A 72,089-nucleotide genomic window follows, 5' to 3' on the forward strand; every position below is an offset into this window, starting at 1 on the left:
AAGATATGTCTAAAATGTCTGTGTCACGTGTCATATCACAGATATCTACAAGCATTACAAATCATGTAGACGAATATCTTTTAAGATTTCCAAGCTCAAGTCGTCATTAGTCCGTTTTATATTACGTTATACTTAAGTAGTACTTAGGCATGTCCTAGGAATAAGTCCTAAGTCCCACAAGTCCAAAGCTCGGCAAGCTTTATTTTACAAACCCCAGGTCAGGTATCACAACTGCAATCGCTACATCGATCTTACCCACTGCACTCTGAAGATACTACTTCCTTACCGTATGGAAAGATGTTCACAAAAATCAGAATAAGAACAGGCAGCATAATCTTGTATCTTGTATATAGATGAATTTGCTCACTATTTAAATTCTTGTAGGTCTTTTTTGTAAAATTCTTGAATTTAATTGTTACCTGCTGAGATCATAATTCAACCCTTGTTAAACACCTATCGTTTAAAAGTTGAATCAACCGAGAAGTAACAAAAAGGAACCAAAACAAAGCAAAAATTAAATATTATATTAATATTATATGGACATAAAGCATACAATGAGTTTAATCTTCTCAATCTTAATAGCCTTTTTTAATATTTTTTTTCTCAATTTACATGAATAGTTATTGCGAAACCGTAAAGCTGTTGGTGTAGTAAGGTATTTGTCAACTTTTACATGACGACATACAATTGCAATCGAAGTTCGCAGAGGTATGTACCTACATGACCTCTTTAGCAAAATTAATTACCCCTTCAAACATGTTATCTCATATCTAAGGAATATTTAGACGTATTAAAGGCGGTCAAACTTCGTTATTTCTAACTCGATGGGACCGAGAAAAAAACTTCGAATTATCAGATTGTTCGAGATTTTAAGATTACAATACATTAATAAAAATAGTGATTTGGGACTTCAAAAATCACTGCGACATATTCATGGTATTCAAAATATCGAAGTTCAACATACATGAACCGAAGTTCGACTGCATTAAAATAGTATGTTTTTCTGAATGCTTTGAGGATGCCCATCCCAAAGTCATGATTATAGTAACTATTGAATTAGATTATGTACTATTTTCCTTCATATAATAGTACTAGCTGTACAAATTGCATCTGTGGATACAAATGCCTTATATTCAAATGGAATCCTCATTCAATTGCGATATAGAAAATCAACCTTAAAGAACAACAAAAGTTTCTGTTTTGCATAACAGCTTTTTTTTCTTTGCCATTTTATGAAAACTTGCATCATAGTAGTCCCTTCAAACACAGATAACTGACTTTATATTCTTTTTTCTACCAGAAAAATTGTATATTGTAGTTCTTCCCCCAAGAAAAGCTGGCTGTATAGTGGGATTTTCTGTCAGTTTTTAGGCATCCACTACTGACACTAGAGACAAAGGCTCTCTATTGTTGAGTCAAATGACGTTAGAACGGTAATCATTTGGCTAAGGTTTTCTTTAAAATGTACATACAGAAGTGTTCCTTTACTTTAATTAATAAAGGCAATCGGTGGCTGTTATAAAGTGGAAAATTCTACAGAAATTCATTTCATGAATCAGGTTTTAATTGTTATCTACCTTTTTGATTTAATTTTCAAGTTTCTGATCAATAAAATTGAGGAAATGTAAGTATTGAATAACATTTTTTTTTTTTCAGACATGTAAAGAATTTCACGACACTTCATAATATTCATTGTTTATCAATGATTTCATTGGAAAAAATATTTTTTCCTCTAAAAAAAAAAAGATGTGCCCATCTCCTTTATCTGTAGCTTCTCCTTTTAAGTCTCATTTTTGGTTTATGCAAAATCCTCTTTTTGTTTTCACTGTGATTGATGGTTTAGTCTTAAAGAGACAGAACATTAAAGTCGAAAATGTAGTCAATTCGTCACCACACGAGATCACAGGAAATACTGAAGGTTTATTTCTGTGTAGCACGTCATCAAAAAGTGCTGTGATGTGCTACCTTTAATACCCAAGGTATGATTCCATAGTTTGAACTGTTATTCAACTCAGACAAACAATTAAACAATTTTACTATTAACTGCCTTCATTACTTTTTCTTTTATCGTGTGTGTTTTGCATTTTATTTCATTTGCTTTCTCCGAAAGACGGAGATGACCGAATTTTGACCGATACCTAATATCTAACATACCTAAATGTCCATTTATTACATTGAGCGTAATTGTATAAAATTCCCTCATCCTTATTTCGTCACAAAGAGCTTTGGTTTGTTGAATTTGGAAACCAAACTTCTTTATGAAGTTATTCTCAGAACCTTCTTCTTGCCAACTAAATAATTAAACAGTTAAATTCTTCCTATATAAAATATTTATACTACAAATACAATGTCACCGATAGGCGGTAGATATAAGACATTGAAAGTAACATCTGCCCTTTTAGAACCATATTTAATTCAAAAAATGTTACGGATTTAGCAAATATTACAAAGTTCTCTTTTACTACAAAACTCCGTGTTATAAGAGGAATAATGAAAGCTCCTGAATAATGAATACTAGAAATCATCATACCTTTTTTATACATGAAATATACAAACCATTATTATTCAGATAACAAATTTAATCAAGGATAAGTCACGTTCTAATAATACCAGGCCCCAGGATCATGAAGCAGTCTTAGACTTAAGTAAGAATTTCAGTCAGTCATAAAATAAATAATTATGAGAAACCGATTCTCGAAAATTAAGATTAAAAGCATGAAAGGAACAAAAGATTTAATACATGTAACATTTCAAATTTCCTGTTGTTTCTATCGTAAACAATTAAAACAATTGACACATTTTGACTTAAGTCTAAGTCTGCTTCTTGATCCTGGGAACAAAAGCTTAAATTTCCTTTCCGCTTCTGTAAGAGCCATGTTGAAGAGAAAGTATAAAAATATGTGACTTATATATATGTACAACGATCGTTTTCATCGATAATACAAAAATACGATTTCCACTTCTTGATACTAGTCCTTTAAAAGAGAAATGTAAATTAATGAGTAAGAAAAATAAAGACTCATCTGAAATAAAATTATTGACACAAAAATTATGATGTGAAGACATTTATGGCATAAAAGTTAAAACATCTGTAGTGTTTAACTTGCAATTTTTTTGCTAATTCTCAAGTAGGAAGTCAAACTACTGTAGTAATTGTCATATTTGTGACGATGTTGGTTATTTATGGAAAGTCGGAATCATTCCTGCTTTCAACAGAAAAGTAGTTTTGTTTTATTCTATAAATTTACTTCCTTTAGCTTTTATCTGCTGTATCCAACGTGTGAACGGTACCCTTGTCCGTATTGCTGGGATTGTCCGTAACTTTGTGTTGTAGGTGGTCCAAAAGTTTGTTGTCCGTGATCAACCTTATTTTGTTGTCTTCCGTTGTTTAATATATCTGTGGAAAGAGGCAAAAAATAACTGTCATTCTTTTAAGATATTCTGTATGTTTATTATGTATTACAGAGGTTAAATTAAATATGTAAATAACGAACAGGTTTCAAGCCAAAATGTTCATTCAAACAAAACAAATCAGAACTAGAGCAAACACGGACCTCTAAAACATCATCGGAGATGAGATCAGGTGCCATGGAGGAGTGAGCATCCCCTGCTAACCGGTCACACCCGCCGTGCGCTCCCTATCATGATGGAGAAAAACGGAAAAATCCGTAGATTATTCAGTGTGTGGCCTTACAGTTAGTATGAAAAAGTCAATTAGCACTTGACTTTATGATAAATTTTATTTGCTAACAAGGTCATTGTATCGATGATACAACTTTCGAAATGATGGCTATAAACGAGACTGTTGTCTTCTTGTTTCGTCAACTTTTTGTCAATAGTTTGCGTCGTTTTAGAAATTGTTCGTACGTAGAGCATGCTCTTGCCGAGAGACATAAACCCGATATGCAGGTGTATTGCTGCATAAGTAACGGAAGTTGATAATTAAAAAGTTGAAGTTAAAGCTTGGTTGTTAAGTTACCATAAGGGTCTTTTTCTGGTAAAATATCCAAATATGAAACAGATGTGTTAGACTCTGTGGTGTATCTTTCTTTTCAAGCTCACTGGGATATATCGACTCGGAAGTAACTATAATTGTAAATCGATAAGACGCAGTTTATTTAGCGTAAACTGTGTCAACCCAGATTATACCGTATAAAATGAGTAGCTATTAATCTTATTCCTTAATTAATCCTTCGATCTCACATCAAGGCCCCACCCTGCCCTCGGGGCATGGTTTTAATAAACTCGAATTTCCACTAGGATTCTTCCATGAAATATATGGAGGTAACGAACAGTATTCAAGCTCGAAAGTCCATTAAACATTACAAAATAGGTGCAGAGCAAACACGGACCTCCAAAACATCAGAGGTGGGATCAGGTGCCAAGGAGGAGTGAGCGTCCCCTTCCGATCGGTCACACCCGCCGTGTGCTCCTTGTCATGATCGGGAAATAACGGAAAAATCCGTCGACAATTCAGTGTGTAAATAATGGCCTAACAATTAGTATGAAAAACATCAGTCAGCATTTGACACAATGATAAATTGTATTTGCTGACAAGGTTATTGTATCGACCATAGAACTTACGAAATGATGACTTTAAACGAGACTGCTGATATTCTTGTTTCATCAACTTGTTTGTCAATAATTTACCTCGTTTTAGAAATTGTACACACGTAGAGCATGCTCTTGCGTATCGAATCAACTGAGAGATATAAACCCCGTATGCAGGTGATGAAGGTATATTGCTGCATAAGTAAGGGAAGTTGACGATTGAAAAGTTAAAGTCATCACGTTTATCATAAAGCTTGGTGTTAGATTATCATTAACATCTTTTTCAAGTAAATTATCCAAATATGAAACAGATGTGTCAGACTCTGTAGTCCATATAAATGTAATCATGACTTTGCTGTTCTTGAGAAGCAATCTTAAAGATATTTCTTATCCATTCCTTTGTTAAACTTTGGTCGCCAATCCCTAACAAAAAAGTACTATAGTTAACTATAATTAAATATAGTTTACTATAGTTAACAAAATATAGTTTACTATAGTTAACAATAGTTTACTGTAGTATCAAAGTTTTTTCACTATAGTAAATCAAAGTATTTTTACTATGGATTTCAGATCGTTATATTTTTTTGTTCTTCAATTCATACATGCACATTTTTTTAATATTTAATTGAAATATTATTTGAATATTCACACATTATTTCCAAATTTTACATTACTGTTATCGAATTTTAGAGATTTTAAACTTTGAAATCTCAACAACAGTTCCAGAGTAAAGTTTCACAGTAAATCAAAGTATCAAATTTTTCATTTTAATTATATTAACTATAGTAAACTATAGTGAACTATAGTAAATTTTGTTAGGGATAGTAGCTCCAGCCTAACCCCAAGATCATGATTTGACCATGCAAATATGAATGTACAATTCCTCAGAAAGATTTCACTTTACTTTAATATTTTTAAGTCAGTGGTTTTTGAGAAGATAATTTAAATGATCCCATTTATTTTTCAATATTTCTTTATTATCTCCCCTTGGAAGAGGTAGTGGCCCTTTTTTTGGAGAAATTTACTCTATAACCAAGGATACTTTGAGCCAAGTTTGGTTGAAATTGGCGAAATGGTCCAGGAGAAGAAGATGAAAAGTTTACGACGCTGATGACAAACAACGATAGACAACGAACAAATTTTGATCAGAAAATCTTACTAGAGCCTTCGGCTAAGGTGAGCCAAAACTGTATGATGAACATACATGTATCGCAAAGCAACAGTCGACGTATGGATTTCAAAGTTTCAGTAACGAATAAGTATACTTTACCGTGTAAAAGAATGCGTAATGCACGAGAAACTGATAGAACAATTTTCGAAGGTTACATTATGTAGACTCGGTCGTCCAGTCGGTGTCAAGAGCGTTTCCGTTTTTATTCGTTACCCATAAATTGTCCAGTAGTGCCTCTGGTCATCAGTCATCAACGCATGTACAGGAAAAGAAACGAAACAAAAGCATTCATATCGACTTTATAACGGCCAATACCGTATTCAAGCGGATCCGTTCCAAACTTTGAACGCGCTCAAAAATATCTTCGCTCGGCATTGTAAGTATTCTACGAAAGAGAAACGGACAAAAGTGAGCTAACGGAAAATTCGTATGATTGAAGCTTGTTAGTGCAATCAGGTAAACTGTGATTAAGACCTTATCCATGCAGACCCATCATTTGCGTTTTTGTGTGGATGATGGCTTCGAAAACGTGAATCATTTAATTCATTAAACTGTTTGTTTGCACATTAAGAAGTTGAACATACTTTTTGGGTCTGAAAGTTCTTCATATCTGTGTTCCTCTTTCCGGTGTTGCAGTTCTTCGTATGTTCCACTAAATCGTCCAAATGAAATTAACGTATGTCAAAATTCAAACTTGCCAGGCTTTTTATTTTAATTTCTTATGGATGAAGTTTTATTTCCGTTCATCTTTTTTCCAAATCATCACCAAGCTTTAAAAAAAAACACTACTTACCCGTGTGATCCATTTCCTGAACAAAGAAGACATTTGTAATTATATTTTACATGTTTATACTGATTACAAAAAATCGAAAGAAAATGGAATATAGATTTTTTTAAATTGTTATCATTAAAATTAAATTATACAAAATGTCCTTACTGTTTGGTGGTCTAATAACGTCATAGCCGTTTTCCTGATCCCGAGTGATCTGTTTCAGCTCTTCATACTGAGCGCTAAATGAATGAATTTGAGGTTTGAAACAATTCATTATTTACATATCTACTTGTAACCTTTCATAAATGAAAAAAAATTACTCTTCACTATAGCTAGCTGCAAAACACCAAAAATAATTGTAACACACAAGAGTAAATTATTATCAAGGCGATTTCCTTTATACAATTGATATAAAAATGTGATAGCAATGTGTAAAACATATGATAAAAGGGATTTCTCATGGTTTGTGGTTACATAAGATTTTTTATCCAACTCGTTGCGCGTTTTTAAAACACAAAACTCTTTTAATAAAAAATCCTATCCAGCCACCAACCTTGGGAAACCCTATATATTCTATTGTATTACCCTCTAGAACTGCTCTTAACGTTTACAATCAAAATGTTTTCAAATAACAGAAGCTTGAATTTTCCTGAGTTTCAATAACCTATTTCTAAGAATTTGTGTCCCCTGCTTAAGAAAAAAAGAAGTGGTTGGAAGAAGTGAAAAAAAAATGGAGATATTTTGTCCTTTCAGTGTTTGGCCTTAAAGTCAATTAAGGTTTTCTTTTAGATTAAAGAAATTTGTGATTAAGTTTCATTGCAAAAGCTTACAGAGTTATACTCTGAAAACTATGAATGTTGTAAATAAGTCTTTGTCCTTGGACTTTGACCTTTCGACCTCAGAATCAAGAGGAGTCTTCAATAGACCATAAACAGTTGTGATACAAAATTTTATTGCAAAAAGTTCAAAGACTTTTTAAGATATCGCCCGGAAATGAAAGTGTTACACACAGACAGAATGTAAAAATTAATGACCTTGACCTTTGACTTGTTGACCTCAAAATCGAAAAGGATCTCTTTTAGGCTGGAGGAAGTTAAGTTTTAAAATTTTATTGTAAAAGCTCTAATTCTTTTTGAGGTATCGTTCGGAAATGAGAGTGTTATATATAGACAGAGTGACAGGCAGATAGACGGATGGACGGCAGACAAACAGTCCAAAATTAATATTTCTTACTTTCAGTGAAAGCAAGGGGATACATGTAAAAAGAATACGACTCAGACTTCCACCATTCCTATCATATGCATCTTAAAACAATATCCGTACTTTTTTCTTAATGCAATATTTTGGCTACATTCCAGATTATTACAATGTACATTGATGTCAACCTTCTGTTTTCAATGCTTTTGAGACGTCTTTTAATATGCTAATATTTTTTCTGACGATAAAGCATACGCTACCTCTTTTCCATTTCAAGACCTACAATTAAGGGGAAAAGTTTCAGAAAATGAAATTTACTAATTTCAAAATGAAAATGAAAAGCAATTGAATAGATTTATTACTTACTCGGTGTTTCTGAGATATTGTTTATCGCTTCAGTTTTCTTGCTACTGTGTAATAAATATGTACAAGTATTATGTATCAATCTTATTAAAATTTGAAGAAACTTCGGTTAAAAATGATGGAAAACTTGTTTTACTGAAAATTCCATAACAATTTGTAGAAAAAGTCCGATTACCAAGTGTCAAAAAACTGTATACTGTAAAATCACTATTTTCGTGGTGTCATTTTTTTTTCTGTGATTTGAGGAATATATTATTTTGATTCATAGGATTTTGATATCGTGTATAGTAAACAAACATGTTGTACGTGTAGTTTGAAATTTTAACATTTCGTGGAGTATGAATTCAATAGCCTCTTTATATAACATATACTCATATTCATTTAACGAAAACAACTGAAATTTAACACATAAGGAAAAAAATTAGTGATTTCATGGTAGCTTATGAACTTATTTCTAGCAAATATCAGAATATATGTAATTTTTGTTTTGTTTGTTTGTATGTTGTTTAACGTCACTCTCGAGAATTTTTCACTCATATGGAGACGCCACCACTTGCCGGTGGAGAGCTGCAAATTTTGTCCTATACTCGGCACTTACGGCCATTGAGCAGTGAGGGATCTTTTTCGTGCCATCACCTACTGCGACACGGGACCTCGGTTTATACGGTCTCATCCAAAGGACCGGTCTCCACGTACCACAGTGGGATTCGAACCCGCGACGTAAGGATCAACTCCTTACTCCGCGACTCTAGAGCAGACGCTCTAACCACTGCGCCACGCGGGCGACTGTAATTTTTAGATGGTTACAATAAAATTTTCAATTCAATAAAACAAAAAGAATACGTCTGATTTTTTTTTTTTAAATCTTGTAACTTTTAGTAAAGCTTAAGTTTGATTTTGCAGAATAAAGGATATTGATAACCATAAAGTGTGTAGAATCTGACATAGTTAATAAATTTGGATTTCCTGACATAACCATCTAACATTATTTTACCACTGTAATTAGCAGTAAGTTACAATTTTTCATTTATTTCTCTATGGTTCTTAATTAAACTTTATGGAAGTTAGAAAAGTTTTGACTCAGTATTACATGTAATGTTACCGCCCTTACCTTTAATTTGGTTTTCTTTCTGAAAGTGAAATTAACCAGAGCAGTATGTCAACCAATGCGAATTGACTGTTAAGAAGTAAAATAATAATGATTATTAATAATAAAAACAAAATACTCACCAACACATAAAATTTGATATTTTCTGTTAAAGATAAAAAGGGCAACAAGTGCAGCTAACACAACTCCCCCGATCATCCCACCAACGATCATTTCTAATTTTGATTGTGACGCTTGAAAGCCTATAAAGAAAAATACAAATGATACAATATCAGTTTACATATAATCTAAACTAGGAAGCATCTGATAAGATTGTTGCATCAAAATGTACCGTTTTTGCTTTTACAGAACTTTACTAATTTAAGAAACTGGCAAACAGATTCCAAGGTTTTCATTTCAGTTAACTTGGTGACAGTTATATTTTTATGTAAAATTTATAATGCCTGCTTTTTTCTTTATTATTTATGTTTGACAAGATGCTGTCGAATATTCATTAATCGTAAATGCAATTTGAAAGCTTTATTCATCTCCTCCATTAAAGTTGGAGTCCATGATAACTTAATGAAGATAAGTTACACAGAGCAGTGTAATGATTGTGGACATTAAGGGTGGTAAAAAAACAAAATAATCTTACTTAAACAAAACAAAATTTCTTTAACGACAAAAAGACTTATTTCCGTTAAGAACATAAGATTGTTTGTCCATAAGATTCTGAAAATCAGCATTTTATAACTGAACGTTTTCACAAAAATGTCACTGAATTAACAAAGAAAAGTCTTCCTACCCATGAAATATTCTTCTCATAGTTAAAATTAACAAAATCACATATCATATTATTATTTTTTTCTATGCTGCACAAACAGGCGTTCGTATTTGTTGACTTTTTGTCATCTTTTGGCTTTTTGATTTGTAACCTAGTCAAGTGACATTTAATGACACAGGCTATCAATGACAGTGAAAGGTAAAGCCATTCAAATACTCTGTTACGTGAAGTTCACACAGCTTTTCATCACACTCAATAATTTGTAATGGAAATTCTGGAGACGAAAGTTCGTTCTTAGCAAAACGTAAAACAACAATCTGTTTGGAATTCCCCGCTTGGTATTTCGGTCGAAATAAATCTTGATACAAGACATTTGTAGTATCAATTTCAAAACCCTTTAGTTCAGCTTATAAGCTTATATTCAGGTCCATTGATAATTATTAAGAATTGAAATATAATTCTATTTGTTTTAGATTAAATCTGAAGGAAACTCAGCTCAGTAAAAAGTTTATGCCGAAATTCTTAAGATATAAATAAATGTCATGATAAAAATTGCAACGGAATGGAAAAAACTTTTGACAGTAATGGAAGCGAATGAGTGAAAATGATAAGCGAATTGTCGAAAAAAGGACAAAGAACATTAGAATTGCCAATTCCTCTCTAAAATGATGAAAAACTTTCAATGAGTATTCGTCCAGAGCAATTGCGGACAACTCACATCAAGCATGAAGATCAAAATACATTCAGCTGTTCACAGGAAAACATCGATAAAAGTCAGTGATTTAAAAAGAAATGATTTATTCCAAAAGATTATTAGATGCATAATTATTAGATGTATAATAGTTTAATCGTAATAAGAATTATGTATATATGTAAAAAGTATTTTGTTTTTAAACGCAATGTTCTTTGTGTTTTTGATTGCATAAAAAATGAATTTACTTTTTGGAGTCATAACCGAGAAAACATTGCAATTGAATGCGAATCAATTCCATGTATACCCAAGTTTGTTTTTAAATACAATGTTCTTAAAGTTTGTGTTTTTGATTGCGAAAAAAAATTAATTTACTTTCATGAGTCTTAGACAAGAAAAGCATTGCAATTGAATGCAAATCAATTCCATTTATACCCAATTATTTGTGAGTGCAAACTTCATAAATTTAAACATTTTTTCTTGAACTGAACTTAGCTGGTTTAGTTCCGTATTCAACTGACCAATACAACATATAAAAACAAAAACTATACTTCCTCCGTGATAATTATGATACATGAAATAAAACCCGTGAAAAATAAGATGCATGCATGATAAAACATTACCATCTCCTCCCTGTGGTGTTGTGGTGGGTCTTCCAGAAGATCCAGTAGTATAGAAATTATGTGTAGTAGTTGCTGAGGTGGTAATTGTGGTCTTCACTACCAAAAGGGAAGCGAAACGTAGTCTTGATTGGCAAGCACGTAACACTAACTCGAGGCTTAAAATGGGGTGAGGGGTGATATTTTGAAATTCTTATTTTTATCAAAAATATTTGAATAAAAGAAATAAATTTATATCTCATTTTTATATGCATATATCTTTGTAATATTGTAATAAACCAGCTAAGGAATAATTCATTATAAACTTGTATAAATAAAATGTGAGATATAATAAAGTTACCAATTGGTTACCACAATGTATATTTTGGTTTGTAAAGCTTCATTGCCTGTATTTCTTCAACACAAGCATACAGTTGAATTGCAGAATTATACAAAATAGATGAGAAGATAAAACAAACAATCTTAACACACACACCCTCCAAAAAAAGAAGAAAATTTTAGAAAGAAAACAAATTCTATACATATTCTTATTTTTCATTCATATGGCATGATAAAAGAAACGTTAATACTGAGAGCATAAAACTTTCCATCAAACAACCTGTATTTCAATGGAAAAAATGAAAATGAAACCATCCCTTACCAATTTGTAAACTTAAGTCGTTAGATGCATTGAAAAATTTCCCTTGAAATCCATTAAATGCTGTACAAGTGTATGTCCCTGTGTCAGTTTCCTGAAGATTTGTCAGAGTCAGTGTCCCATTACTGGATGATAGCTCTCTAGCACCGTCACTGGGACTAGCTTTGAATGTCCATTGATACCTGTTTACAGCCGTATTTGTGTGACTCCCTGGTGTTGGATTACCTTCAGCTTCGCAGATCAAGGTCACAGAAGAACCAGCAGAATACTGAGAGTTATCACCGGTGTCTGGTACCTTCCTTATTCTGGGAACGTTGACCTTAACTGTAAATATATAATTGATGATTACGGCTGACAAGACTCATAAAATGACATCTTTGTGTACATAAATTTAATACACGGTATATCCACACGTCTTCTAATGAGCTGTAAATGCTAAATAAATGTGACATTACAAGGATTTAAATTGTTCTATGGATATTTACTATCATTCCAATAATAGCGTGTCACTTTGCTTGATCGACGTAGTAAAATTTCACAAATTGATTACCATATTACTCATCGATTGGATGTTTGATTTGAATGAAATCAATACTACTTTGCATATGAAACACAGAACCCAGCAATACCCTTGACAATACTGACCAATCGTATTGAATGAGTGTTCACGAGTATGCAGTAAACAACAATTACATGCGGACAGGCAAAGCAAGTTTTACTTCCTATAATGATGACATCGATAACTATATAGTATAATAGTAGCTATAGCAGAGTAGCCTTACTAATTCCATGCTTTAAATTTTCTTATACGTATTAACCCCATCCGGTCAAATAACAACAAATATGACAAATCATTTTTGGAGGACAGAAAACGCTTTGACTGACCACGTGTTGCTGCTGACCTCAAATGCCGTACTGGTAAACGATCATTCGATGTGATTGGCCAGTATTATCAGAGTATTGTTGGATTCTGTGTTTCATATGCAAAGTAGTATTACTTCCATTGAAATCAAACATCCAATCGATGAATATAATATGGTAATCAATTTGTGAAATTTTACTACGGTCGATCAAGCAAAGTGACACGCTGTTATTGGAATGATAGTATATACTTACAAAATACGTTAACCCTTTTAGACTCTTGGTTCGGTTTGTCACGATCTTGCATTGTCAACAGTTCATTGTCCACGAAACATCTCCACACAGACTGGTCATCGTCTTTTGTCATGGTGTACGTTACTGTGCTGGTCACGTTGTAGACGCACACACCTTCCTGAATCTGTGGAGTGTTCGTAGACACCCCTGACATTTCCTGTGGAGCGGTTATCCCTTTCCTGTAGCGCCACCATCTGATTTGTCCTGGAGGTTTTCCAACATTTGCTGTACAGGAAAAAGTCACTTCCGTGTTCTCTTCTATATTGTCTGGTACAGGAACTGGAATTTCATAAGGCTGTTCAGCAGGTGCTGCAATTATATATTATCAAACATTTACAGAAAAGTTGTTAAACACTTATAATTATAATATTATTTGCATACCAAGAGATTTTCTCGTGGTTAATACAATTTTAACTTAATGCATATATCATTTATCATTATACATTCAATCGGACTATAAAAATACTTACCTTTAGCTGTGAGAGATGTTTCTTTTGTCATAGTTACGGGGCCTGATTCAGTATTAATAAATAAAACAGAACAACTGTAGTACTTCTCATCTGAACACAACACTTCGTTAACTCTCATAACAGCAACATAAGAATTAGCTCCATTAGCTGTAACATTAAATAATTCGGATCGATTCTTATATTCAGTAGCAAAGTCTGTAAAGGAATTGGAACCACCTGTTCCAGGAGGAGAAAAAGAGGCTACATTCGAAAAACCCACTGGTCCTGTTTTAACTTGCCAAGAAATAGATCCTGGATAGACTGTATCATCAGAGTCTAGTGTATATGTACAAGTGAAGTCCACAGAACCTCCAATAATGGCCGTGAGAGAGCCTGCTGTTGACACTGTTCCAGCAAAACTACCTTTAACATGAAAAAAATATACATCAATTCAATACAAAGAACAGACCTAATATAAGATATATTATAAGTTGCTGACCATAAGGAGTTTAATCAATAAGTGAGTCGATGTTTTTTACCACATGACTGATCAGTAAGATATGTTCTACTAAAGACAACTATATCACGGAAACCAGTTGTCTTTGATACAAGGCTATTATATTTATCATGTAAACAATACATATCCATATACCTACATCTAATATGGTTAAAAATGTTTCGAAAATTTAATTGTCATAACATAGGCATTCACAGGTATTATACAATCAATTGTTTATTGAATGATGTCTTTAAAATCATTTAATTTTCCGTTTGATATTTAAGCATTGAATCATTTTTTTTTTTTTGAAAAATACCGTCTCGTAACTGCATAAATTGAGTAACTCGCGTTAGCGCGTTATGCAAATTTGTTTGCACACACCGTTGCACTTCCACGGCGTTAAACGTTTGTGATGTCAAAATAAAACGCATACTTTAACCTTTTGACCCCTTGTCCGTGTTATGGTGTTTTGAATGCCGTAGCTTTCCTCATACTTTATAAGCAAAATACATGTTGAATGTAAATATAGAGAAATTATTGATTTAAACTTCCCTATCATTTCCAACTCAACTATGACTGATCTCCTTTAAATGTTACTGTAAATTAAGAAAATTTCCAAACTAGAGATAAAGGGCAATTTTCATCTCAGTACGAAAATATAATCCTTTTATATTGAACTTAAATGTAAAGCGGTCCAAGGGCTCTTAAGCATGGAAGCAGCTTAGCTTGCCTGAAACGAGGGAGACTCTACCGCAAAACAAGAATCAGCTAACCCACTAGCGAGGCAGTATTCCGTCAGTTTTACCATTCCCCTCTCCTTAGCTAAATGAAGTTCCGCCCCGAAGCCTAGTACGGGTTCTTTCTGAGTGTTAAGGCTTTTTCAGTAACGGCAACCAATGGCGTCTACGGACACTAGGACCGTATTTGAACACATAGTCCTACTCCTAGATCTTCCTGAAGCAGGTCTAGGAACACTTCAGTAAACGGAACCCATGCCGTCCACAGATACTAAGTCTGTAACTGGACACAACGTCCTAGCTCCTTCCTGAAACAGGTCGCCAAACACCAGAGTCACTACACTACCAACAATTTTGTAACGTGAAGTAGTCACCCATCAAAGGGTTCTTCATAGCATGCTCGCAGCAGCTTAACTTGCCTGAAATCGATGGAGACTAGCTATACCGCAACACCAAAAAAAATTAGCCCACTGGGCTGTACAGTATATTTTCAATATATTCTGCTGCTACAGAACTATTTTATATATTCTTTACTCTGGACTAATTACAATGTAATTACAAAAAAGTATCTTTTTTCAATCCATGTACCGGATTATTTCTGGTAATTCGTTGTTTTTATAACGTCATTATGTTTTATTATGCTTCAAAATAAATATTTTTTTTATTACTTGCAATTTGCTCATCACAGCATTCTAAAATGTGCTTTAAAATGACATGTACAAATCCAAAGCTCGTCATACTAAGATTTCAGTGATTAGCAAAACTAAGTTATACCCGTTGTCTATTCAGTCTAACCTTTTGTGGTGAGGACAATTTGATTAAAAGAAATAATAGGAGCTCTATTTTTTATAATTTTATTTTGCTTTAAAGACTTGTTTATATGAAAACTCTGCATTTTACTAAAAAAATTAAATGTTTATGATAAAAACGATAAGAGCTGAGCGTTGATTTTTTTTCAGAATGTTATCAGTACTATATACATGTACTAGTATGGGGAAATTTTACCCCCAATTTATTTTCGCCCCTTTTCCGCCCTCATCGCAGGCGGCGAATTTATAATAAGGCGAATTCAAAGTTAAAATCATTATCTCTAAAACACGGCAGTGTCTGGTCGAATTTTAAGACAGGCAAGTGCAAAAAAAAAACACAGGGCAAAAATTACTCATTATACAGTATTATAAAAAATATAGCATCATCAATGTTTACATGTATATGTATGGTCGTGATAATGCATATTTGCTTCAACCAATGCATCTAAATATTTCTCCGTCTTATATGAATATATCAAGTTTTACAAGATGATATTTTTCTGTTACTGAAAGAGTAAATTACAATTCTACGATAAAATATGCTACCTGAAAATTTGTAGCTTATATTTACCTCAAAGTTTAGGAAGTGAATAAATTGTTAGTAAGTGTTGAAATTGAAATAAAATTCATATATAATATGATATAATACATGTATATCACATATTTATATTCATATATTTATATCAGTAGGTGCTTAAATTGAATTAAAACTCAATTTACGATGTATGTAATTAAATAAACTTTTTTACTGCACCGAAAAGAATTGCACAGCTCTGTTAAGGCTGCATAAAGGGGCAGTACATTTACATTTTCCGTATAATTTAGGCCCCCTAAAGGGCATACACTTAATAGATCTTGACCATTTTTTTATATATATACTTAAAGGAAACATTCTTAACTTGAAAAGTGCAGTTGTATCCCTGAAATCGAGAGCATTACTTAATGAATACGTAAAACACCTGGTAATAAAGGTCAAACATACAGTGCAGGGAACTAATTTTGTTACATAAACCAGCATCAGCATAAGCATTAGTAGCATCAGGATCGAGCTAGCATCAGGATCAGCATTTAAAAAACAGCATTACCAGGATCAGCATCAGCAAGCAAAGGATAAAACCAGCATTGATCTACATAAAATCAGCATTATCCTACTAGCATCAGAAAATCAATGAATTTCAATTCAGTAAAAAATTAAAAAAGAAAGAAAGAATATTGGTTAAAGTATTCACATTATTGATACATAGTGAGATATTATGATCAAATAATTGTAAAGGCACTTTTATTGCTTTAAACGGCAATGCTGAAATTCATTATCTACTTCCGGTAGCATGATGCTACTTCCGGTAGCATTGACCTAATTATAAAACAGCATCAGGATAAGGATTACTAGCATTAAATCAGCAAGCAAAGGAAGCATTCAAATCAGCAAGCAAAGGAAGCATTCAAATCAGCATTGATGCTGTAACAAAATTAGTTTCCTGCACTGTATTTTGACTAGAGCTAAATAACTTGAAATTCAAAGTAATAAAATGCAAATTCTATTTAAAGCAGCAGCCTTCTATAAACTACAAGATATGTAGAAAAAATTTATTACTTAAATTTTTGAATTTTAACTAGGGTATGCCCTTGCGATATTTAAAGGACAAGGTATGGTTATGGCCGAATCCGGCACCTTATTGGATGTAAAAAGCAGAACACAGTTAAAATGTGTCTAGTTTGTAGTTAAGAACTTAAAACGATGCTTGTGTTAAAACAAGCACTAATTTTGATTCAAAGCTTACACGGAGGCCACAAGAGGGTGCAGAAGTAGGACATTTTCCCGAATTTCCTCAATTCTGGTGGAATTTCGTCAAATTTGAGATACTTTTTGCTTCGGGAAACACAGAGCACAAGCTTGCCTATCAGAGATTTTTATACTGTACATAAGATGCATCTGATACTAGTGTATGAAATATACAAATTTGGTAGATAGGCAAGCTTGTGCTCTATGTTTTCTGAAACAAAATGTGCTATAAAATCGATGAAAATATGCATAAAAATGGGAAAATTCGGAAAATGATACATTTTCTGACCTTCCTGTGACCTCTGTGTATCCCTTAACTTAGAACCAATACTCATTTTGTGGCAGGGGTGACAACAGGTTTTTTTTTAATAAACTGTTGCATCATTCTAAATAACACCCCAAACCAGGGGCCAAAAAGGGGCCTTAGCCTATCTTGTCCTTTGTTAATGATCTACATACAGTACATTACATACATTTATCACATGACTGTCAAAAACATGACCAAACCAAATTTAATACAGAGCGGGGTATACAATACTATTTCAATTAATATTAAAGTCATGTGATAATATAGTAGCTTTACAAAAATTAATTCAGTTTAAAAAGGTAAGTATTTATGCACGTTTATATTCCGTTGATTTCTTCGTAGTAAGCCTTAACAGTGCAGCGTGTCAGCTAGTAATGTGATGCATCTTAGCTTCCTGTTTCATTTACTGGGACACATAAATGTCATTACTGTCAACAGGTAAAATAAATTACAGGTGACTCTCGATGGCTCGAACTCCGATTTCTTGAAGTTCTCGATCTCTCGAAGTGAACCTCCGGTCCCGTTTTTTCCTCTCTATATCTAAGCAAATTTACTTCTGATCTCTCGAACTTCCGATCTCTCGAAGTTCTCTATCTCTCGAACCAAGACCTGGGTCCCGTTACACACATTTCATTGTTTTTTACTCTCTATCTCTCGAAGCTTTGATTGCGCATATGTACACGCCAATCAAGCGTAAAATTAAATGCAGCTTGGACTTGAAAGCCTTGGGCTGGCATGGAGGTGTTAGCTGGATGTTTACATAGATGACACTATACCTGTGAGCATCCGAGTGTTGATATAATTGGTAAATTATAAACGAATTGCGTATTTTGACTTTGACTTGACAGCGAGACGATAATTTTTAGAAAATAATTTAAGAGACATGTCAATAATTTTCCATAGATTATGAAGTTTTATTAGAGTCTACATAATCCCACTTTGAAAAACATTGCACAAGAAATCCTATCTCAAGAATTGAACACCGATTTAATACGAGAAATCTGGTGAAGGACCCGATCAATCCCGGGGGATAGCCATACCGACGATTGCTATTTAGGTTTCATGTAATCATGAAATGAGTACAGATAAATACTGAAACTTAAAGAGATCGTTTTATTTATTCAAAATATGATCATTGTTGTTGAAATAAAGTGAATTACCTGTAAAATACGAGTGAAAACGTGCAATGGGATCATCAACATATACTTCCGTTATTTATAATAGTAGAACAATGATGATCGGAACTGAAATTTCCTGATTTTATTCAATTTCTATCTCTCGAACCCCTCGATCTCTCTTACTTTTCTAACGGTCCCTTGAACTTCGGGAGATCGAGAGTCACCTGTACCTATTTCTTTTATCGAGAGTCCCTTTTCTAAAACATTAAACTATTACCCTGTCTCAGAATAAAATGATTATTAAAATGAATAATCCCACATTTTCATTTTCTTTTTCCAATTGATCTTTTTATCTTAATATTAAATTTCAAAACATGATACCCAAATTGATATCTCATATGTAAAACCGCATTTGTGACCAGCCAAGTTTAAAACGGAATAAATACTTTATTATTAAATAGTTTTAATAATCAAAATATCTTGGTGAATTGAAAATTTTAATATATTTACAAGAAGCTAGGGTTGTTATGTTCTTCTGCCATTTTCTTTTCTTTCTTTTTTTTTTTTTTTTTTTTACTCTTAAAAATTCCTAATTTTCCAAATATTGTACGTCAATATTCATATAACTGATTTTAACACAGGTACTTGGGTCTTGGTTTATAAATATGTATGTACCTAATTGATATGTAAAAAAAAAAAAAAAGTAAAGGTATGCAGGCTCCGTAATGGCGTCTGTTCAAATCTCTTGTTTACATGGCTTGTTCTTTGAAAATAACGCTGCACCTACCGATCTGTATGCACCGGACGTCTCGGAACACTGATTACTTATTGTAAAATCCCTCACATCTTGCAAATAATTCCTAAAACGTGATTTTTAAACACATTTTCAAACTTTTCGTTAACGTGCCCGGAACTAAGTGCAAATAATAAAACCCGATTCAAAACGACAAATTCCGGCCATTCAGACACTTCAAAATTCTAGAGAAAACTAAAAATAGTTCTGGAATAATTCAAGTTATATTTTGTTACATCTACCCACCTCTATGGGAAGACGATGGTTACTTGTTCTGAATTTTGAAAAGATATTTCTAAATTTTCTTGGTAAAATAGTTAAGTATTTTTCACATTCAAACTTTGTTTTGAAAATTCTATATGTAATACCTTTAGTGGAATTATTCATATCACTATACCATTTTTGTAAAAATTGGTCTTTAAGCTTTTGTTTTATAGCAATCGCAATCCATTTAACACTATGAAAATTTTGATCATTCCAAACATTACATAGTCCTGCAGTGTTAAGAATATTCTGTATGCAAGATATTCATGGATTATTGATTCCATTTTTGGTATATTTATTATAAAGATGTAAATAAATAATTCTACAAATCTTATTCTCTTTTCCATGTAACAGTTTCCCCCAGAAAGATATCATTCTTGTATAAATGCGTACGTACACCGGGTAACGTCCAGTTTCCCCGTACACCATAAAACTCGGTGTACTAGATTTTAGGTTTAAAATATATTTCAAAAATCTTAAATGTAGACGTTCAATAATATCAATATTTTCAAATCCCCATATTTCGCACTCATATAACAAAACAGGAACAACAACTTTATCAAACAGATCTAGCTGACATCAAAAGGTAGATTATATAAACGAAGTTTTCTTATAATGCCGTACATTGCCTTTTGTGCTTGATTAGATAAGTGCTTCTTAGCCTTTGAAAATGACCCTGATCTTGAGAATAAAATACCTAAGTAATTGAAATCTTTTACAGTTTCTAAAACATCGTTGTTGTATGTGTGGGTGATGGTCCTTTTGAAAAAATGACAATTTTTGTTTTATTAACATTAACATGGATTTTCCATGTTAAACTTTTACAATATGCAGAAAATTCATTTTAATTAATGCATGTTGTAGATCATTTGCAGTTTCAGACAAAATAACAGTATCATCTGCAAAAAATAATATAAACAGTTTGATAAAAACGGTAAGATCATCTTCGATCTCTTTAGACAAATTCTCTAAGCCATTAACATTCCTTTCTGTAAGATAATTTTCTAAGTCATTGATATACAGAGAAAATAAAAAAGGTGATAGATTTTCGCCTTGTCTGACTCCGACATTGCAGGTGAAATATTCAGAAGACACACCATCCACATTTATTCTTGATTTTATGCCTGCATACATATTTCTAATGTAAGTAAAACACTTCCCACTAACACCATTTGAAACTAATTTATACCAAAGACCACCTCTCCAAACAGTATTAAAAGCCTGTTTAAGAGCACTCTATACACTGCACACTAGACAGTTCTGATTTTGTGGTATTTTTATGCAGATAGAGTGATCTGCCCTTTGATCAAGAATAAAATAAATTGAAATGTACAGTATTTTACTTAATTTGTAAGGCCAAGATGAATAGATAGAACACTTCATATGCAGGTATTTCGCCCACTTATGTAAACAACAGTGATTTCTGTTCATCAGTACTTCATCGTCTTTGAACATTGGCAGAAAATGCAAACAGAAAATGCAAAATCAATACATGTATATTATCTAATGTAGAGTACCCTTTTCTGAAACCTGTTTGACTCTCGTTAATCAGACTGACGTTTTCTGCATATATTTCTAATTGTTTTTTCAAAATACTAGTGAAAAGTTTCCGGGGGCAGCTCAACAATGTGACCGGGCGATAGTTCTCGGGTTGTGTTGGGTCTCCTTTATTTTTTGTAAATAGGTTTTACGATGCCTATAAGCCATTCTTCCGGTACTATCCCAGAGTTAAAAATGAGATTAAACAATTTCTCGTATAGAGACAGAAACAGTGAAATAGTGGTACTAATATGTTCATCAAGAATATGGTCACTTCCGGGAGATTTGTTGTTTTTTAGGTCTTTTATGGCGGCCAAGATTTCATCTTGCGTAACTGGACAATCAAGTATTTCATTATATCTACTTTGTTCAGTGATGTTGATTTCAGAATCAGTTTCCTCTAAATTGGCTTCATTCATATTTTTGAAAAAAGTATACAAATTATTTAAATCAGCTGTACATTTGTTATTTTTATTTTGGCTATTTAATATTTTCCAGTATTCCTTTGTGTTGTTTGTTCGCAATTTTTTAATTTTTTTGAGAGAGATCTTGTCTATTAATAGTCATTTATTGATGAATCCATTACATTTTTATACTCTTTGCTAGCTATTGTTAGATTTTCTCTAGAATCTTGGGTTTTAATTCTATTATGCATACGTTTAGCTAAGTGAAATTTTTCCTCGCCGTTCTACAATAACGATTAAACCACCGTTTTTCGGGTTTTGTCTTTGTGCTTTTTATTTTATGTTTAATCGATCCCAAATGATTCTTTGGCTGCGCTTAAAAACACATTGCAGATTTTTGACATTACACTGTTCAAATGCTCTTTTTCCAGCTCATTTTCTAAATTCATTAGACCCCCGATTTCTTCTTCAATTTTAGTAGTTGTAGATTTATACCGGTCTATACTAGCACGAAAATCGTCTGCTTTCTTCGCACACCATAACTTCACACTTGATTGATCTTTACTTCCTACCTCTATATAGTTACAAGAGACATTTTGAGATACCGTTACACTGAATGACAGGGGATTGTGTGCGTTAGAATATAAGTTACAAAAATCTACAACATCAAATTTGCTTAAAAAATGAAATAGCTGTACACTAGATATCACATAATCAACAGTGCTTCTGTTCTTGCATGTAAGAGCACCTGTAGATTTATCACTTCCGTATCGACCGTTAAGAATAAAAAGATTGTTGTTGACACAAAAATCTACTAATTTGTAACCAAAATTATTGCTTATTACATCTTTGACTGTTTTGACCAGTGGAATACCAAAACTTTCTAATAAATTAACATCTGTATTTACACTTTGAGTAACATTATTACAGTTTTGGACATTTGCTAAAAAATCATCAGTTATAACATAGTCTTGTAGTTTTCCAACCCTGGCATTAAAATCTCCTAATAAACAAACATAATCGCTATTTTTAGTTATTTCATGCAATTCTTGTTCAACTTCCAAAAAACAATCAGGAGACGAATATTTGCTGTTTTCGGGTGGTATATACACAATTCCAAAGTAAACATCTTCATTGGAATTAATTAACAACTTACTCATTTTAAACCAAAGAACGTATTTTGAACGCTGGTCGTCGGTCACTTCCGCGTCGGCCGTGGTTCGGGCGACCGATGCGAGCCTCGTTGGTAGTATGAGCGCCTTGATTGTGGTTCGCTCCTCCCTCGGCCCCGAGCGTTTCCTCTGTGTTTTCTGGGGGGACATAAAGTCTGCCATCAATGTATAATTTGTCAACAACGAATTTGACACGACTTTCGTTCTGACGGGCCACTCGTATAACAGGGTATAGTTTTTTTCGTTTCTCCTCAATTTGTTCGTTGACCCATATATGCGTGTCTTTCAGCTTCCGAGGTGCCCGTCGTCGAACAAACTCCCTATCTTTAAAAAGCTAAATTTGGCGACGATGTTCCGGGGCCTTGTATTAAATTCATCAGGTTTCCCCATGCGATGCACTCGTTCAAATGATATGTAGTCCCGGATTTTCAATTTGTTTGCAAGAAAGTTGTGAAGAACTGCTTCACAATCTTCATTAGGTGTTTCTGGAATGCCACTAAAAATAAGGTTGTCCCGCATTGACCTACTTTTTAGATCAGTGACAGTCCTCTGCAATTCTTCATTTTGTCTTGTGATCGAGCTTAACTCTTTGTTCATATTCTCCCGCATGGTCTTAGCTTCATGTTTTAAGAATTTCAGTTCATTTTCTGCAGTCTTTTTAACGTCATCGAAAAATCTGGCCTGTCGCTGCAGCACTTTTTTCCACTTCTAAAACTGTTTGTTTCATAGCTGTTAAATCGATCTCAATAGTACTGACTTTGCTTTTCAGTGTTGAAACAGAGTCCTTTATAGTCTTAATGTCTAACACCTAATTTCAATTTCTGTGCAAGATGCGAGGGTTTTTTACAATAAATAATCAGCGTTCCGAGACGTACGGTGCATACAGATCGGTAGGTGCAGCGTTATTTCAAAGAACAAGTCATGTAAACAAGCGAGTTGAGCAGACGCCATTACGGAGCCTGCATACCTTTACTTTTTTTTACATATCAATAAGGTACATACATATTTATAAACCAAGACCCAAGTACCTGCGGATTTTAACAGAAAAATTATTCAAGGTTTCTTTATATACACAAATTATGATGTTGTAAGATGTTGTAATATAACAGGAAAAAAAAACCACAATCAATAATAGTTACTATAAAAATCACATTCTCATCATTTCCTTACCTTCAGGAACAAAACAAAGGTATAAAAAACAAAAATGCAAAGTAAATGAAAATAATTTGTCAGATTCCATTAGTTTCATTTTTTGACGTACTCCGTTGTATATTTTTGCATATTTTTCTATAGGAAAATTCCTGGCACACTCTTCAAAGCCAAATCAATGGTCGTTTTGATATTGACGATGTTTAAAATCCATTTTGAATGACCTAGTTATATCGTTTATTCGCTATCAACATAAAATAGTGAAGACCGAGCCCAATCATAATTACGAATAGATAAGGATATATATACAATATCGTAACATCTCACTTTTAAAAATCAGTTTTAATAAACTTTGTTGATTTGTGGATTCACCATTTATATTACTAATGTTTGCATCAATTTTCAGTCAGTTGAGTTCATATTTTCTCATATTTTTGTTCACATTTTCGATTTGATTTACTTAAATGGTCGTCTCTTTTTGAGAAAAAAAAAATAATCATGAACAACCTTAAACAAACTTCAGGCAAATTTATGAATATTGTTCTTTTGACTTATGGATCTCTCAAGAAAACCAAGATAGATTAGGCATAATCATGTCACATGTCACTATCTACCTTAAGTACTTAAAAAAACAACGAAGTGCACACAAGTTATTTTCAATATTTTTCAGTGCTCCTCGTATGAGTCCAGATCATGTCTGACTTTGTGTTTGTCATAGTGTTGTGTCCTTTAATATGGCTTGGACGAATTCCAGAGTTGATGGTGGTGAATGTGTGTGACCCATACACCAATTGGATTGTCAATGCTAACTTCCAAATTTGTTGGTTATTGGGATGGATTAAATGTTTTGTCTGATTCCTCACTAGTCTTGTCTATCTTGCTTGTCTATCTTTTTGTTAGCTAAAGCGGAACCGCCTTCTATTTCTGCGATGTACATGTTTCCCCTCAGTGTTTATAGTACATCATATGAAGGGATGTTGACTTGGTCTTGAACCATGGCTTTTGTCTACATTTTCCGTTTCCAGGAAAAGTAAATTTTGATCGTTTCTCCGCTGTTTGGTTTCGAAAGAACTTTGGTTTCTCAATCCGAATAACTCTTCTTCATCCATGCTCTCTGATGGAGCTTTTTGCAACGTTTTTGATGCTAGTTCTGTAGAGGATTCATTAGAATACAAGGTTGGTCTTTGTTCTCTGACCAAAGAGTGTTTCGGTGGCCGAATTAATCGCGCTGGGTGTGTTTTGATAATCAATCAAATATACTAAGGATGAGTCTACCCAGACTAGACTAGTCTAGAATAAACTGGTAGATCTATTGCTCAACTATCTTTCAAATGCTTTATTTCAGGTATTGTGGATAAGAGGAATTGTGCTCAAACTGGTTAACAAATTCCTGAAAATATTCAATATGGATGGTCGACTTTTGTCTGTTATCAAAACATTAGGTACTGGTATTCATTGACGAGCTAGCTGCTTTTTCTTTTTCAATATGTCTTCTTTATCCTCGTTTCGCATGACGTCTGTCAACCTAAAAGAGAAAGTGGAGTGATAATTTGTACAAATAACTCAGCCAGGCCCATCAGACTCGAATGAATTGCATCCAATTTTCTTGCAAGGCCTGTTGGAAATGGAATGTAAAATCATTGGTTCTTTCTGTTGATCTGCATGTTTTTGAATGTTTTGTTAATCTCATACTTGCTTATAAAAATTACATGGTCTTTGTTAATCTTGGGTTACTAGACAGTCTATCTTGCTCGTCGTAAAGAGGTTCGCTCCTCAGCTTTTGAAAAGATTTTTGTCTGGACCTCTATTTAAAAAATTCTGCATAATATTTTAGTTCTTACAATAAATTTGGGTTCTACAATGCCAATTGAACTATATTCAATTAACCCCCCCCCCCCCCGATTACAAGTTACCTAGAACAAAGTAGTACGGTTCATTTTTAACCTTGGTTCTAGAGAGGGTATTTCTTGTAACATTTTAGACTTAAACAGTTAAGATAAAACCATGTTTTAATATATATCATGGAATTCATCAGCTTACCTCTATGATCATTTTGTATTGAACAATAATATTACAAGAAGTGCAACTAATAAGAATTTTCATATACATGCATCTGGGTGTGTCAATCAAAGAATAGATCACAGTGACCTACATGTATATCTTCGTAATTTTATATCTTATCATTTTCAAAACTTTCTAGATACTAAGAGGCTAAAATAAGTTAATATATATGTATCCTCGGGTCTCAGAGTGTGTCAACTAAAAAGTCGGTCAGTCTGACCTATTTTTTTGAAATTTTGACTTATCATTTTATTATTTGTTAACCTGCATATTCTGTCAACTGTGACATATGGGATGACCAAACCGTAATCGCTGATATGTATTGAGATTTAAAGATTAAATTTTGTTAATTCCAATGTTGGTAACAGTGACCTATATTATGAAATTATTTTCATTCATTGCCAAATCTTTAGCCTAGATTCAAAGAGGTTGAGGATCATCAACTCTTGTCAGTCCGTGTACCTCAAGGCCTTCATATATTTGACGGTCACACTGACCTACCTTCTCATTTATATGAATTAACATTTTTTAAATCTTATAGCCGTACATTTTGAACACTATATGATATGTAGGATAACCAGCTTTAAAAGTTTATACATTCTGGACACAGGTATGTCTCATTCTAAATTTTGGTCACAGTGCCCTACACTGTTTAATTAGTCCCCTACCGGTGAAACCGGAGGGGACTATAGGTTTCCTCGGAGTCTGTCCGTCCGTCTGTCTGTCTGTCTGTCTGTCTGTCCGTCGGTCCCTCTGTCCCTCTGTCTGTCTGTCAGTCTGTCCCACTTGGTTTTCCGCACTTTTTTTCTTAACGCTTACAGATATTGAGCTGATTTTTGGTATGTGAGTGTATATTGATAAGTTACAGATCAAGTTTTAATTTCGTTCCGCATCATTGATTTTTGAGGGAATTACGGCCCTTTTAATTTTCAAGGGTTTTCCGCACCTTTTGTCTAAACGCTTGCAGATATTGAGCTGATTTTTGGTATGTAAGTGTATCTTGATGAGTTACAAATTAAGTTTATGCTACGTTCCGCTTCAATGATTTTTTTGACGGAATTACAACATTTTAAATTTTGATGGGAACCAGATTACACTTACCGGTAGGGGACTAGTATTGCTAATGCAATACTCTCAGAATGCTTGTTTTATTTAAGGAATAACTGTCTAATTTTTTGGATTCATGATGTGATCAATCGAGTGGCTTGCGTGATAATTTGCATAAACGCCGAAGGCGTTTATGCATAAAATTATCACGCAAGCCAATCGATTGATCATCGTCATGAATCCAAAAAATCTGACAGTTATTCCTTATATTTACATGCTCCTGATTCTGCAAATTCCCGTGCTAATAGCCCCGCTTCTGTCTCTATTTGTCCCGCCCCGCACGTGATTTTTTTTAACCGCGCCTATCGATGAACCAGTAGATTTATGTAGAAATAAAGTATTTTTACAATTTGTAATTTTATCTCGGACAAAGACATTGGAAATGTAAATATTAGAAGTTACAACCGGGTAACTCATTCTAACTTTCTGATTATATCACTGTCATTTTTGCTAGCACTCTCGAGGTGTAGCAACTACGTTTACTTATTCTTTTTTAAAGGAATATGCATGTTCGAATTCACAGTATACATAGGGCATTCTGAGAAAAGATACCATGTCAGTTTTGTATTATCATTTGAAAATGCGTAATATCTTAAGTATTTTGTTTTGTCGTCTATCCTGTACAAAAAGCACCAGTGACTTAGATCTTTTTATGCAAAACTGTGGAGATCAGTTCTCCTTCTAAAGATAATAGAACCCCAGATTTTCTTAAATACCATCTCGGGTAAGTTCTTAAAACAAGCTCGAATGTGTTACGCAAGCGTCCATGAAACCCTCCATTTTACAAACATTGAAATAAATGTATTGAGGATCTCGAGCTCCCACATGTATCTATAGAGTCTGAATGCAACGTGCGAAATAACCTCTTCTCTATAGAGTCTGGAGCTAAACTTCTATGCAACATGCAATATAACTTAAAATATATTAAGAAGTGACAATTGATAGAAAGCGATTCCATTCTACAGATTTTTTTTGCAAGCCGGAAAGTCCAAAAAGATGCGATTACTACAAAACAGTGCCACACTGAAATATTTAAAACAAGGTGCTCATTGGATCTATCGATCTCTTAAAATTATTTGATTCTGCACCTCAATATTGAAATTACAGTGAATGATAGACTGATGAAAGCTCAATGATGCTATTGCCGTCAGTCCTACTTAAATTTAATCGATTCAGAAAAATAAACCAGTGGTTCAGAAATCTACTACTGTGTTTTATAATGGCTACAGTGCTAACTCATCTTTTCTAGAAGATAATCCTGTAACTTTCCTAGTCCAAATTTTAACTTTCTAATTTTAACTTTCGTTTCTACCTATTATAATTGTACCGTTAGATTTTTTTACAATAAAATTAGGGATGCTGAAACAGAAAGTCAAAAATTAGAATCAAAATAAGCAAGTTGTTAGGATGTCAAAATAAAGTGAAATTAAGTAATTAAAATAAATTGTAAAAGTGAAACAAGAAGTTAAAATTGAAAAAGAAAAAAAAGATAAAAACATTAAAATTGATTTGAAGAAATGGCAAGACAATTCAGTTCAAAGCGCTTCGTGAATGACTTGTATATGCAGTTTTGTTGTGGAAGTACTTCAAGTAGTAAGAAATACGTCATTAACATGCCTTTAGTAATATTTTGAAAAATACGGGGAAATTAATCGAGAAACAACGCACTTTTTGTGCACAATAAATATACACTTTTTTCTATGGGTGGCACTGTTGCTCTCTGGTTGTCCATTACAATTTTTTCAGACCAGCGAACAACTGATCTGCAGCTATCTCAGATCCAGAATTTTACACCTAAAGAAATGATAATACAGTACTGTTAATATTGTAAATTGTATTTACTGCCACCTGGTGATTTCAACGACAGTGCACTGTACTTAAACTGTTTTATTATATTACAATAACTTTTCCCCCAACTTCGCTGACTTTTTTAATAATAATAATCTACATCTATATTTTGTTCGTTTCACCAATAATGACGCTGATTGGCTGACCTTAAAAGTGGATCATAGAAAATGAAAATATGCTTTTCGGATAACAATTATAAATTCAAGAAAATTTTATGGATGATTAATAAAACGATTTTATTCAGTAAAATATAAAAAAATTTAGAGGTAAAATAACCACGACTGACAAATGAACATTCAATAATTTAAAAAAAAATAAAATATCAATATCATTTAATACAAATGAACTAGGCAAATCACGACAAATTCTGACACAGACTGGCAAATTTACAAGAACCTAAATTCAAAACAAATACAGCGTCTAAAAAATTAATGTTCATAGAAAAGTTGTCATCAACCATATACAATTTTGCATCTATAGTAATTGACATTTACTTTTACAAAATGACAAAAAATGTATATCAATATCAATCAATCATCAAATTTTTGAATTTATATGACACAGGAACGATAAGACAAAAAAAAAACATACAAATATTCAATAACAACAAAGTTGATATAGATTTGTTCTTCAAATGGGCTCAGATAGGAAATCAGATGTCACCTGTTTTGTTCGACGTTCAGTAATTCTTGAATTTTAAAGTTACCCCTGTTTTTATTTGGGAAGTTAGTATTAATTTCTTCTTAATATACAGCTTTACTTTGTTTGACTGTTTTCTGTTGTAGTCTGAGAATATCCAACAGGTGAACCGTAACCTTGTCCGTATTGCTGAGGCTGTCCGTAACCTTGCCCGTATTGCTGAGATTGTCCATAACTTTGTCCGTAACCTGGAGGTGGTCCATAAGTTTGTTGTACAGTTTGTTGTTGTTGTCCGTAGGTAACTGTTGGGGGTGGAACCTGGCGCCTACGTCTGCCTACAAGTAAGAATATTCCTTTTTTAGTAAAATGTGGTTTGTTTCGGCTTAATCAACGATAAAAGGCAGACTGGGCGCAACTTTCAAGGATTTGGATGACCTGAACATATATACATGTGATTACACTATTCAAGGCTTAGCCAAGAAATCATATTTATTGAATGGCATTTGTTTGTTTGTTTGAATTTGAAGTCACCAAAGGAAAGTATCGAAACATAAACTGGCAACATAATTAACTGAACAGAAAAATTTTATTTACAAATTTATAAAGCATACATTTTTTTCTGAAAGTAAAATGATACTGTTCAGACTACTATCACAATTCCGATTCCAAATAAAGCAGAAGTTTATACTAATGGTAATATATACTGCAGACAATCATACTTACGGTACCATATACTGCAGACAATCATACTTACGGTACCATATACTGCAGGCAATCATACTTACGGTAACATATACTGCAGACAATCATACTAACGGTAACATATACTGCAGACAATCATACTTACGGTAACATATACTGCAGACAATCATACTAACGGTAACATATATTGCAGACAATCATACTTACGGTAACATATACTTCAGACAATCATACTAACGGTACCAAATACTGCAGACAATCATACTTACGGTAACATATTAAGCAGACATCACACTTACTTCAACATTTGTAGCAGACGATTATACTTACGGTAACATATACAACAGACGATGCAGCTTATAATGAGGACAACTCCACCAACTATGGGACCAACGATTGTTCTGTTTATAATGAGAAAAATAAATTTATTGTACATTTAGAATTTTAACTTTTTAAAGATCTAAAATAATGTTTTTCGAGAATTTTCAATTTATGAATCATTTAGAAATTCATTAGAAGTTTTATTATTTATCATTATTGGATTCCTGCTTCTCATTACACATAATTTATATTTTTATATAGTAAAACATTTTAGTTTTGCTATTTAGAATGATAGTGCATTTATTCTATGGTGGCAAAATTATTTTGATAGATTTTATTGACTGTATCACTCATGCAGTCGTAAAGCATTAAGATGTACACTTTATTACAATTAAAAAGATGGCATAAAATATTTAATAAAAACATAAAGGACAGCCTCAAGCAAAATTCGTCAATTTAGAAATATTACAAATATTTGAATGTAATATTTAACCAGTACAAATCCTATCTAGAGATTGTACAGTGCTGACCATGCAATATTTAGTTGAACATCTTTATCAGTCTTTAAAGATTATATAAGATTTAAAATAAAATTAACTAAATACATAATTAAATGACTTCAATTAAAATTGAAATTCAAAATAACATTCATTTATTGATTTTTTTTGGGGGGGGGGGAGGGGAGGGGGTGTTTTAATTAAATATCATTGAGTCAAATGCTGACTGACGCTTTTCATAATTACTAATTCTTAGGCCATTATTTATACACTAAACTTTCTACGAATTCTTCCGGATTTTGTTTGACGATCATGACAAGGAGCACACGGCGGGTGTGACCAGTCGGCAGGGGATGCTCACTACTCCCTGGCACCTGATCCCACCTCTAAATTTTGAGGTCAGTGTTTGCTCTGCTCCAAATTTGTATCGTTTCATTGGACTTTCGAGATTGAATACTGTTTGTTATCTTCATATTTCATACAAATAATAATCTTTCTCAATTTTTAAAGTATTTCAAAATGGCGTTTGTTTTTCATCCTAAAGCATAAAAAAATCACAAGATTTGATCTTCACATGTTAATAGAGTCATTTTAGTACAGTTTTCCTATTAATGAATTTAAACGGGACCAAGTAAAATAAAATAAATATCTCAGATACATGCATTATTTAATCCATAAAACTTAATGTAAAAATGCCACCTACAACCACTTCCCCACCCCCCACCCCAGTGGCGTATATTCCATATAGGCAAAAAGGCTGTAGCCTACAAATCATTTTATCAACATGGCCGTAGGAACCGGGGGGCACGGGGGCAGTGCCCCCCCCCCAATAATTTTGCCGATATATAGATTACTATAGTAAACATAGATACTATATACTTGTGCCCCCTCAATAAAAACCTTTTTGACTTTTTTTTTTTTTTGGCCTGTCAGGAAATTTTTGGTAGTGCCCCCTCAACTGTCAACTGAAAATGTATGGCTGTGTCCCCCCCCCCCCCCTCCAACTGAAATTGCTTCCTACGGGCCTGCCCAATTTGTAAGAATTGAATATTTATACTGCAGTATGGTTAAAAAGGGGGGGGGGGGAGGAAATGACCAGAACATAAGACAATTATTTTGTTTGATATTAAATGCTAAAAAAAATGTTCTTAGCAAATTGCATTTTACTTATTCAACAATGATACAAACATTCTTTTCGGGATATATTTTTGTTTTATTAGGAAAGCCGTAAAACAAAGTATTCATGAAGGACGTTTCCGTACTACATAATCATTGTAAAGGGAGGACTTTTAAAGGATTAAAAATTTTTAATGTTGTTAAGTGGTCGTGATAATTCTATTTTCATAATTGCTATAAATATGTGTATATTACTATATTGACCGGTCAAAATCATGGATGTCTTTCAACTTCACAGAAAATTTCTACGGCAAACAATTACTTAGACAAGAATACATGTGTAAAAAACGTAATATAAATAGCAAACCAAAATAAAAACTTTTTTCATTTTCATTACATAAAATAGCACAATTCTGATCTTTTTTTCGTGGGTATCCCCCCTTTCCCCCTCATGAACAGTGAACCTTCGCGCCTGTTGAAGTTAGCCTACACAGGAACAGTAAGGAATATACGCCACTGGTGGAATACCTTTTTAATAAGACTTTTTTATGTTATTGAGAAGTCATCACAGAAAAATATTTCAAGAGTAAAATGTTTTCTTTTCGGGGCATATTGACAAGGTTAATTAATATACTCATTGGTAATATGTAACACCCCTATTCCTTACCCTATGCTGATGCAGTTGATGGTACCGGTACAGACTGACCCCCACGGGCAGCAGTAAATAGAACCCGTACAGCAGTGATAGTTGGAAAGAGGACACTGGCTATCCGAGTAACATGCTTGATAACCTGGAATACAAACATCACATTTGTTAGTGACGGGTTCGTTTTTTGACACGACATTTGACATTTCTGGCTGATATTCTGGGTCTATAAAATTTTCAACATAAATAAGAGTTTCTTACTTTTTATTTTGAAAATGATCATAGCATTTTGATGGCAGCATTTAAGCTAGATAGCTTTAATTTCAAACTTTCTAATTAAAATTCATGCTAAGATTTCAATTAATTAATATAATAGATAAAATAGGAATTACATCTTGTTTATTATAAAATGTCTGGAGAAAATAGCAGCTTGATGGACAATAGAACTTTTGCGTGGAAGAGAGGGAGAAAAAGCAAAAGACATTTGGTACTTAAAAATTACCAATCTATAAAAACCCATATGGAATTAAACTTGCATCGCTTACTGTAACAGAGAGGTACATGTATATGTATTTTTTTTTTTCGAAACAGCCAGAAAGGTGTAATTCAAAAATTAAATATCCCTAGCATCTTTCGCGTATCCAATATACATGCGTATGTGTGTGTGTGTGTGTGTAGGAGGGGGGGGGGGGGGGACAAACAACCTGTTGAATAGGACCCTTTATCACAACCCTTTATAGAAATATCAGTCTTGGTATTAAGATTTGTGATTGGGTCCAGTTTGAAATTTATTCTGAAATTTATTTGTTGTTTAACGTGTTTAAGAAATGATTCTTCAACAACATTTGCAGTAACGATCTGGATAGGGATGTACGAGGGGTTATCAAAAGGTTCGTGGACTAATGCCATAAAATTTAAACCGCTTTTAGGTACGTCAATGAATTTTAATACATTTAGTTAGCATTATCTTTTCTATCTATAGAATAAACCATAAATCATAAGTTTTATTTTTTAATAATTTGTTAATACTTTTGTAAGCAATGGTACATGTATGTCCAGGCGGCGCAACCTCAAATATGACGTTTTTTCTTCCCGAGTGTAATGAGAGAAACTTTTTAATATGAGTATTTGTTATCCAAAAAAACGTTATTTCAGGCATGTGGTACGACATACATGTTCCGTAAAATTTGCAATTTTTACCCCATTTTGTAAGTTCTATAAAATTTAATCGTAAATTTTATATGGAGTGTCCACACAATTAAGGGCTTGAAAATGACGTCAAAAAGGGGGAGGGATTTCTTTTTTCAGCATTCTATAAAGTTTCGCACCTAGAAAAATTGGTATAGACCTAGGGAATGTTTAAACGGGTTACTTACAGAAAAAAAGCCACGTCGAGAAGGGACGTTGATCATGTGTGGTAGAAATTGAACTCCAACGAGCTAAGTATTCTGGCATAATCAAGTGAGGATTTTTCCTTATCTATAGATCCATTATCAATATTTTATGCATTGAAAGCGGCTGTTCATGACATTGTAAAGTCTTGTAAACAAGAAGGGTTTAAAACCTTACTTAATCCCACGTAATCTCATCAAGATAAGAGTATGAGGTAGAGAGAGCGGACATTGAAAAACAATGTCGTTGCCGGACGTCATGAAACTAAACGGCGACAGCGCTAGGTGATCATAAAATGTCTTTTTTAATTTAGAATAATTAGACAAATTATCAACGTATCAAGGTAAAATTTTTAACATTTCTAAAACTTTTGTTGTTTTATGTTCCTTATAAATTTTGTAAGCAAAGACTACATAGTATTAATTTTATCGCATCAGTCCACGAACTTTTTGATAACCCCTCATATTAAGTGTTGCGTTACCATCTTTATGGTTTAATTCATGTACAATGCATTTTCACAAAATATAAAAAGCAGTTGAGTGTTTTATTGTCATTTGAAAGTAGAAAAATTATTTATGTGTTCCAAAATAAGATTGCTTTAGTACCTTAATATTTTTTTTTTTGGGGGGGGGGGTGTTTCCTACCACAACTTGTTTATTTAAGGAATGTTTTTAAGTTTTGTGTGAGTTATTGGTGTGTAAATCACACAGACTTGTCACGTAGGCATATTTCATGAAGCGTGCTGGCTTAGTAGAAAAACACAGCAAATGTAAATATTGCTGCATGTTTTAACCTCCATAAATTTACTTTTGTTGATTTGCTGTTTCTTGATATTTTTATTCAAAACGTCAAAGAAAACACAGATTTAGAAATGTTGCTTTTTTCCTATATTTATGTTTAAAATCAGTATAATGGCAATCATCTATTCAAGGTACTAGTATGAACAGATTTCAAAGGGACGTGTCGCCTTATTAGTTTCGACAATATATAGATGTGCAAATAACTCCATTGGATATCAATGATAAGATATCAACGTTAACGTTTGCTCAAACTGGAGAATTTCTATTTTGTCTCATTTGATGGTATCTTAAGTGAAGATGTCAAGCTTGTTTTTAAGAATTTCAAATAAACAGTCAAGATTTTCTACCTACAAATTGTCGTCTATCATGTAAAAATTGTTTACCTATTAAATCATATTTCACCACGAAAATAGCATTACCAATGATTCTGGATATGCATGAAGTTATCTTTTCTTGCAATTTTTTAGACGAAAGTGCGACATTGGGGGAAAAAATGAACCTGTCCCCTACCCCTTTCTGACTTCAAACGATAAAATTGATCGGTTTTCATGTACAAACAAAGTTATCAAAAATGGATTACAGGGGGGGGGGGTCCTTTTCTTTAAATATGCATGGATCAGACAAATAAATTTTAAAAAGGGTTAACTTATGTTACGTAACTACCTACCAAGTACGAGAGAAATCTGTAAAAGAATTCCAACGAGAAGAAAATAAAATTTATCCGCCATGCTGTTCACAAAGCCCGGAACTTGCTACAAATGATATCGTTGTCAGGGAATTATCGGTCCTCCCTTATCGGTTCATTTCCACACACTGGACATATTAAGAAAGCCTTCTGTGTTTGTCGTCAGTGAGGTATTTGGTATTTCGAAATTCTCTTGGGGCATTTTGATAAAAAGGGAGTGACCTTATACGTTTCTACGTTTTACATACTTTATCAAAAGTGTTACATACCATAAAAAGAATGTAAATAATACATTGATTTTTTTTAATCTTATACTCTATTTGATATTTCAGGAAGAATGATTTATTTTTTATTGATGTGCAAGTTTACATCTTTTAGTTTATCTACCTGAATATTCGTTATATTTCTTCTCGAGTCCTCACATAAATATTGAATCACAATCGAACATAGACAACCCTCACGCACTCTCACACACCCGCAAGTCCTCTCACACTCATATGGAGTGCAAGCAGTTTATTAATACATGTAAGTAGAATTTGATGTTTTCGAACTCCTCACAGGTTTAAATGTACTAGTATTTCACAAAACTCAATCAAATAATTTTTTGGAAATTGATTCAGATAAATTTCTGTCAAGAGTTATCTCGATCGATATAAAGGTTAATAATCGGTGTTAACAATAAGATTGAACAAACAGCAAGTTGCTTGACCAATAACATTGGGTAAAAGAAATATTATGCTCAAACAAGTCATACATATGGCACAACAAACGTTTTTAAAATATAATTTATGGTTCATAAATATTGCAAATCGTATTTACTACCTCTTATCAATTTATTTTACCAATGGGTGCGTTAAAAAAATCCTTGTTTTTCTTCTTTAAGGTCTTGATATTTTAAATTCTCTTCAGGCATTTTGCAAAGATATTGTGACAGTCCTACATGTTTCTTCGATATATATTACATAAAAATCTAATATATATATATATATATATATATATATATATATATATATATATATATATATATATATATCTTTTCATTTGTTGCCATTAAAGAAATGTGAAGAAAATATTTTGTTTTTTCAAAATTACATTCCTAGGTATATTTATTACAATGTACTCTAACTGATTTCTAAGTGCACCTGTTATGACTCTTGGTTCTATCGTAATTATGCGCAATATACACAAATTATATCACACAACTACACATACATGTGAGAGTGTAATTGATGTAAGCGTCATTTGTTGATATGCTCAAAACTTTATGTAATTTAGACAAATTTAATCAAATCTAAACAAAACAAAAAACCAGAATAAAGTTCGTTTCAAAGCAACAAGTACATGTAGGCCTTCCATTGGACCTGCCTGATGTAGAAAACATTGAAATTTCCTAAAGGACTTTAGAATAAGGTACAGTACAAACGCAGCCTCAATTTAAGGTCAAGATCTGGTAAATGAGTTTAGACTGTCTTTTTGGTACCAGATCCATTATGACATCATAATTGATTTCAACTTACTATTTCCCGTACTTTACGACTATAGCAGAATTATGTAGGAAATGATGCATTTTCGGGGAATTCATCATTTCAAAAGGATCCCGTGTACCTATATTCAATCTAATATCATATATCATTTTAAAGAAGATGTCGAGATGATATGAAAACCGTTTTCTGGGAGACTGTAGGCAAAATTGATACATTTGCTTTGACTGAGATGGAGAAAAAGCCGACTTTTATACCTGATTTTCTTCATTTTTCATTGAAAATGACAGTTTAAAGTTTGTTTTTCTCGTTGAGTTTCTCTAAAAACTATGCCCCGATACACTTTCATTTATTTAGTCATAATTGTAATAGATTATTAAAGGAATTTGTTTCTCAAATTTGAGAAATCTGTAGGCACTCTTCATTTACTAGATCTTGACCTCAAATGAAATATTTGTGCCTAGATGTGAGCTAAATAAATTAAGTTTCACAAAGACACGGAAGGACAGGTATTTTAACTATTTTCTCGAGAGTAAACTTGTACTTGACAAAATGATGTTATGTCAGGGTTTAGGGTGTAATATGTAAGTAAATATGTAAATATTAGTAAATATGTAAATATCAGTAATCAATAATCAGTATTATGTAAATAGATTTGTAAATATCAAATATGTAAGTAATTCTAGGGTTATAAACAATAATTAGGGAATGGTAGCTGGTTTGTCTGCTCTTTCAGCTAGAAGAGGCAGCCTCTTTTGTTATATAAAAGGGAAAAAGAGCCTATAAATTATACGCAATTCTGAATTTTCTTTCACATATAAGATAAGATGAAACGCTGATCAACTCAATGATCACCCTTCACCTTGATTTTTTTCAGTGCTTAATAAAATTATATGTGATCTTCTATCATTTATTATTCAAAGAGTTTCTCTTTATTGTATGTTCTTTTACATTAAGAATTTTGATGGTTTATTGATTTGTTGTTTGATATGTTGTATTTCTTCAGTTGTATTGAAGGTCGCTATTCATCACTTCTTAGGCAAATCAAGAATTAAACTATAAAATATGTCCCACAAAAATTGGAGAGCTAAGTCAATTGGTATATAAGTGTCACTATCGGCATTACACGTTGAACATTCTGGAGCAATTTTACTACTTCATTATTCATTGTAAACAATACCTAGATCCAACTTAACATTAATAATGTAATACTAATGGTGTTGCTTCAAATACGTGCTTCTCATAACCAGATTAAATCGTACATACGTATCATTTAATATGGCCTTATCCTTACTTGTCAGAATCAACCTAGATATTGTTAGGTGATGAATAAAGTAATGAAATCACCAAGCATACCTTGTGCTTTGAAGCATCTTAGCTAGATTTCCAGATTAGTACAGATTAATTTTCGAATCAGATTTAATTTCAAAATCTTGCAACGACAAAAAAATGTAAACAAATTTGTATAGATGATGCATCAATGGACAAGCTTGGATACTGCAAACGACCTGACTTCTTTACAGATATTGGAGCAAGTTTATTCTTAAGTCTTGCCTAAACCTAACTTTCACGGATGGTGCATACAAGCTAAGACACAACTTATTTGATTGTTCTGGATGATGCATCTGAAACATGTTTTCTAGATAAGTAACAAAATTGAAGTTTCCGTAGAGGATCTGCTCCTAAGATATTCATGAAACATGTAACCCTGAGTAGACAAAATCTTGTGAAGATTCACTTAAAAATTATGAAATTAAACAAGCTGCTAAATAAGAATTATACATATACAGGCAATGAATCAGTGTTTCTGCGTCCTTTTACTCTTAAATTATATTTTTATTCATTGTAAGATAACGGGATCCTGTTGAGGCCAGTTCAGAAAAAGAAATATTTGTTATTGCGTTTAAATGCAATAACAAATATTTCTTTCTCTGAACTGGCCTCAGTGGGCTTCCGTATAAGATGAAGTCATTAAATGAACATGAAAATAAAACATAAAGTAAACATATTCTAATTTAAACATGATGAACATGTTTCGTTATGAAAATTATTTCAAAAGTTATATTTATATTTGAATTTTGACCCAAGTCTGTTCTCAGTTTATGGTCTTGGGACCAGGTCAAGGTAATAAAGAGTCATTTCTCTACCGTAGATACATACCGATAATAGATCTAAAAAAGAACAAACACATAGTAAATGTGAATTTTGACACTTACATATATAAATAATTCTTTATGTCGGTAACGAAAGAACATAACTGACAAGATTTCAAATTTTATCGGTCATGAAATGTAGCCTGCTAGATATATTCTACAGTCTGGCTATAGTTTAAGTAAATAATGTAGTTATTTTGGCCAATAAATTATAAGTTCATTATATCGATGAGGAATGACATCTTTATAAGAAAGAATTAAATCTAAACAACTAACTTTGGTTCTGATGTATGTTTTCAACACTGAGTTACCTATTCTAAGCCATATGTTTTTTTTCCTTTTTACATCTGTTTTACTGGAGACATTTATGGGATCCCATGGAAGTAATCTTCAAAGTCTTAATAAAAGTTCATCTTATTTTTTTTCACCAAAATGTACAGTAAACGTGGCTACTGGTATTTTCAGTTGGAGAAATTTTCTCACTTCCATATATTAGTGCGTTTGAGTGGGTGTTACTTTTGCGGAGGTCAAAGAATTCATAAAGACACGTATAACCTGCTGTATGTACCTCTTTTTGAAACCTTTCGCGAGGTGATCGCGAGGTGATAACTCAAAATTCGCAAAAAAATTCCACCACGCAAACAGTTCCTGGTTTGCAGCAAATATTTCTATGATAAACTTTGTTACATATATGTATATATGTATACTTTCAGTCATTAGCGGTTATGTTAGCTGTTTTAAAGACAATTTTGCAAGACTTTTGAAAGGACCAGAAATTGTAAAACAAAAATTCATGTCGAATGCCCTCTGTATTAGAGAATGTTTTTCTCTAGGATACGAATATTCTGTAACCGAGGTAGATATACCATTTGAAAAAATGATGGTACGGATTAACATACTTCAATTTATTAAGGACGTACAACACACCCACCACGAAAAATTTCCTGTCGTTTAATTTTCGCTATTTTTGTATATGTTACACATGACTATATATACAATGCGTATGCACATTTTGGACAAAATCGTTCGAGTCGTATTTGGACAGGAAGTTCCAAAAGTTACCCCCCTTTGGTTGTACACGCGGAGAAGAAATTTTCATTCGACTGGCTATAAAATCCTTGATTGTCAAAAAAGTTGAGCTAGTCTGGCCGTCAAATTTCATCGACTCATTCATATAACCATTATCCACTCAAATATAACTCAAAAGTATTTTTGTAGAGGTACTCATTGACAAAATATTTTTTGAAGAACTTAAACTGAAAAACTATGGTTCATTTAAGCCTTAAAAAATGCGTATTTTTTAATTTAAATATTTTTTTTTATGAAAAAAACCTATCGTTTAATTTTGGAAAAAATACTTTTTTCATGTAACTGGTTGCAAAAGTAATCTTGATAATTTTTTGTAATTTTTTTAAACGAGCCGTTTTGAATTTATAGCGAAAAATCATCCCCCCCCTTCTCCTTCAGTTAAGTTTCTCAAGCGTCTTTCAGACGTGGGACGAAAACATTGTTAGATCTACAAATACACATGAAAAATTCCAAGCTAGAAAATATGTTTTGCTTTAAAAAAATTATTTACATTATATATCGGAGTTTTTAAAACTTTTCAGTTCATTGAAATGCAGATGTATAGGCAATTTTTTGACGAAGCCCTCCCCCCCCCCTTTTTTTTTTTGGACGCAGTCATTAGAACTTGATGAAACATAGGTTACCTCGAGATATATATTTAATCTTTTAAATCCCTGAAGTACCAATTCATTCATTCATTCATTCATGCAGATTAAAATTCTGACAACTAGAATAAGACTTAAACTATCAACTACTAGAATAAAAGTAAAACTTTTTCTCTAAGGATTTTAATTCCACTTGTCCAATATGTAGTCCATACACATGGCTGAAGTGCATTTAATTTTATACCTGCGTATGAATTCAACTTACACTGAATTTTAATCTCATTTTTCATTAAAAGTGAACGCACAATGTTGAAAATTCAACTCTTCTATGATGTAAACAGACTGGTAAATGGAATATATTGTTTCTTATTTATTTCAAACAAGAGAGGGGTCTAAAAGTACCCCCCCCCCCACACACACACACACACTTGTATGCATCCTTCTTTTGCTTCCGTAGATAAAATGGAAATATATCGTATTCGTCAACATTAACTTCAATTTATGAAACTGTAAATTCTCCATCTATGTTTAATTAAATTAAAGTAAATTATTCATGTGTCAAAATATTCATGTACATTGATACATGTATCAAATTAACGTTTTGTTTTGATTCGAGGAAATGCGCACTGAAATTGTTTACAGAGGTAGATCGTAGATCTAGATGGTCGGATATGGCCAGTTTGCCGCATATAAGATATTCATTAATTCGGACCATTTCAGTAAACAATTCTATTGCATTTTCGGTACTTACTTAGTATATATTATAGTTTTCAGTTCCTGAGTTCATCAGAATTCATTGTAAATGTGTCTTCATAACTGATCGGCAAACAGGAGTAAATAACTCAAGATGGGAAGGGGAAAATCTCCCAAATTTTTAGAGTTGTTCCTCTTTGACCAGTGAACTTTTGGAAACGGGTCGTTAAACTTTTTTTTTCTTAAAAGGAGAACAAAAGAGTATTTATATGGCTAATTCTTAATTTTAAGATAGGCCCGTGATCTGGTAATGCGAATGTTACATAGCCAACTGTAACAAAAGAAAGCAATGTATCATAAAAAAAATAAAGAATATTGTTCTGCTAATATTGATCACGGATACGAGTTTCTTATAAAATTAAAGAAATTTTAAGACATTATCTTTCTTTTCTTCCCTTTTTATGGAAGGAGGGGTGGGTTTTACATCAAAAGCGCAAACAATCAAAGATACGATTTGGTATTTCTAGAGAAACCACATCAAGTCCCTAATCCCATTTTCTTTTAATTACGTCGGGATCAATTCGGTCGTCATTTTGACTCTTTATTATAAACGTCAAATTTGACGTCAAGTTAAACGTTTAATTGAAATTGCAAGAGTTATCTCCCCCAGTGTGTTGTACGTCTTTAAATACACGCATATCTTTTTTTTTTGTTGGATTAATCTTTTTTATATATATTGTTTTTATTGTTTTGTTTTGTTTGTTTTTTGTATTGTTTTGTTTTTGTTTTTGTTTGTTTGTTTGTTTTGTTGTTGTTTTTTTTTGTTTGTTTGTTTGTTTTGTTTTTTCCCCCTTACTGTTGTCCCTTCGAAAAAACTCATAATAGGACGGCACCGATTGTTGAAGGCTGTAAACGAAACGAGACATCCACAAAGACAAACGAGTTTATCATTATCGAATTCGAACAGATGCAGTGAGGCAGCAGACTTGACCATCCACCCTCCTTCAATACGACATAACCCCCCCCCCCAAAAAAAAAAAAAAAAATCAACAAGACTCATGCTTTAATAAATCTGTTGATAACTGAAAGCCAATTTGTTGTTTTAACCTCAGAATAAATATAAGCTCCTGTTTCTTACGGAAACGCCCGAATCCGAGGTGAGAAATGAGGAATTATATATGCTTCTGCTGTTTTAACGTGAACCTTGAGATAGAAACTGAGATAGACACTCAAGTAAGAAGCTTCTCATTTCTCATCTCGGATTCGGGCGTTTCCGTAAGTGTTTAACTTTGTCAAAATATACTATCAAGCGCCAATCCCAATCCCGGGAAACGGAAAATCAATCTCGAATGTGCAACTGAGGGAGAAATATTGCTTAAGAATACACAACACGAATGTTCATCTGAATTGTTTAATTTAAACTACTAAACTTGTTATGTAGATTCAGCACAGTTAATAAATACACCGTCTCTATTTCACAACATCATGGGAGCGCCAAAAAAAATATTTCAAACTGTCGTTTCTTCGTTATCTTAGCAGGCCATTTTTCAATGACACTTCCAGTGGATATAACTTTGTTAAATGGCGATTTATAAGTCCAGTATCAATCATTACAGTTGCTACCCTTTTATATTTGCCTCTTCCATATATCAGTTCTTTGATAGTGCCAAGTTTCCATAAAAGTCTGTTTCCTCCATTGTGGACAAGTACGACATCTCCAACTTTAATATCTTGTACAGTTCTTCCGGCCGCACGATGAGACTCACGAAGAGACGTCAAATCCTCATTTCTCCATATGTTCCAGAAGTGATTAAGAACATCCCTTTGTCGAGCTACTCTTTTGCATACATCAATACTTTTCATGTTGAATGGCTGTAAAGATTCGTCCGGCGGCTTGAAGTAAGGCAATACATCCAGACTTCGTCCGTATAGAAGATGGGAAGATATGAGTGGCTGTGGGTCCTCAAGATCTGTGAACATATACGTAATGGGTTTATTGTTCAACATGCATTCCATTTCTGTTAGCAAAGTATTGAGTTACGATGATGTGACTTGGGCTTTTCCTAATACCTTTTTGATTGTAGATTTTGTTCCAATAATACGTCCCCACCATCCACCATACCAGGAAGCTGTATAAGGAATGAATTTCCAAACTATATATAAAGATGACAACTTATTCTGAACTCGATTGGAGCGAAAAATATTGTCTATATCTAATGCTGCTGCCTTGAACGTAGATATATTATCTGAAATTACGACTTTTGGCCATGATCTGCGACCAAATGCAATAAGTCTCCAAAATGCTCTGATTAATATCTCCCATGTAATATCCTACACTAACTCAATATAAACGTCTCTAGTAACGGCACATGTAAACAAGTAGATGTATACTTTTCCTGGAGACTTGTTAACTTCCTTCACAATCAGAGGCCCTGAAAAATCAATTCCTGTCATAGTAAATGGAGGTTCTTCTCGAACTCCGTCCTTTGATAACAGTGGAGGATCCGCCACGGGAAAAAGCCTTTACAATTATCCTTTTGCTTTTCACATATTTTCTCAACATTTCTTTCTCAGACTGGCAAATATGTTGAATCCAAAATGTTTGCTGTATTTTGAAAATTGTAGAATTCACTCCAGCATGTAGAACTCTTTCATGAGAATCTAAGACTATCAACTTGTCATTAAATGTTTCTTTGTTAGAAGGACGGGGATTTGTTTCAGGGCTGAGCAATGAATTATGTATACATGTACGTCCTGTACATCGGAGAAGTCCTTCGTTGTATATATACATTCATAATTTTCTTGTGATAGCAGTTCTCTTTCACTTTTTGTCCGAGAGATCGGTGATTTGCTCCTTGAATACATCCCGTTGTGTTTCATTCAAAGTTTTTGCATTAGTGTTATAAAACTCTTCTGCTCTAAGTCGGCCTGTTTTTCTCTGTGTCTGTGACATTTTCTATTAAGTGGTCTTATACATGGTAAAAAAACTTCAGATTATTATTTTAGAAACACTATAAACTTTTGTGGCTATGATGGTATATTTTTGTGTAATTGTCTTTTAACACACCTTATTCTAGTATGTGTAGCTTCTTGTATTTTGTGGATGGGTTCCTGTCTGAGCGACTCTTCATAAGACTGTAAAGCTCCCTGCAAGTCTCCCACAACTTGCTGACAGATTCCTAGTACCTGCCAGGATAGGTCTCTGAAATGTAAGGGAACGTATGTCCCATCATCATCATGAAGCAGCAGTGTCTGTAGGTCTGTCAGTGACTGTAAATACTGAGATCTATTACTTAGTCTATAGTGAGATAACACTGACAACATCTCTACTGTAAGAAACGGTGATAAATGTAATATTAACATCCCATTTTGTTCTAAACTTAACTCTTTAATACATGGAATACTGTTGAATAAATGCACGTTGTCAACCCAATATTTCATCATCTTCCTAGACAAAGGGAGATTACGTACAGCCTGATTGTACCTGTGCCTGTCGGAAGTATCATAATACATTATACAGGCCTGTGATAGTCTTTGTTTAGTGAGATAAATGATATGCAGTGTTTTATCATATCTCCCTGTTCTGTAATAATACAATGCAAGATAAAGTAAATGAGATACAGAACCTCGCTTTGATGCCAGTTGCAACAAGTTACAAATCATTCTGTCTAACAAGTAGACTTCTTTATGTGTATAACATGAAGTACTGTTAGCCAGTGTAAATGCAAAATGAACGAGAGTCTCAGCTTCACAATACTGTAATGTTAATAACTGGTATGGTGAGAGTGATAATTGTGAAAGTGTATCAACTGACTTCAGGTGGAGATAACAATCTGATAGCTGTATAGTTGAAAAAGTAAGGCGAAATATTTCTGTCATGCTACACTCATCTATGTCTTTAACAGATGTAAAATCTCCTTCAGCGGTGGACAATACAAAGGATGGCCTACCAAGGGCTGGTTCTAGGATCAACCTGAGAGTCGGACTAAGCAGTAGACAGGACACACCAATTCTGTGATACTGATAAAGTTGCTGTAAAAGTGATTCACGTGCATCACCGACTACTTTGTTTATAAACATGTTGTTCTGTGGAATAAAAAAAATTGGGCAAAACTCCACGATAAACGCAATGAATGAGATATTTAAAACATTTCCAGAAGCAATCCAGTAAATTGTTTGGACACCATCTTACATGTATCAATTGAATTATCCAGAACATCGTGGTCTTCATGTAATAAGAACACAGTATTGGTTCCATCTTGTAATTGATAACTTCCTTCAGAAATATTTTTAAAAGACCGTAACATAGAAATTGTGTATGATTCATGATACACACTAGTTGTTGTTCGGCTTGAGAAAACGACAATCTCCATTCTAATTCGTTAAACATCGATATTATTTTACTTCCAACAGACACACAGTGACACCCGTTTCGTAGAATATTTTGCAACACAGGTACAGGCGGTCAGTTATGTCTCTGGCATCTTTCAACCCAAACTCCCAAACGTTTAGGCCAATACATAGTTGCAAAACAAGCGGCATTGTCGAATTCAATTGTTCTTTCAAAGAAATTATAACAAGGGCCATGATTTGTACAATTCGCTTGTTGGAAATATTTGTATCTGGCAAGGTTATTTAAGCACATTTCCCTCCACAGAGAACTAGATATATATAATCCGCATTTGCAGGGGGAAAGACATGTTGATAACATGCTATTGTCTTTAGAGGATGTCATATGCCGTAGTCTGACAAATCCAGGTGGGGTGTCAAAGTCTTCAATAAGTATAATATGATGTTTTGATGCATTGTAAATTCTAGACTGAGAGATGTCAGTTATAAGTTTATATTTACAAGACCAGATCATTCTATCCCTGTCAGATGATGTAAGCCTAAATCCCTCTCTATAACTACCACTATCCATGTGCACAATCCCTGTATGCATAGTAACAAGTTTCATTATCAAATCCTCCACGTCCTTCACGTCCCTTCTGATGGCCACTTGTGTCGGTGTCCCTATCTTACGACTCAGACCAACATACAGGACCTCTGAGAGACGGGGAATATGGTCCATTCTGTATATAATGATTGATTAAGAAACTGTATTTGATCTTTACTTAGAAAAATAAAATGCATAAGTAATGTGGAATTTTAGCTAGTATGCTAGAAAGTAGATCTAAAACATATTATAAAGTTTTTATTATATGTTATTATATTATATACATATATATTATATACAATTTAGTTTAAGGATAATATAATAAAGTTAGTACCATTTAGAATGTGTGTGTGTTGATACATGTATGTCATATGTGTTGTATTTTATACCAGAGACATAGATATGTCTCTGATTAGACTGATTAGACTATACACATTTAGGCCCTGATTTAGTCAAACGTTTCATTCGTTTCAACTGTATTTATATAGATTGATTTTATATACACATGAGCTAATACTAAGTAGTTGTCAGTAAAGTACTGGATTACCTGATTAACGTCTTTCTGCAAATGGCGGTCTTTATCGCAATAAACTGAAAAAAATACCTGGTAAATCTTCTTTCGTTTTCTGTTTAGCCTTTATAGAACAGGTGTTATCCATGAAAGATTTGAGTTATTCCTTTATGACTTAAATATGGGTCAAGGAAAGAAGAATGACCCCCCCCCCCCCCAAAAAAAAAAGCTGGTCTACACATTACGATGAAGATTCATCTACCAATTTATAATTGAAAATTGCAAACTCGGCGCGGTTCCAGGAACTTCCATTACTTTTCACTTTTTAAAAAACAATATGATATTACAACTTACGAGGGTTGTTCCAAAAAACGCAAACTTTATTATTATTTCATAAATTACCTGACCAAAGTTATTTATTTTTTGCACAATGTAAAGAAATTATATTTTCATCTTTTTGACAGAATATTAAAAGGTTATAATGTCAAGTGATGTAGAATAAAGTGTGTAAAATATAGGTGGTTGTACCATAGTTAGTACATGTTAGTACATAGTTACACCTCGGACAAAGGGTTTTTGCTGCTACCAAATCATATGGTACAGTCCAAGCCCAAGTTTCATGGTTTAATGACTATGCCATTGTGTGCATAATTATTAAACTTATCATTATCAATGATAGTTTAAAATCATGGACACAGGGCAAGGTCACTGAACAATCAAATAATGGTGGACCTGATGTACTAAACAGTCTATAACATCTACATTATTCGTAAGGGAAAAATCTTTTTTTTTCTTTCCTTGTCTTTCCTTCTGAATTCATAAACTTTAGCCAAAATTAAAACATTAAAAATTAAAAAGATAATATAAAAATCAAAAAACAAATTCCAAAAAGGTTTGTAATAATTATTGTTTGAATATTTAGGATTTGCCATTTACACTTATACGCCGACCAGAATTATATCTCATCGAAAAGTGCAAAAAAAGTTCACTCACCGTCTTGATTCTAATTAACAGTGAAGAGGACACAGCAGGAAGTCAAAATATGATTTTTTTTTTTTAAACAAAGTTCAAATACACAGGGACAGTCCTATATTGCTCAAATAGTGTGTAGACTTTCCCTGTTATTGTTGTAAGTTGAGGCAATGCACAGATGCACAGATTTATTTTCCTTTTTTCTGTGCTTTTCAAGAGCAATTTATCCTCTAAAATCAAACCTTTACTAATGTCCACAAGACTCCTAATCTGTACATAACTCACACCTTTATAATATCTGTCCATCGAATAGGGACAAAAGAGCATTCAAAGAACTAATCCACATTTTTTAAATCAAACAATCATCAGACTAGATATACCAAATTTAAGAGGGAACAAAATGATAAAGTTTAAAAAGCATTAGGTAATCATTATCAATCGAAAACTTGCATTTAAGAGTTTGACTTTCGTTAACAAATGAAAAACAAGTGCAGAAATCACTTGCTTTTTTTCAATATCTTTTTATTTATAACCAACCTTGGTATATAAAATTAAAAACGCGTACTTAAATAATTGAGATTTTTATGGCATCTATTCTAAATGTACAAATTCTTTAACATTGTAACACATTTTCAATTACTGTAAAAAAGAAAAAAAGAAGGCCCTTTGCCGCTATTCACGAGGAGAGTTGATAACAGGTAACAGGAAAAAAAAAAATAAATGAAGTTCATATAAGGTTTGAATTATTTAATTTTGACGTTCTAAATATATGAAAAAATCAAATCATATCAACATGTCTCATTGAAAACAAGCACTTTTTTCCAAAAACACAAGTCAGTCGAAATCGTAAGTAGACTTAGATATGATCTTTTTTTTTTAGATATGGTACAAGTGTTAATTATTACTTATGCCTTAATTGTTAATTCATGTTATTTTGCATTTGTTATCACACGATTACTTAACCCCAAAACGTGGCGTACAAGATGGAGGCTACGTTTAGTTTCAGAAAAGAAAGGGGTATTTTGCCTTTGAATTTTATCTCAATGACAAGACAAAAAAGTTATTCGTATTACGGAAGCCCAGGAGTACGGAAGCCCGAGAGGGATACTGACTTACTTGTTATGACTATTTTATTATAGCTTATTTGTTGTGACTTATTTGTTATGACTTTTTTGTTGCTAGTTATAACTAAGTGTAACGTAGCTATGAAGAACGTGCAGCTTGACTTACGTTTAGTATTAAAATGATATGTTTAGCCCTAGTTTAACTGTGACTTTTGATTGATTAATTGTAGTTTAACGTCCAGTACAGTTGTGATTACTTATCAGAATTCTTTTATGTTTTATCTTGAACGGAAGCCCTGGAGGGACACTGACTTACTTGTTATGATTTATTTGTTATAGTTTATTTGTTGTGACTTATTTGTTATGACTTTTTATTTCAGGTTATGACTAAGGGTAACGTAGCTATGGAGAACGTGTATCTTGACTTACATTTCGTTGAAAATGATTTGTTTAGTTCTAGTTTAACTATGGTTTTTTGATTTATTAATTGTAGTTTAATGTATAGTACAATTGTGATTACTTAATTCTTATTTGTTATTTCTTGTCACTAAGTTGTTACAACTTAATTGTTATTTGTTCATTCTTATTTGTTATTTCTTGTTACTTAATAGTTTTTTCTTAATTCCTTTTTTGCAACTTCCAGTGTGCATAATGATTGAACACATGAACATAACTACTTTTTTGTCTTGTCATTGAGATAATATTCAAAGGCAAAATACACCTTTCTTTTCTGAAACTACACATAGCCTCCATCTTGTACGCCACGTTTTGGGTTAAATAAACTTGAGATAACAAATATAAAATAACAAGAATTTACAATTAAGTCATAAGAACTAAGTCAAAACACCTAAGACGTAAGTCAATGTCCCTCCAGGGCTTCCGTAATCTTGTAACCTAATTGTTATAACTTAATTGTAATTCGTTCACTCTTATTTGCTATTTCTTGTAACTTAATATTTTTTACTTAATTCTTATTTGTAACTTCCGGTGTCCATAATGATTGAACACATGAACATAACTAGTATTATATATTGACATTAGTAATAAATTAAAAGGCAAAATATTCCTTTCTTCTTTTCTGAAACTATATGTGCCTACATCTTGTACACCACCTTTAAATTTATTACTAATGTGAATATAAAATACTATATATGTTCATGTGTTCAATCATTATGGACACTGGAAGTTACAAATAAGAATTAATTAATAAGTATTAAGTTACAAGAAATAAAAAAAGAATGAACAAATAACAATTAAGTTATAACGATTAAATTACAAGACATCACGGAAAAGAATTAAGTACTGGACGTTAAACTACAATTAATCAATCAAAAACCACAGTTAAACTAGGGCTACACATATCGTTTTACTAATAAACCTAAGCCAAGCTACATATTCTCCATAGCTACGTTACACTTGGTAATAACCAGCAACAAGAAGTCAAAACAAATAAGTCACAACAAAAGTCATTTAACAAGTAAGTTATTTATAACAAGTAAGTCAGTGTCCCTCCAGGGCTTCCTAAGTTATGTTCATGTGTTCAATCATTATGCACACTGGAAGTTGCAAAAAAGAACTAAGAAAAAACTATTAAGTAACAAGAAATAACAAATAAGAATGAACAAATAACAATTAAGTTATAACAACTTAGTGACAAGATATAACAGGTAAGAATTCAGTAATCACAAGTGTACTGGATATTAAACTACAATTAATGAATAAAAAACATAGTTATATTCGGACTAAACATATCATTTTCAAAGAAACATAAGTCACGATAAACGTTCTCCATAGCTATGTTACACTTAGTCATAACCAGAAAAAAATGTCATAATAGATAAGTCACAACAAATAAGCTATAACAAATAAATCATGACAAGTAAGTTAGAGTCCCTCCAGAGATTTTTGACTGATTTTGAATAGCAAGTACATAAATTAATTATTTTTGATATGCTACTTTTTGTCATTTTCTACATAAATCAATATATTTTTTTACACACCTTTTGATTTTATCACAAAATCTTACAAAATTTTCACATTTATCACATTGTTAAAGTTAAATATTCTAGATACATGTATATTGCTGACTTTGTTTGAGAAAATTCCGTTATGTATATTTATCATTCAAAGTTTATGAAAAATTACCATTGGATTTCTCTAAATTTTCAAATATAAAATACATCAATCCTGCAGCCTGAGAAAGCCATAATTATTATACATTATATTCTTTGTCATAAAATTTGTGCTAATAAAGGCGTTTTGAAACATAAAAGGATATAAAATTGTGTAAATTAACAGGTTATTTCCCTTGCAGTGACATAGGTATATAAATAAAAGAATTTTAGATTTTACAAATTCTCAAATGAATATAGCTCTCTTGAGAATAACAAATATAGAGATTTTTCTGTTAAAAAAAAGGGTCGTACATTTTGACCTGAAGTAGTGTAGATAGTAAATTGTTCACATCATGGTCCCTGGGGGCCACAATAGGGAATCAAAGTTTTCATTGAAATATATAGGGAAAATCTTTAAAAATCCTTTTCTTAAGAATTACTAGACAAGAAAAGCTGACGAATCCTGAGGTAGTGAAAATTGCTCAGATCATGATGGTCCTTAGGATTATAATAAATTTTACATTGAAATGTATAGGAAAAATGGAAACTCTTGAAAAAAAACTTTTTCTTAAGAACCACTGGACCAGAAAAGCTGAAACTTATTCGAAAACATCCTAAAGTAGTGTAGACTATCAATTGTTCAAATCATGTCTCCTGGGGGAATATTGGGGCCACAATAGGGGATCAAAGTATTACATTGTAATATGTTAAGAAAATATTCTTCTCAAGAACTACTGGACTAAGAAAACCGAAACTTAGGTGAAAGCTTTCTCATGTAGTGTAGATCGTAAATTGTTCATATGGTCACCGGGGTAGGGTGGAGCAACAATAGGGAATCAAAGTTTTACTTAGGATTATATAGGGGGAAATCTGACAAATCTTTTTCTCAAGAACAGCAAAGCCATGATGAATCATATTAATGTGGAAGCATCCTTAGGTGGTGTAGATTCAAGTTTGTTGAAATCTTGAACTCCAGAGTAAGGCTGAGGCCACAATAGACGATCATAGTTTAACATAGGAACTTACAGGAACGGATTTCAAAAACCTCTTCTTAAGACCAGCAAAGCCATGATTAGTAATGATTTTATAGAAACATCCTCTAGTTGTATAGGTTCAGTTTTTTTAGGCATGTCCCCTGTGTACAGAATGGGGCCACAAAAGGCGATCAAAATTTTAACATAGGAGTACATGTATTTAGGGAAAAATCTGAAGAAGAACAGAAGTGCCAAAGTGGCTCAGATGAAGGTTCTGGCCCATAGGCCTCTTCTTCAATGATGAATTGTGTAAGATTGATTTCCCCTTTATCAGATTTACCTCATAATTATCTGTCGTCATTTATACATGTGTAATAAATAGCATGACATTTCAAACTTGGTGTTTGTGTGACTCTTGGGATACTACTTACTAGGTCTTGTGTAATGAGACATTGCCAGGTATGCGCAAAAACTCAGCATCAGTTAACTTGGAAAATTTATATTACACTGTTGAATATAATATAGGTATTCCATCCCTAATAGCCTCAGATTAAATAAAATTGAATATATAACAGACATTTAGATATAATTTCCATTTACTACTATCGATAATTCCTACATATAATTTATAATCCTGACCTGTCCTTGAAAAATTATCTACTTGTGTTTTTAATCAATAAAAATCAATTTTAAAACAAATCTTTCGGTAAAAAAAAGTTGTTTTAATCGTTATTCTATTCCTAATTAATTAATCTTCTTTCCACCAAAGCATTTTTTGATATTCTTAGTATCTGAATTTCAAAAAAAAAAAAAACCAAACTTGTTCTATAGACCCAAATGCAATTTTTGTTTATTATTTGCTGCCTAGGTAATTACATTTTTGAAAAATTCTCAAAGTAAATATTTTTCTAATCTAAAAATACTTTAAATTAATATCTGAGCTTTATATGTATAAACGTGTCAGATATTAAAAGATATAAAGTAAGGCCCTATTAGGGGTGGAATACCTTAAATAAATTATAACGGGAAATGCATAGAAACGTTTGCGATCGTGCAAAACAGTAAGACGAAAGCAAGTGTGTGGACCCATATCGGTGCATAATTGTAATTAAATCAACAGGATTTTTTTTCGCAGCTATGTTAAGCTTCCCAAAGCTTTAAAATGCACTCAGAACAATATTTCATTATGAGGTCGGTTTTGATTATAATTTATAAATATTGTACTTAAATACCTCCAATTTATATAGAGGGTTCCCTCGGCATATTTGTTATGATATCACATGGCTTTATTGATCACGTGACGGTCATTTATGATTTTTTGAAGTGTTTCACATAAATCTCTTCGGCACAGCCGATCGATTAACAGAATAATTATTGATATTTTGTTACTTAAATAAACTCATCTTCTCCCTGTGTACCCGAAATGCGCTTGGGAAAAAACATAGTATTACTTGTGTATTACAAAATATTTCGCGAGAAATTTGAGGGTATTTTCTACACAATATCGTAATCTGTATTAAAAGAAAGCCATCACACATTTTCCCCAAGCAAGATTCATTTTAGAGAACAACCTCTTCTGACAAATTTCCACAAAACATCTCAGATTAATCCTCATTAATCACCTGCGCCAGACTCTTTTATACACACAAAATAAATTCTACCTCCAACCACGGGTATCAACAGACTACATTTCAAAAGGATATTTTTCGTAAGCATTTTGAACATGCTGAATTTCAATCAAGTATATGTACGCGATGTATTTTTAAAATATTCGGACATATAAGATTTAAAAAAAAACTTTCACGACCCGTGAAATAGCTATCTAGACTTTTTACATGCAGTTTGAAATAGAGTGTAAAGTTCATGACACTCTCCCCGTCATAACACCTCAAGTTGGCAGTGACTTGACGTCATTTTCCATTATGCCGTCATATTTTGGTAGTTCAGAGAAGTGAAGGCACAGAGTGCACTTTGATATTCTAGGGGAAGCTTTACCTATCCCTGTTGGGAGGGGGTGTATTTATAAATATGTTACTACGTACATTCTGCATACAATTTGAAGTTAATAAGAAGAAAGAATCACTTTAATTTTTATTGAAAATATTGCAAGACATGTAGCAATACAATTATGAATTTCTCAGTACATGCGATATGAAATTTCAAGCCGATACCCAGTCCTACATGAAACAATCACCACAACATTTTATGTATTTTGACAACCTATATCATAACAATAACCTTAAAAAAGAAGGTATAAAGAAAAACTGAAAGACAAAAAACAATGCTGAATCATATAAAAAGATTATTTAAAATCTTCATTTTCAATCCATCTTTTAATCTTTAATATCCATTGCACGTCCTACAAGCTACAAGAAATTTTTTACCTTTTTAGTGGACTTATAATTTAAAAAAAAACACTTCAGATTATTAATTTAGAAACATGGCTATGACGGTGTATTTCTGTGTAATTGTCTTTTAACACATCTTATTCTAGTATATGTAGCTTCTTGTATTTTGTGGATGGGTTCCTGTCTGAGCGACTCTTCATAAGACTGGGACGCTCCGTGTAAGTCTCCCACAACATGCTGACAGATACCAAGTACCTGCCAGGATAGGTCTCTGAAACGTAAGGGAACGTATGTCCGATCGTCATAGAGCAGCAGTGTCTGTAGATCTGTCAGTGACTGTGAACACTGAGATCTATTACCTAGTCTATAGTGAGATAACACTGACAACATCTCTACTGTAAGAAACGGTGATAAATGTAATATTAACATTCCATTTTGTTCTAAGCTTAACTCTTCAATACATGGGATAAAGTTGAGTAAATGCACGTTGTCAGCCCAATATTTCATCATCTTTCTAGACAAAGGGAGATTACGTACAGCCTGATTGTACCTGTGCCTGTCGGGAGTATCGTAATACATTATACAGACCTGTGATAGTCTTTGTTTAGTGAGATAAATGATATGTAGTGTTTTATCATATTTCCCTGTTCTGTAAAAATACAATGCAAGATAAAGTAAGTGAGACACAGAACCTAGCTTTGCTGCCAGTTGCAACAAGTTACAAATCATTCTATTCAAAAGGTAGGCTTCTTTATGTGTATAACATGAAGCACTGTTAGCCAGTGTGAATGCAAAATGAACGAGAGTCTCAGCCTCACAATACTGTAATGTTAATATCTGGTATGGTGAGAGTGATAACCTAGAAAGTGTATCAACTGATTTCAGGTGGAGATAACAATCTGATAGCCCTATATTATAAAATACAAGGCGAAATATTTCTGACAGGCTACACTTATCTATGTCTTTAACAGATATAAAGTCTCCCTCAGCAGAGGATAGTACAAAAAAAGGGCTAATGAGGGCAGGTTCTAGGATTGATCTGAGAGTCGGACTCAGCAGTAGACAGGATACACCCATTCTGTAATACTGATAAAGCTGTTGAAAAAGAGAATCACGTGCTTCACCGACTACTTTGTTTATGAACATGTTGTTCTGTGAAATAAAAAAATTGGGGAAAACTCCAAAATAAACGCAATGAATGAGATATTTAAAACATTTCCAGAAGCAATCCAGTAAACTGTTTGGGTACCATCCTAAATGTCCAAGTTGAATTATCCAGAATATTGTGGTTTTCATGTAATACGAACAAAGTAATGGTTCCTTCCTGTAATTGATAACTTCCTTAAGAAATATTTTTAAAAGACCGTAACATAGAAATTGTGTATGATTCATGATAAACACAAGCTGTTGTTCGGCTTGAGAAAACGACAATCTCCATTCTAATTCGCTAGACGTCGATATTATTTTACTTCCAACAGGCATACAGTGATATCCATTTCGTAGAATATTTTTCAACACAGGCACAGGCGGCCAGGTATGTCTCCGGCATCTGTCAACCCAAACTCTTAAAAGTTTAGGCCAATAAATAGTGGCAAAACAAAAAGCATTATCACATTCAATCGTTCTTTCACACGCACTATTACAAGGACCATTGATTCTGCAATTCACCTGTTGAAAATGTTTTTCTCTAATAAAGAAATTAAAAACTGATTCCATAAAGAGTGAACTAGATAAATATATTCCGCAGTTGAAGGGAAGAAGACATAATGATAACATGGTATTCTCTTGTGTGTACGTCATATGCCGTAGTCTAATAAATCCTGGTGGGGTTTCGGAATCTTCAATAAGTATTATGTGATGTTTTGATGTATTGTAAACGCTAGACTGAGATATGTCAGTTATAAGTTTATATTTAAAAGCCCACATCATTGTATCCTTGTCAGATGATGTAAACCTAAATCCCTCTCTATAACTACCACTATCCATCTGCACCATCCCTCTGTGCATAGTAACAGGTTTCCTTATCATCTCCTCAACGTCCTTCACGTCCCTTCTGATCTCCACTTCTGTTGGTGTCCCTATCTTACGACACAGACCAACATATAGAATCTCTGATAGACGGAGAATATGCTCCATTCTGTATATAAAGATTGGTTCAGAAATTGTTTTTAACTTTAAAAGATAATTCATAAGTAATATGGCATTTTAGCAAGTATTCTAGAGAGTAGGTCTGATAACAAAGGTTCTGTAAAGTTTTGTTTTCATTAAATAATATTTTACAGTTCAGTGTAAGGGTTAAGTACAGATTAATGCTCTGATATAGAAATCCGTGAAAAGTCGTTTCAATTCAATTATATATATATATATATATATATATATATATATATATATATATATATATATATATATATATATATATATATATATATATATATATATATATATATAGATAGATAGATAGATAGATAGATAGATAGATAGATAGATAGATAGATAGATAGATAGATAGATAGATATAGATATATATATATAAAGTGCTGAATACACATGATTAAAAACTGTAATTAGTATAACGAATTGGATTACCTGTTTAAGTCTTTCTGCAAATTGCCGTTTCTATCGCAAAAAAGTTGAAGTTAAATACCCAAGGAATCTTCTTCTGTTTCCTGTTTAGCCTTTATAGCACAAGTGTAATCAATGTCAGATTTGAAGTATTCGTTCATGACTTAATTATGGGTCAAGGAAAGAGGGAAAGACACACTCTCCCCAAAAATAACACATGATGATGTAGAGTCATCTCCATAATTGAAAATTTGCAAAATCGGCACGGTTCCAGAAACTTGCACTACTTTTCTTTTTTTTCAAAAATAATATATTTCAAAATATTACTGGGATCGGCTCACTTTTGTTATCGTTTATAAAGCAATTTCACCGTATTTTGAATTTTACCTCTATAATGATTTGAAAAAAGTACTTGACACATTACTAAGCCATAATATTACATGAATTCAGATTGCCTCCATCTAGACGGTAGGAAACAAACAAACATCTACCTACGATGATACTATCTCTAATTATAGAATGTGTATTGATTTTGCACACGGCTCATAATTCGTTTGAACAATTATGTACAATGTCATGTCATTCAAACTATTTTCTATCAGTAACTTTGCTGGAGATATTCCTGAACATAGCTTATGATCCAGTTAATAAAAAAAAGCGTTTACAAAATTTACTAGGTACATGCATGAATACTAAAGTTTTATTTCCTTGCAACTTTAATTAAGAACTCGATAGTAAATTTATCTTTAGAGTTATTTTTCTTTTCAAAAGATTAGCCTATTTGATCTCATGCATCTCATCCCATTTAAAAAGAAAAAAGTTCACATTACATTTTTCATGTTTTTCCAAAGAAAAATATTTTTTAAAGGCAACATAATGTGGTCATACTTTATTTATATAACAACTTTGTTCTATCATTTATCAATGGGAGAGTTTCGACAAGGCCGTTTTAAAAAGAAATCGTGGGGCCGATAAGGCCACACATACAAAATCGTACATGAGATAGGATAAATTTGAAAAAAGCCATAATTGACCGATTTCAACATTTTTTTTATTCAGAAAAGGTATATATTTAATGCAAATGTTTTTTAAAGGTGCGATTTCTTTTTGTTGTGTTAAATGTGACTTTTCTTTACATGAGGATGAATTTGACTTATAAAACGTAAACATTTACAAAAAGATTTTAAAAAATCATAATTAATCGACAGTTTAAACATAAACTTTATAATCAATATGTAACATTTTCTCATGAGAAAAAAGTAAATGAAAAGATATGCAGACATAAGAAAGGTAAGCGTCAAACGTTCATTTACTGGTATATGCAATATATATATTTTCATCAATGAGGTTACACAACTACAAGTTTTATAAAAATATACCTTTATATCATCAAATTGAATTTAAAAAAATGTTTTGAAATTAAAAGAAAAATAGATACGATTAAGAAATAAATACAGCTATATATACATAAATGAATTTAAAAAGTTTATTTCAGAGCATCATTTTGTAACGGAAGCCGGTAGGTGCAAGGTAGCAAAAATATTTTATCTGGCGGCCACCACATAATTATTCGGCGGCTGCTAGAAAATATATCTGGCGGCTGCCAAATAGTTTTCCTGTGGCCACATCATAAATAACTGGCGGCGGCTAGCAACTTATCTGGCGGCCGCCACATAAATAACTACAAACCACCAAATAAAATTCTTGCGGTGTAGACATGTAATCTAATAAAACATAAATTTAAAGGGAAACATAAACTTATGAAAAGAGAATTTTTGTTTAAAGTGTAGATTTAATCCTTGCTAATAAGGCATGAAACTTCCAGATTTGACTACAAACAGAAGTTGTAGATTTCGCTAAAGCAAAATCACTACAATTTTATCTGGCGGGCGCCAGATATTTCAATGGTAGGGACTAGAAACTTATCTGGCGGCTGCCAGATAATATATTTTTTTACCTAGCACCTACCGTATATTGCAATGTATTTGATAATATCAATAATATTAAGGACTAATGACCCTCTGCTCTAAATTTCACATTTTTTTAAAATTTCCCAACATTGATTTTCATCAAGAGCTATAGCATCAGCTTTAAATGGAAAACAGTATGAGGTATGAAGCGCTGCGTATTTTTTCAGAAATGATTTTTATGTCGGATCATGATATGAAGAAATTTTAACAAAGGGGATAGAAAGAGTAATGATTTAGTATCACAACATAAAATTAAAAATATGAGGTGTATATGAAAATAATATTTAGTGTCATACCTATTAAATTTATATTAGAAAACATAATAAAGCGCTGCTTCCTAAGTCAGAATATCACAATGTTGTACGTAATTGTAAGAAAAGAATGCATCTGTTAGCAAGAGTTATCTTTCTTACAAATATTTTTTTTTTCATTGGAAAAAAATGTAATACTAATAAAAATTCTAAATTTGGTACTTGAAACATTAAACAATTTTTAAAATGGTCCTCAAAAGAGATAGAACTTATTCAATTTATAAGGCTTTTACTACTGAATTTAGATATTTTTGTTTCCATCATATGTCAGGTTTGATCGAATTGACTACTCCAAGGTCGCGAAAATGAAACTCTGATGATGAAAACTATGAGTAGTATTTGTATTTTTTACTTGGAAAGTTATCTCTCTTATCAGAGGGTCGGTATCCCTTAATTACAGTCATAATATTTTATCACGATACATACATGTTATTATGTGAATAGCCAAGTGATGGAAAAACCTAAAATACATTGAGTATTACCTTAATTTTTCATTCTGAAAGTTGGAGGCATTTGCATGTTGGGGCGTAATTTCTATTTACCAGAAAGTCTAAAATAACTATGCATGATAAATAATGTTAAGGAATGGACTTGCTCCAAAACTTATTTTTTGCTCAGCCAGTCGGAAAATGTAAGGAAGATCTAGCATGTGTACCATGTCTTGTTGTGTGCAGTCCTAGATGCATCATCAGTGCAAGTTTGGTCACGATAGGGCTTATAGTTACACAAGAATGAGACCTGCTTTAAAATCTTTAACCTGCTCACTCATTTAGAAAATGTAGGTCAGATCCAGCATCTGAAGCAGGTCCGGTAGTGTGCATCCGTAGATGCATCATGAAGCAAGTCTGGTCAATACGTATTTATAGCTGCTCAACTCCAAAAACTTAAACCTGCTCTAAAAACATCTTTAGCTGAAAATACAGCATCTGAAACCTGTCTGGTGACAAGAAAACACACTAGATCGGACCACTCTGATTAATATAGGGCATAAATATACTTGGAAAAAAAAACTGCTTCAAAAACTTTTACCTGGAACACCGAAGCTGACGGTATTACAAAAGCTCCCCAAACTTCGTGGAGGTGAGCTAAAAATGTAACGAAAAAAATATCGAAATGAGGATAGGATACGATAGTGTTTTCTGTTATTAATATTTCCGAGATTCTTATTTGATTTAAAAAAATGCTACTTTTGGCTTACTATTTTTACAGAGTCAGATCATGAAACTAGGAGCTTCTAATTTTAGATATGCAATTTTAATGCAATTTTCAATTTTTTGAATATGGTGCACATGCGACACTCGTCATATTTCAAGATATTAGTGTGAAGAGTATTTCTCACTACTGGGCAAATGTAGGTGACTTCATATTTTAAACATCGATTTATAAATGCCACCCTCTTAAGTTTTTCCATAGGCCTAATGTTAACGCATCTGAGGGTGTATGTGTTATGTGTCTGTGTTAGATGCGGTGTGAATTCATCTCGTATTAACTTTTGAAGTATAAATAACAAACGATAACACATTTATCTTCAATTCTAAACTAATTTTGAAAAAATGAAATGATTTTTTTTTTTTTTATGGAAAAAAGTAGGTTGCTGAGTGACCTTATCGAAACTCCCCCTTTGGTATATTAAGAAAAGCATATTAATATGGCTTTCCTTTACACGTCGTACGTTATTGAGAAATAATGTGAAATTGAAGCTAATTATATGTACACTGCATATACATACTCATAGAAAAAATATTAATTTAAGTTAATAAAAGGGAAAAGTCCAGGAACTTATTTCAAAACATTTCATAATGATGTCTTTATGATCCGATGCCGATCATTCCTTTAAAAGGATTACTTGTTCTTTTCTTTCGAAATGGGAGATTCTCATGCTTTTGAAGTTGAGAACATTTACAAATGAAATATGGAGAAATCGAACAGTATTCAAGCTCAGAGTCCATTAAAACAATACAAATCGAGAGCAGAGCAAAAACAGAGGTGGGATCATGTGCAATAGAGGAGTGACCATCCCCTGCCGACCGGTCACACCCGCCGTGTGCTCCTTGTCATGATCGGTAAATAACGGAAAAATTTGTCGACAATTCAGGGTGTAAATAATGGCCTAACAATTAGTACGAAAAAACGTCAGTCAGCATATGACTTAATGATCAAGTTGCAGATCAATTTTCAAAGAAATTTTAAATGTGCTGATTTTAAATAAAGAAATTATGTAAGATATTGAAAAGCAAAAATCTATTTTGTTTGTCGGTGTATTGGTGGAGGGGGCGAAAGTTCACCACTTTTTCATCAACAAAAGAAATACAAGACTCTACTAGGAAAATTCATCCTTAGTTACCTGAAGGATTCCTGGTTTATTTGGGTTTTTTTTTCTTTGTTTGGAAAAAAAGTGCAACATGTAGAAAAAATCTCGAAAAATTAAATGCAGTTAATTTTTTTTTCAAATTTATGAGACTTTTATCATGAATTTAATAAGAAAACGCACAAAAAATAATGCTTGGATTGATACACATTTTGGACTGATTTAAATAGCAAGTACACAAATACATTATTTGGTGTTTATATATGTGCGTCTCTGTGTCATTTTCTTTATAAATCTATACAACTTTTGCACACGTCTTTGCACACGTTTTGACATTTTCACAAAATCTTACAAAATTTTCACATTTAGCACATTATTCAAGTTAAATCTATTAGATATATCTCTGACTTTGGACGGGAAATTGTGTTATTTACTCTGAGCATTAATAGGATAAATTTAAGGAAATCACCATTAGATTTCCAAACTTTAAAACTTAAGATAATCATCTATCTTGCAACTTGAAAAAAAAAACAATTTTTATCATATTCTTTGTCATATAATTTTTACGAGTAAAGTCGATCTGAAAAGTAAAGGATATTTACTTATGTAAATTAATAGTTTTTTTCCCTTGTGGTGACATAAGAAAACAAATAAAAGAATTTTATGTAGATTTCACTAATTGTCAAATGCATGAAAATACAGTTCTTGACAACCACTGTTACAACGCAAAATGTAATAACAACGCAAATAAAATAAACCGGGGTTATTACATTTTGTGTTATTACATTTTGCGTCATGTAATAACGCAAATGCATCTTTTAGAATCTTTTAGGAATATAACATTTTGCGTTAATACGTTTTGCGTTGATGTCAACTCAAAATCTAATAACGCAAAATGTAATAAGATATTTTTTGAATTGATATATATTTTGTTAATATATTTTGCCTCGATATTAAGAAAAACGCAATAACGCAAAATATAAAAACACACTTTTTTGTCAGTAGGTTGAGAATAATTTTCACACCAATGATTATGTATTGCTTTATCATTAGCAGTTTCCTGATCTACGAAATAATGCAAGTTCCATTTCAAGGGATCAAATACAATGTACCGATTTCCTGGCTTTCAGCCTTTCAGACATAATAATTTTTATTTTTATTTTTATTTTTTTTTTAAATGCAAAAGAAAATGCCAATGTCTTGTGTTTACTTAATTACTATATTTGTTTTTTGATTGTTTATTTGCTGTTTAACGTCCCTCTCGAGAATTTTTCACTAATATGGAGACGCCACCACTTGCCGGTGGAGAGCTGCAAATTTTGACCTATCTTCGGGACGTAGGGCCATTGACCAGAGAGGGGTCTTTTTAGTGCCAGCACCTACTGCGACACGGGACCTCGGTTTATATGGTCTCATCCGAAGGACCGGTCTACGCGTCACACAGTGGGATTCGAACCCGCGACGTAAGGATCAACTCCTTTCTCCGCGACTCTAGAGAAGACACTCTACCATTGCGCCACGCGGGCGACTACGTATATTTGAGTAACTAGAATTTGATTCGCCAATTTTATCATAGATTAAATTTCACTGATTTTAAATCATATTACCGTTCAGTACCACTAGCATTTAATATACAATTTTCATGAAAGGAGCGTGCAATGCAAAAATTTATTAGGAAACAAAAACTCAGAATTCTATGAGATAAAGCTTTATTTATGCTTAAACAAAGGAAAATTATATAAGGACCTGAGAAGCATTTCATAATCCTAACCGAATCATCCACTTCGGCAGAATATCTATTCATAATTTATAAAATTAAAGATTTCTATGATGTTTTTCATTGAACATAGTACAAAAAAATCATTATATTTTGTGATGCTACATTTTTATTTTATTACATTTTGCGTTGTTCACAACGCAAAAATTAAAATAGCGCAAAATATAAAAATCAAAAAGAACATTATTACATTCTGCGTTAATATCGATACAAAATATAATAAAGCAAAATATAAAAATCCTAAAAAGTCTGTTATTACATTTTGCGTTATTACATTATGCGTTGATTTCGACGAAAAATGTAATAGTAAAAATGTAATAATCCCAGTTTATTACATTTTGCGTTGTTTTAATATTTCGCGTTGTAGCAAACCACAAATATAAAGATTTTTCAGTTAATAGAAAGAAACTTTGGAAAGTCCAAATGATACATTTTGTAACCATGATAAATATTTTAATGATATTCTTAAACAATGAAAAATTGCAATTCCTTTAATCCATTCACTCCCACTCCCACTGATTAACTTAGTAAAGAAACTTTGAAATATTTTAAAATGATATTTTCTCTGTTTTTAAAATATGTTAAAAAAAAAAAAATATTGTTATTACTTTTAAAATTTTTGTAAAAACAAGAATTTTCGTGTACGTATGTGTTTTTTCTCCTTTTTCATTCGTAATATTTAAACAAAGCTCAGCTTTCCTTGTATTTCTGTATTGAATTCTAAATAGGGAAAACAAAATACAGCTGGTAAAAGTAGAGGAAATTTCCTTTTCAACAAGTCTTAACTGGTCCTCTAACTCTCAGTATTTTCTATTTTTATGAATTACGATAGTTTTAATTTGTGACGTTCGCATAATTTTTGTAGAAAATCGGGGCTGATCAATATTTAACGTCAAGGTCGATTTCGGGACAACATATTGTTTTATTGGTACTTTTTTAATATTTAATACTTTTAATTAAATAAATGCTTAATACAAAATAATTGGTTTAAAAAACAAATACTATCTTTATACCTTTTGTGCAATTTTTTTAGTAAAAAGAATTTATTAAAGGGTTTTCATCACGTATCTAAATTTCTTTAAAATGAAACACTATTATATTCTTGAAACATATAAATATCTTTTAATTTAGGAATGACTCAAATTCTTGGCCAAATTATTCGAGTATAACCTGGTTTGGGTCAGTTTACGCTTTATAATCAGCGAAGCGGATTATAAAACAGCGTAAACTGACCCAAACCAGGTTATACTCGAATAATTTGGCCAAGAATTTGAGTCATTCCTTATAATTTAATTATTAAAATCATTAAATAACTATGGGTGTAAAATTTCGTTGCTTTTTATTGGTTCAAATTTGCCGCTCAATAATACAACCGTAGTAACTGAAGTGATGGGAAGCGAGGGGAGGTAAAAACTGATACATAGGCCTAGCAGCCTTGTTCTTTGTTTACATGTGGTAAGTTCGAATTATTGTTTGAAGTTAAAGGTACCTTTGTTAAATCTGGAATTTTCCATGAATCCCGAGGACTGGAAATGAGAGAATTGTATGGATACAGACGATTCAGCTGGTTGTCAGGGGGTGTGTCCCCATACCAAACCAGGTTATACAGAAATAATTAATTTTGTGTTCCTTTTTGGATATTAACCAATCAGAGGCTAGAATACAAACAAAATTAAATTATTTATGAAATAATTTTGAAAACGGTCGTAATTAGACGATAAAACGCCCTTAATATAGGGTCCTCGAAGTAAAAATCTCCACTAATTAGATAGGGGTCACGTGGTACTGAAACGTCATAGGTGTCAACGGTCAATTAGAATTCGTAAAGCTTATCGTAAGAAAAAATATATTGAATTATATTTTTTTACGTTAACCCTTTAACTACCAGAGATTTTGCATTTTTTTCTGCAAAACTGACAAAAAACTTTCAAATAGAAATTTAGACATTTTCTAGTCAATTTTACATAAAGCAACCTATATATTTTCTGAAAGGTAAAATCTTAAAGCATTCAATTATGTAGAGTAAAATGACGCCACGGTTGCCATGGCAACGAATGAGACCCATAATTGCCAAAATATGTGTTTTTCCTCTTTTTTTCTTCCGGGAATACAAACAAATTACAAAGAACACTTCCATAACAGAGGATTTAGTGATACTATTAAAACAAAGCATGCAGTCAATTAGTTTTTATTTATACTGGTCAATTTTATTTGATAGAAAAAGTTTATAGAATACACAATATCCGTCATCCGTACGGCTTTGGCTTTACAGCTGTATGGTTGTCGTAATCAATTTTCAAATCACTTTCCCTCCTACAGTTTTTGCCTGATTTCAATAAAATTTGGTAGTGTAGAGTGCACAAAGATACACAATTCTTTATTTTAGATACACAATTCATTATTTTAGTACATGTATTTCTGTTTCAACGAACAGTGTTGTCATGGTTACAAAAATAGAAATTTTGAAAAGACGACTTCTTAACGAAACACGGGTATACTATATTCAACACCATGATACGCATTAAAATTACAAATATCAACGTTACAAATATTGACATCTATAAAACGTTGGTCGAAGGGAGAGGAGGATGGGTACCTGTTATTTATTCGAACATACAATATCACTAGTTCATCATTAAGTTTTAAAAGAAGGCCATGGGGAGAGTATGGCAAAGAACTACGCACACTAACTCTTGATTCCAGCCTATACTTTACACCCCTTTTTTCAATAAAAATGACAATTTTGCCATTAATTGATTTTTATATTGCAAACAAGAGTTCTCTAGTGATTGAATTATATTACTGGCATATTGTATTTTTTGAATTTACCGGATGGAAGTAAATACAAAATTACAATATTACAACTTGTCATATTGTGTAATTTTTAGCTCACCTGAGCCGAAGGCTCAAGTGAGCTTTTCTGATCAAAGAGTGTCCGGCGTCCGTCTGTCGTCTGTAGCCCGTAAACTTTTCACATTTTCGACTTCTTCTCAAGAACCACTGGGCCGATTTCAACCAAACTTGCCACAAAGCATCCTTGAAGTTTGTTCACAGGAAGTGTCTTGCCCTCTTTCAAGGGGAGATAATTAAGAATTCGTGGAAATTTGGCGGCTTCTTTTAAATATCTTCTTCTCAAGAACTGGGCAAGAAAAGATGAAACTTGTGTGAAAGCTTCATGACATACTGTAGATTCAAATTTGTTCATATCATGACCCCTGGGGGTAGGGCTGGGCCGCAAGAGGTGGTCGACGTTTTACATAGGAATAAATAGGAAATGTCTTTAAAACTTTTCTGATGTAGAACAGCAAAGCGATGATTAGTCATATTATAATAGAAGTATCCTCAGGTACTGTAGATTCAAGTTTGTTCCAATCATGACCCCTGGGAGTAGGGCAGGGCCACAACAGGGGGTCAAAGTTCACCATAGGAATATATTGGAAATATCTTTAAAAATCTTCTTCTCAAGAACAGCTAAGCCATTATTAGTTATATTAATATAGAAGTATCCTCAAGTATTGTAGATTCAAGTTTGTTCAAATCAAGACCCCCACGGATACGGCAGGGCCACAACAGTGGGTCAGAGTTTTACATAGAAATATATAGTTGTAATGGTTAATGGGCATTTAAGTAAAATGCATTGAAGACCTGAAATAATGGAATGGCCCGGCAACCCTTGGAATGGACTAGCCAAACCAAAGGGTATATAAGCCAAAGCTTTGGGAAAGTCAGGCATTCAGAAGCTAGCAAAAGAAGTTGGATGCTGAATCGGCAATTTAGAAGTTAAGGTATTTCATCCCTAATATCAACAGTTTCAATGAAATTGAATACACGACAGATATGTTGGTGTTTAATACTCAGTATATTTAGACATAATTCCCATTTATTACCATTAGCATGTAAGGGTGGGATGTGTCCTAATTTATGACCTTGAATTTTGGTAAGGGTTATCTCCATCTGTTTTTATTTGAAATATTCAATTATAAAAAACTTATCTGGTAAAAAAAAACGTTTTCAATTGTCATTCTATTTGTAATGTTTTATGCATCTTTCCACCACAGTATTTATTAATATTCTTTTTATTTGAAGATTTATTTTTAAAAGAAAAATCGCTTGTCCCCTTAGACTTCAATGCAATCTTTGTTAATTAATTACTGCTTAATCTTTTATACTAAAAAATGCTTTCACATAGGAAATATCTTTAAAGTCTTCTTCTCAAGAACCACTAAGCCATTATTAGTCATATTTATATTGAAGCAACCTTAGGTATTGTAGAATCAAGTTTGTTCAAATCATGGGGACACAACAGAGGGTCAATTAAGTTTTGCATAAGAAAAAATATAGGAATCATCTTGAAAAAATCTGCTCAAGAACAGCAAAGCTATGATTAGTCATATTATTATAGAAGCATCCTTTGGTAGTGTAGATTCAAATTTGTTCAAATTTATGGTGGGTAGTGTGGGGCCACAATGAGAGATCAGAATTTTACATAGGAAAACATGGGATTGATTGATTGTATGTTGTTTTACGTTCCGTACAAGAATTTTTCACTCATATAGAGACTTCACCATATACCGGTGAATGGCTTCAAATTTAGACCTTTACTCGGCACTCAGGGCCATTGAGCAGTGGGGGATCTTACGCCTGTCTTGACATGGGCCTCGGTCATTAAGGTCTCATCCGAAGGACCCGCAACTTTCACTTCAAAGTGCCCAGCCCTTGGCGAAGGAACAGTTGCTACCTATTTTTTTTTTTTATCGAAAAAGGTCAGTCGCGGCCGGGGCTCGAACCCCTTACCTTCCGATCACCGAGCGAGAGCTCTACAGAATGAGCTACCATGACAGTGGAAAACATAGGAAAAAAATCTTTAAAATTCTTCTGTTTAAGAACAGCAAAGCCATGATAAGTGATATTGATATGGAGTCATTCTGAGGTAGTTTAAATTAAAGTCTGCCCCCTCCCCCTTCAATACTGAACTGATTACTGCTTCTCCTAGCCAATGAGCTCAGGTGAGCGATGTGGCCCAGCCTCTTGTTGTATATACTACCACCTGTTAAATTCAAAAATTACAATATGACATTATTAATACCAGTTTTAAATTGTTCATTGCTCTTAATCACAACTCTTTTTTATAAGGGGTCTGGAAGATGTATATCCATTGAAATCAGGCTTTAAAACATCAAGAGGTTTTCAAATAGTACTCCGATTTTAAAGTACTCATAGACCACAGGTACTTGTGGACAGGCCCCCCCCCCCCCCCAATTCAACCCCGAGGTTTGTTGGAAATTTTTTTCACAAATTATATTTATTACACTTAATCATCATGTGTACCATAGGAAAAAATCGTGAAAACCCCAAAATAATCGTTCAACACAAAAATACCCCACTATACATTATAATGTATAATGAGGCATTTTTTTGTGTGGAACGATCATTTTGGGGTTTTCACGATTTTTTCCTATGGAACACATGATGAATAAGTGCTAATATAATTTGTGGAAAAAATGTCCGACAAGCCCCGGGGTTGAATATCGGGGGGGGGGGGGGGGGGGAGGAGGGTCCTGTCCACAAGTACCTGTGTTCTGATTGTACTTTCATTAACATTTTTCCACAGCTTTTGGAAAATAGTTAAATGGCGGTTTTTATATTCAAAAGCGCATTTTGCTATTTTCGCGCGATATTCTGGCAAATATTTTACATACTTGCTCCGTTTTATTTTTGTTGTAGCAGTAGACTCAACTTTTCAGTTTCTTCAATACACGTACTTGTAATCCCAGCTAATCTGTAAAGAATTAGGCAATGAGGGAGAATTTGTTAGTTTATCCCAAGTTTTCTATTTTTATCCAGTTTGATATAGACTTGTTCTTAACTCTGTGAAGACTGAAAAATGAATTTAACACGAACAAAGAAACATGAGTTTGCTGTGTGTTTATTCAGAATTTATTTCTATAAATATAGCAATCTGATTAAAATCAGATGTTTGTTTGGCTAGGTTTACATCTGATATATTTTTTTTATTGTGACAGTTTTTTTTTTTAATATCTTTTAATCATTATAAAAGGATAACTGCGTTATCTATCCTGTCGCTTTAATAAAAATGCACCTTTCCCGCGGGCCTTTCAAAGTACACCAAGTACTAAAAAAGATTTTTTTTTTTTTTTTCATTTTTCAATAATAAATCTGAAGATTAGGAAAATGGTAAGGATGATATTTAATTATTTGATTAATTATTTCTACTACATGAAGGACTGACACAAAATTGGACAGGAATTTCTGATACAATGGGTGCACGCAATCGGGGCGTTTGGTGAAAGACAATTACTAGATATATATAATATAACTCCCAAAACTATGGAAAATTCTTTTTATTACATGATTGTTTAAGGCTCAAAACGTGTCGTACATTAACTCCTCTTTACAAATAATTCATTTTTTTAAAAAAAATCTGTTCCATATATCAAAAGAGCCAGTTTGTTTCACACTGAGCTCATGAACGAGTTCATTGTGCATGTAAAACGTCAAATGACGTCATAGTGCATTTTGTGTATTTTACTCGTAAAAGTTCCAATATTCAAAATCAAATATCTCTATAACGGATGCATGTACCTTATAATGTCCGGAATAAAAAATGTAGGGCATATTCCCAGCTTTCATGTTATGGCATTCATTTTTTATTTTATTGTGTTTGTAATTTAGATAAAGCCAACAGAAGATAGCACAAAATCAGTCATTTATGCGTAGTTTTATTAACTTCCTGCAATGATATGCAATATTCAATTCAAGTTTATGATAATTTCTCAACATCGCATAGAAAAATTTTGAGTAGATAAAATGTTTAGTTTCTTCTCTATTTTCAGAAAATATCAATTGTTTTGTTGTAACCCGAATATTTAGAAAACGCCAACAGTTAAATATCTGTGATGCTGAAAATGCGTCCAAATGCGTCTCTGGGGGTTAAAGGGTTAAATAAATAGACTACACAATATGGACGGTTGAAATTTTGACATCGGCCAGATTCCTTTGGTTATTGACGGTCAATATTTTATGTATGAACCTCTAGCAGAGAGAGATAACCAGATGCCAACAATTGGAGAGGTCAACGAAGACGAAGCCGTTGACAACTCGGGACTTTTACTGAATAGAACGAATTACTAAAGTTTAACTTCGTAAATATTTATAAATATTGGAATTTTAAATTCTCCTTCTTTATTATTTCAATTATTTTAGGAATGACTCTAATTCTTGGCCAAATTATTCGAGTATAACCTGGTTTGGGTCAGTTTACGCTTTATAATCAGCGAAGCGGATTATAAAACAGCGTAAACTGACCCAAACCAGGTTATACTCGAATAATTTGGCCAAGAATTTGAGTCATTCCTTATAATTTAATTTTTAAAATCATTAAATAACTATGGGTGTAAAATTTCGTTGCTTTTTATTAGTTTAAATTTGTCGCTCAATAATACAACCGTAGTAACGGAAGTAACTGAAGTGATGGGAAGCGAGGGGAGGTAAAACTGATGCATAGGCCTAGCGGCAGCCTTGTTGTTTGTTTACATGTGGTAAGATCGAATTATTGTTAAGTTAAAGGTACCTTTGTTAAATCTGAAATTTTCCATGAATCCCGAGGACTGGAAATGAGAGGATTGTATGGAAACAGATGATTCAGCTGGTTGTCGGGGGGGGGGGGGTCCCCATACCAAACCAGGTTATACAGAAATAATTTGTGTTCCTTTTTGGATATTAACCAATCAGAGGCTAGAATACAAACAAAATTAAATTATTTATATATAAATAAATCCTGAATATCTTCTATCTGTTCCAGCGGTGAATATCATACACTATAGAAGTGACGCTTCTTCAACTGTTCAATGGTGCCGTACGCCTTTACGAAGTTCACAACATTCCTAGTGTGCAACTTTTAAAAAAATGCGTGTTGAAAATATTTTTGTAAAGAAAGGTATCTGTCCCTTAAAATATTTTATAGTATAGAAAATTCATCATCCGGCATAAACAATTGTTCTGAATGGAGATGCTTGCAGAAAAAGACACCCCCCCCCCTTTCATCTCTCGACCAAGTCCAGGAAATGTGGGGAAAAATATTCCTAAAACCTTTCTTTTGCACATTTGTGCATGCTAAAGCCACAAAGTATACCTTACTAGCTGTCAGTTATCCATTTATCACTTAATTATTTTCTAACAGGTTTAATAGACGCAACAAATGAACCCTTTTGTATACAAAATAAGTACTTCGCTTGACCAGGATTGACACCTATGACGTCAGAGCAATGGCGCGCAACATCAGCGATCAAAATACGCATATTGAGAAATTCAAATTTTGAATCGCTGAAACATCAAAAATATTAATTCCCTAGCAAAG

General features: G+C 32.8%; 3 protein-coding genes and 1 long non-coding RNA gene across 4 annotated transcripts; all 4 read right to left on the reverse strand.

The window, feature by feature from the left end:
• Positions 1–6,305: 6,305 nt before the first annotated feature.
• LOC133189081 (uncharacterized) lies at positions 6,306–6,693 on the reverse strand. The gene is made up of 3 exons (XR_009721402.1): positions 6,660–6,693; positions 6,516–6,531; positions 6,306–6,374 (listed from the first exon to the last, which is right to left on the reverse strand). It is a non-coding gene; the product is annotated as an uncharacterized LOC133189081 (long non-coding RNA).
• Positions 6,694–11,841: 5,148 nt separating this feature from the next.
• Positions 11,842–24,151, reverse strand: LOC133188280 (cell adhesion molecule 2-like). Its single transcript, XM_061323652.1, has 4 exons — positions 24,073–24,151; positions 13,499–13,900; positions 12,990–13,337; positions 11,842–12,197 (listed from the first exon to the last, which is right to left on the reverse strand). The coding sequence occupies exons 1-4, from the start codon at positions 24,149–24,151 to the stop codon at positions 11,842–11,844; spliced, it is 1,185 nt and encodes a 394-aa protein (XP_061179636.1).
• A 1,352-nt stretch (positions 24,152–25,503) lies between these two features.
• Positions 25,504–35,954, reverse strand: LOC133188281 (uncharacterized). Its single transcript, XM_061323653.1, has 5 exons — positions 35,848–35,954; positions 33,010–33,133; positions 30,739–30,809; positions 29,828–30,041; positions 25,504–25,576 (listed from the first exon to the last, which is right to left on the reverse strand). The coding sequence occupies exons 1-5, from the start codon at positions 35,906–35,908 to the stop codon at positions 25,504–25,506; spliced, it is 543 nt and encodes a 180-aa protein (XP_061179637.1). The 5' UTR covers positions 35,909–35,954.
• Positions 35,955–54,880: 18,926 nt separating this feature from the next.
• On the reverse strand, positions 54,881–56,920 carry LOC133188282 (uncharacterized). The gene has a single exon (XM_061323655.1). It carries the CDS (start codon positions 56,918–56,920, stop codon positions 54,881–54,883), a length of 2,040 nt encoding a protein of 679 aa, XP_061179639.1.
• Between the last annotated feature and the right edge of the window lie 15,169 nt (positions 56,921–72,089).

The sequence above is a fragment of the Saccostrea echinata genome, unplaced genomic scaffold (assembly GCF_033153115.1).
Source record: "Saccostrea echinata isolate AGI-Se365-2 ecotype Australia unplaced genomic scaffold, CSIRO_AGI_Sech_v1 ptg000016l, whole genome shotgun sequence".
NCBI classification, from domain to species: Eukaryota; Metazoa; Mollusca; class Bivalvia; order Ostreida; family Ostreidae; genus Saccostrea; species Saccostrea echinata.

Bases quoted from the DNA above. Each gene is read 5' to 3' on its own strand.
- LOC133188280 (XM_061323652.1), bottom strand. From the start codon at position 24,151: ATGAAACTAATGGAATCTGACAAATTATTTTCATTTACTTTGCATTTT. The intron at 13,338-13,498 runs GTAAGTATTTTT...ATATAATTGCAG, and splicing joins AACATCTCTCACAGCTAAAG to CACCTGCTGAACAGCCTTAT. The intron at 12,198-12,989 runs GTAAGTATATAC...ATATATTTACAG, and splicing joins TAAAAGGGTTAACGTATTTT to TTAAGGTCAACGTTCCCAGA.
- LOC133188281 (XM_061323653.1), bottom strand. From the start codon at position 35,908: ATGGCGGATAAATTTTATTTTCTTCTCGTTGGAATTCTTTTACAGATT. The intron at 33,134-35,847 runs GTAGGTAGTTAC...TTTGTATTCCAG, and splicing joins ACAGATTTCTCTCGTACTTG to GTTATCAAGCATGTTACTCG. The intron at 30,810-33,009 runs GTAAGGAATAGG...CATTATAAACAG, and splicing joins ATCAACTGCATCAGCATAGG to AACAATCGTTGGTCCCATAG.
- LOC133188282 (XM_061323655.1), bottom strand. From the start codon at position 56,920: ATGGAGCATATTCTCCGTCTATCAGAGATTCTATATGTTGGTCTGTGT.